The 72,089-nt window shown below is 46.6% G+C and overlaps 1 protein-coding gene across 1 annotated transcript; it reads left to right on the top strand.

The window, feature by feature from the left end:
* Positions 1-19,581: 19,581 nt before the first annotated feature.
* tspan4b (tetraspanin 4b) lies at positions 19,582-70,447 on the top strand. The gene is made up of 8 exons (XM_072442342.1): positions 19,582-19,653; positions 41,267-41,336; positions 43,994-44,185; positions 45,142-45,216; positions 48,490-48,585; positions 50,269-50,382; positions 65,504-65,587; positions 70,334-70,447. The coding sequence occupies exons 2-8, from the start codon at positions 41,268-41,270 to the stop codon at positions 70,400-70,402; spliced, it is 699 nt and encodes a 232-aa protein (XP_072298443.1). The 5' UTR covers positions 19,582-19,653; position 41,267; the 3' UTR covers positions 70,403-70,447.
* The last annotated feature ends 1,642 nt before the right edge of the window (positions 70,448-72,089 follow it).

Here is a 72,089-nt window from a genome sequence, read left to right as displayed (position 1 = left end):
GACTAACAAAACAAAGACGTTGGGACAGAAGCGGCAGTCCACATACCAGACGCCGGCGTTGCTCTAGCCCAATCAAGACGCATTTGAGTCCAGTTTTGTGACCAGATCGCCCCCGTCTGTGGAGCGGGGAAAGCAGAGAAACGGGGCTGTACCTTGGTTGTATGGGGCTGCTTTTCTCCGGGTGGAGCCGGTGCCCCGCTCTCCGTGTCTGCTCCTGTGGCGGGCTGGGGCCACACCTTCGCCCAGGTACAGACCTCCGGGGCGGCGGGTGCGGGAGCGCGGAACCGGTGTTCGGGTGTGGAAACGCCGGTGCACAGTGTGTACAGTGAGAAGAGCAGGGGAGAAAGTACACAGCCCTGTGGAGTTCCTTTGCTGATAGTCCCAGTGTTTGAGACGTTCTTCCCCAGCCGCACGCACTGCGTCCGATCCATCAGGAAGTCAGTGCTCCCCTGCAGGTGGAGTCAGGCACGTTGAGCTGGGAGAGCTTGTCTTGGAGCAGAGCAGGAGGTGGTGTTGAATGCAGAATTGAAGTCCACAAACAGGATCCTGGCGTAGGTTCCCGCGGAGTCTGGAACTACAGGTCTGTAGTTATTAAGTCCAGTGATCCGGGGTTTCTTGGGGACAGGGACATTGATGGACGACTTGAAGCTGGGACATGGCATGACTCCAGGGAGGTGTTAAAAATGCCAGTGAAGACAGGGGCCAGCTCGCCTGCGCAATGTCTTAAGGTGGCCGGAGTGACATGTCTAGCCCAGCAGCTTTTTGAAGATTTCCGAAATAGGTGGGAGGGGGGGGTCAAAATCTACAGTAGAAGGAGTTGAGTTGCTGGGCCAGTCGTCTGCGGACCCCCCAAAGGGGGCTCTGGGCTTGTAATTGGTAAGAAGTCAGAGCCCACTCCACACAGAGGCGGGGTTGTTGTTGGAGAACTGCTGATTTCTCTCTCTCGACACCTCCCTGCTAAATCCATACTTAGCATCTTTGTAGCTCTCTCTATCATCTGCCCTGTGCACTGCCTCCTTCTCCTTCCTTAACTGCCTCAGTTTTGGTGTGCCTATATCGGCTTCATGAATTTAGATCTGTCTTTATTGAGGGCAAAAAAGTAGTCCATTCTGGAATAGATTGAATGCAAATTATAAACATGGGTATACTGGGGTGCCCTAGGGTTCATTTCCTTCCATATGTCAATCAATCCAATATTCTTCAACAAGATACAGAACTTCTTATTTATTGTTCTTCCAGTGCCTCTTGAGTTCGACACGTCTAATGTAGCTGAACGTGAAGAGGCTGAATGTGAAGAGTGAAAACCATTCCATTAATATTGCCCTTAACCAGTACATATCTGCCCTCTTACATTAAAAACTATGTTCAAAAACTATTCTGTTTGAAATCTAAATTGCAACTCCCCTTCTATGTTTGCCTTTGTATGATGAATAATAGGATTTCTTTTTGCAGAATGTAATTTTTGATCAGTGTCATTCAAATGTGTTCCTTGTAAATATACAATGTCTATTCTTTCTTTTTTAATTTTTGTTAAAACATGTGTTCGTTTGATTGAGTTTCTCAACACTTCTGATGCCATTGGGTTGATTGCATTGATCATACCGTTGATAACTCTTGAATCGACTCTAGTCGAAAACAACAAACATACTCAAGAACCATAAGAACACAAAACAGCTGTAAGAGTAAAAAAGAAAACAAAAGGAAATTAAAGCTGCAAGCGGCATCCAACGGCCCTCGCGGGCCGCCGGCCTTCCGACTCTGCGCTTTCGACTTGATAAAGATGGCGCCCTTATTGTGTTGAATTAAAAAAGAACTTGACAGACGGCGACACATTGGACATGGCCAATCCAGTGCAAATGAACACAAGTGTCAGTCAAATTTGCTGCGCCGCCGCACAGAGACCGTAGCACTTGGAATAAAAGTATGGATAACTTTTGATGCCCCGCTTGTGTAGATGATATTTCCCAAAGTAAAGCTTGATCGAGCAATTGCCCACGGAGGAGTTTGTTAAAGTGTGAAGCGTAAATGTGAACATTTCAAAGATTTGGCGTTTTCCCATTTGTGACAGTATATTTGCAGCTCCACGGCACAGACACCGTACCACTTAATATCAAAATATGGATAATTTTTGATGCCCCGTTTGTGTAGATGATTTTCCCCAAATATGAGCTTGATCGGGCAATCGCCCTAGGAGGAGTTTGTTAAAGTTTGAAGCGTAAAAATGTGGTGATTTGAGCAATTCTACGATTTTCCCATAAGGATAACATGGGATGTTTCTGTCATCGCTACGGTTACGCCGTACAAAATATGACTTTTGCTGTCATAATTTTATGATCAGGATGGCAATTTAGAATTTAGTGCAAAATGTCATGTTATTTGGAAAAAACTTTATTGTTTATAGGCCACTCTGAAGGCCAAATAGTCCAAATTCTGGGTAAAGTTTGTGGCTCCGTCGCACAGAAACCGTAAAAGTTATCCTTAAAATTTGGATAACTTTAGATGCACCACTTGTCTAGAGGACGTACACCGATTTTGAGGTTGGTGGGCAAAACGCACTAGGAGGACTTTGTTAAAGTGTAAAACATAAAAATGTGGTAATTTGAGAGATTTTGTGGTTTTCCCATAGGGATAACATGGGAGGTTTCTGTCATCGCTACGACTACGCCGTAAAAATTTAGGCATTTTTGTGATTGGCTTTTGTGATCGGGACGGCAAAATAGAATTTTGGGTAAAGTTTAGACAATTTTGGTAAAACTAATTTTTGACCTTCAATGTTAATTTAAAGGTCACTCTGTAGGGGGCGCTATCGTGCCCATTTCAATTTTGTCAGCCTAAACTGGTCCAAACTAGAAAGTTTAACAACTAATTCAAATTTGGTCCTAATCGGACTGGTTTTGATCAAATGGGAGCAATTTTTAGATCTGCAATATTCCAAAATAAGTTGTCCAACTTTGCGGCTGCGCCGCACACAGACCGTAAGAGGTATCTCAAAAAATTGGATAACTTTAGATGCCCCACTTGTCCAGAGGATGTACGCCGATTTTGAAGTCGGTGGGCAAAACGCCCTAGGAGGAGTTCGTCAAAGTTTGACGTGAACAAAATGGCTAACACAGCGTGTTTTCATTTTCAAAGGAGGATGGCGGCCATAGGGTAAGTCTGGGGGCGTGGCCACAATAATATTTTTTTTTTGTCCTCACGAGAGGAATGCGTGTCCCGAATTTCGTAGCTTTACGCCAAAGTTGACCTCGGGGCGTCTCCCATTGGCGCAATGTATTTTGACTTTTGTCGGTGGCGCTGTCGCGCCATTTTTTAACGAAAAAAAAAATGGCCCCGAAAAAACAAAATTTTTCGCCGATTCTGAATTTTGGGCAAAGTTTGGTGAGTTTTTGAGCATGTTCAGGGGGTCAAATTAGAGTTCAAAGCGCTGAAGAAGAACAAGAAAAATAATAAAAATTAAAGCCGCAAGCGGCATCCAACGGCCCTCGCGGGCCGCCGGCCTTCCGACTCTGCGTTTTCGACTTGATAAAGATGGCGCCCTTATTGTGTGTTGAATTAAAAAAGAACTTGACAGACGGCGACACATTGGACATGGCCAATCCAGTGCAAATGAACACAAGTGTCAGTCAAATTTGCTGCGCCGCCGCACAGAGACCGTAGCACTTAGAACAAAAATATGGATAATTTTTGATGCCGTGCTTATGTAGATGATATTTCCCAAAGTAAAGGTTGATCGAGCTATTGCCCACGGAGGAGTTTGTTAAAGTGTGAAGCGTAAATGTGAACATTTCAAGGATTTGGCGTTTTTCCCATTTGTGACAGTATATTTGCAGCTCCACGGCACAGAGACCGTACCACTTAAAATCAAAATATGGATAACTTTTGATGCCCCGCTTGTGTAGATGATATTCTCCAAATATGAACTTGATCGGACAATCGCCCTAGTAGTTGATGTTTTTCAGTCAGGTTTTAGACCTCATCACAGCACTGAGACTGCTCTTGTCAAGGTGACAATTGACATCCGCCTGAACACTGACACGGGCAAAGCCTCAGTCTTAATTCTGTTAGATCCGAGTGCTGCTTTTGACACTGTTGATCATGGGATCCTCTTACAGAGACCAGAGGACTGGGTGGGCATCACTGACACTGCCCTAAACTGGTTAAGGTCCTATCTGGAAGACAGGAAGTACTTTGTTGAAATTGGTAGCTGTGTCTCAGACCACATGACCCTGACCTGTGGAGGGCCCCAAGGGTCAGTCCTGGGTCCCCTTCTGTTCAACCTCTACATGCTGCCGTTAGGTCAGTTGATACGCAGTGAAAATGTGTCCTATCACAATTATGCAGACGACACTCAGATCTATGTTTCACTATCGGCAGGTGACTATGGACCAGTAGATTCACTCTGTCACTGCATCCAACAGATCAGTTTGTGGAGCAAAACAACTTTCTCCAGCTGAACTCAGACAAGACTGAAATAATCGTTTTTGGCCCACAGAAACAAAGAGAAAGTGTTAGCGGTCACCTCCAGAGTCTCGCTCTAAAACCTACAAACCAAATTAGAAATCTGGGGGTAATAATGGACTCAGACTTGAACTTTAATAGCCACGTCAAATCAATAACATCAGCAGCTTTTTACCATCTAAAAAACATTGCCAAAATCAAAAATATACTGTCAAAACCAGATTTAGAGAGACTTATCCATGCGTTTGTCTCCAGTAGATTAGACTACTGTAACGGCCTGCTCACTGGCCTCTCCAAACGAGCTGTAAAACAGCTGCAGTACATCCAGAACGCTGCTGCTCGGGTCCTGACTAGAACCAGGAAGTATGATCACATTAGTCCTGTTCTCAGGTCTCTGCACCGCCCCCTGTGGCTCAGAGAATAGACTTTAAAGCAGCTCTGCTTGTGTACAAGTCTCTCCATGGCCTAGCACCAAAGTACATCTTGGATATGTTAGTGCCATATGAACCATCTCGGACTCTGAGGACCTCAGGGACCGGCCTCTTGCTGGTGCCCAGAGTCAGGATAAAACATGGGGAATCTGCGTTTCAGTTTTATGCAGCTAAAATCTGGAACAGTCTTCCTGAAGATGTGAGACAGGCTTCTACTCTGACAATGTTCAAATCTAAGCTAAAAACAGTTTTGTTTAGCTGCGCATATGACTGAAAGGATTTTTTCTTTGCACTCTTCTCTTTTGTTTGTGATTTTATTAGTTTAGAAAATCAGTTGGATTGATAATTTTTAATTTAGTTAATTTTATTGTAGTTAATTTTTATCTTTGCACTCTTCTCTTTTGTTTGTGATTTTATTAGTTTAGAAAATCAGTTGGATTGATAATTTTTAATTTAGTTAATTTTATTGTATTTCTGTAATTTCTTTGTGATTTCAATGCATTTTTCCTGCTGTGTGAAGCACTTTGAATTGCCTTGTGTATGAAATGTGCTCTACAAATAAACTTGCCTTGCCTTGCCTTGCCTAGGAGGAGTTCGTTAAAGTGTGAAGCGTAAAAATGTGGTGATTTGAGCGATTCTGCGATTTTCCCATAAGGATAACATGGGATGTTTCTGTCATCGCTACGGTTACGCCGTACAAAATATGACTTTGGCTCTCATACTTTTATGATCAGGATGGCAAATTAGAATTTTGTGCAAAATATCATGTCATTTGGAAAAACTCTATTGTTTATAGGCCACTCTGAAGGCCAAATAGTCAGAATTCTGGGAAACGTTTGCGGCTCCGTCGCACAGAGACCGTAAAAGCTATCCTTAAAATTTGGATAACTTTAGATGCCCCACTTGTCTAGAGGACGTACACCGATTTTGAGGTTGGTGGGCAAAACGCACTAGGAGGACTTCGTTAAAGTGTAAAACATAATTAAAGACGCAAGCGGCATCCAACGGCCCTCGCGGGCCGCCGGCCTTCCGACTCTGCGCTTTCGACTTGATAAAGATGGCGCCCTTATTGTGTGTTGAATTAAAAAAGAACTTGACAGACGGCGACACATTGGACATGGCCAATCCAGTGGAAATGAACACAAATGTCGGTCAAATGTGCGGGTCCGCCGCACAGAGACCGTACCACTTAATATCAAAATATGGATAAGTTTTGATGCCCCGCTTGTGTAGATGATTTTCCCCAAATATGAGTTTGATCGGACAATCGCCCTAGGAGGAGTTCGTTAAAGTGTGAAGCGTAAAAATGTGGTAATTTGAGCAATTCTACGATTTTCTCATAAGGATAACATGGGATGTTTCTGTCATCGCTACGGTTACGCCGTACAAAATATGACTTTGGCTCTCATACTTGTATGATCAGGATGGCAAATTAGAATTTTGTGCAAAATATCATGTCATTTGGAAAAACTCTATTGTTTATAGGCTACTCTGAAGGCCAAATAGTCAGAATTCTGGGAAACTAGGAGGAGTTCGTTAAAGTGTAAAACATAAAAATGTGGTAATTTGAGAGATTTTGTGGTTTTCCCATAGGGATAACATGGGATGTTTCTGTCATCGCTACGACTACGCCGTAAAAATTAAGGCATTTGTCTGATTGGCTTTTGTGATCGGGACGGCAAAATAGAATTTTGGGTAAAGTTTAGACAATTTTGGTAAAACAAATTTTTGACCTTCAATGTTAATTTAAAGGTCACTCTGTAGGGGGCGCTATCGCGGCCATTTCAATTTTGTCAGCCTAAACTGGTCCAAACTAGAAGGTTTAACAACAAATTTGGTCCTAATCGGACTTGTTTTGATCAAATGGGAGCAATTTTTAGATCTGCAATATTCCAAAATAAGTTGTCCAACTTTGCGGCTGCGCCTCACACAGACCGTAAAAGGTATCTCAAAAAATTGGATAACTTTAGATGCCCCACTTGTCCAGAGGACGTCCGCCGATTTTGAAGTCGGTGGGCAAAACGCCCTAGGAGGAGTTCGTCAAAGTTTGACGTGAACAAAATGGCTAACACAGCGTGTTTTCATTTTCAAAGGAAGATGGCGGCCATAGGGTAAATCTGGGGGCGTGGCCACATTAATATTTTTTTTTTGTCCTCACGAGAGGAATGTGTGTTCCGAATTTCGTAGCTCTACGACAAAGTTGACCTCGGGGCGTCTCCCATAGGCGCAATGTATTTTGACTTTTGTCGGTGGCGCTGTCGCGCCATTTTTTAACGAAAAAAAAAATGGCCCAGAAAAAACTAAATTTTTCGCCGATTCTGAATTTTGGGCAAAGTTTGGTGAGTTTTTGAGCATGTTCAGGGGGTCAAATTAGAGTTCAAAGCTATGAAGAACAAGAAAAATAATAATAATTAAAGCCGCAAGCGGCATCCAACGGCCCTCGCGGGCCGCCGGCCTTCCGACTCTGCGCTTTCGACTTGATAAAGATGGCGCCCTTATTGTGTGTTGAATAAAAAAAGAACTTGACAGACGGCGACACATTGGACATGGCCAATCCAGTGCAAATGAACACAAGTGTCAGTCAAATTTGCTGCGCCGCCGCACAGAGACCGTAGCACTTGGAATAAAAATATGGATAACTTTTGATGCCCCGCCTGTGTAGATGATATTTCCCAAAGTAAAGCTTGATCGAGCTATTGCCCACGGAGGAGTTTGTTAAAGTGTGAAGCGTAAATGTGAACATTTCAAGGATTTGGCGTTTTTCCCATTTGTGACAGTATATTTGCAGCTCCACGGCACAGAGACCGTACCACTTAAAATCAAAATATGGATAACTTTTGATGCCCCGTTTGTGTAGATGATTTTCCCCAAATATGAGCTTGATCGGGCAATCGGCCTAGGAGGAGTTCGTTAAAGTGTGAAGCGTAAAAATGTGGTGATTTTAGAGATTTCGCTGTTTTCCCATTTCTGACATATATTTGCGGGTCCGCCACACAGAGACCGTAGCACTTAGAATCAAAATATGGGTAAGTTTTGATGCCCCGCTTGTGTAGATGATATTCTCCAAATATGAACTTGATCGGACAATCGCCCTAGGAGGAGTTTGTTAAAGTGTGAAGCGTAAAAATGTGGTGATTTGAGCGATTCTACGATTTTCCCATAAGGATAACATGGGATGTTTCTGTCAACGCTACGGTTACGCCGTACAAAATATGACTTTGGCTCTCATACTTTTATGATCAGGATGGCAAATTAGAATTTTGTTCAAAATATCATGTCATTTGGAAAAACTCTATTGTTTATAGGCCACTCTGAAGGCCAAATAGTCAGAATTCTGGGAAACGTTTGCGGCTCCGTCGCACAAAGACCGTAAAAGTTATCCTTAAAATTTGGATAACTTTAGATACACCACTTGTCTAGAGGACGTACACCGATTTTGAGGTTGGTGGGCAAAACGCACTAGGAGGACTTCGTTAAAGTGTAAAACATAAAAATGTGGTAATTTGAGAGATTTTGTGGTTTTCCCATAGGGATAACATGGGAGGTTTCTGTCATCGCTACGACTACGGCGTAAAAATTTAGGCATTTTTGTGATTGGCTTTTGTGATCGGGACGGCAAAATAGAATTTTGGGTAAAGTTTAGACAATTTTGGTAAAACTAATTTTTGACCTTCAATGTTAATTTAAAGGTCACTCTGTAGGGGGCGCTATCACTGCCATTTCAATTTTGTCAGCCTAAACTGGTCCAAACTAGAAAGTTTAACAACTGATTCAAATTTGGTCCTAATCGGACTGGTTTTGATCAAATGGGAGCAATTTTTAGACCTGCAATATTCCAAAATAAGTTGTCCAACTTTGCGGCTGCGCCGCACACAGACCGTAAAAGGTATCTCAAAAAATTGAATAACTTTAGATGCCCCACTTGTCCAGAGGACGTACGCCGATTTTGAAGTCGGTGGGCAAAACGCCCTAGGAGGAGTTTGTCAAAGTTTGACGTAAACAAAATGGCTAACTCAGCTTGTTTTCATTTTCAAAGGAAGATGGCGGCCATAGGGTAAGTTTGGGGGCGTGGCCACAATGTTTTTTTTTGTTTATCCTCACGAGAGGAATGCGTGTCCCGAATTTCGTAGCTTTACGCCAAAGTTGACCTCGGGGCGTCTCCCATAGGCGCAATGTATTTTGACTTTTGTCGGTGGCGCTGTCGCGCCATTTTTTAACGAAAAAAAAAATGGCCCAGAAAAAATAAAATTTTTCACCGATTCTGAATTTTGGGCAAAGTTTGGTGAGTTTTTGAGCATGTTCAGGGGGTCAAATTAGAGATCAAAGCGCTGAAGAAGAACAAGAAAAATAATAATAATAATATTTTTAGCAAAAACAATATAGCCGTTTTTACTATAACAACAAATGATACATCGTTTGAAAGCTCTAAGCCTTCCCGATGCCGTCATGGGGTGGAATTATCATTACGAGCGCTTACGCGCTCGTCACTCCCTATTCCGTCGGGATGCCCCGCCCACTCCCCATAGACTTCCATTGATTTGAGCAGATACAAGCATGGCCCATGCCTGCGGCATGGATTCTCGCATACGGGACGATGCCAGGAGGGTTTTTGGAGGAATGCAGCGCTTCGCGCTGCTGTTGTCAACAATTAGTGAATGGGCTACGCCCATTCACTAATTGTTGACTATTTCTGTCATAGCAGGAGTAAGTATGCATGATCCATGCCTTCGGCATGGGCTAGTTCACTGTACTTGCCAGGGGCGACGGGGTACCAAACATGCGGGCTGCGCCCGCATGTTTGGTCAGACAGTTGCAACGCTGCCTTCGGCAGCGTTGCGGGAGCAATAGGCCCTCCCCCTGCTGGGGCTCGGGCCTAAATATAGCCGCAAGCGGCAATGATCGGCCCTCGCCACGCCGCCGCCACACCGCCGCCACGCCGCAAGAGGAGGGGGCGCTAACGCGCCCCAATTGTCCTTTTATTACGCCTACTGCTGAATCTGTGACGCTGTCACATCTTCTCCCCTTTGTTTTACCATCAAAAAGCTATTTTATTTTGAATTCTTGGCAAAATGTGCGGCTTTGCCGCACAGACACCGTAACTCTTTGAATGAAAATGTGGATAACTTTTGATGGTCCACCCCTGAAGATGAGTCTCACCAAATTTCAGGTTAATAGGGCTGACGCCCTGGGAGGAGTTTGTGAAAGTCTAAAGTGTAAACATGTTCTGGCGATTTCCCCATTGGAATAACATGAAAGGTTTCGGTCATCGTTACGGCAACGCCATAACAATTATGACATGGGTCTCATTGACTTTTTTGATGGGAATGCTAAAATTGAGTTGTGTGTAAAATTTCATATAATTTCGCAAAACTAAACATTTAACCTCCATATAAAATCTGTAGGGGGCGCTGTGGCGCCAAATGAATTTATTTCACTTCAAGTAGGTTTAGGGCAAAGAGTTTAACAACTGATTCTAATTTGACGCAATTCGGACTTTATCCGCGCAAACGGCAGAAATTTTAAATATGGGAGATTTCTGAAATTCTAGCTACAGTTTGCGGCTTCGCCGCACAGAGACCGTGACAGGTATCAATGTAATTTGGATAACTTTTGATGTCCCACTCCTCAGTAGCATTTTCACCAAATTTCAGCTTTTTAGGGCCAACGCCCTGGGAGGAGTTCGTAAAAGTACGACGTTTGGAAAATCTCCGAAGTCATGTTTAGCCATTTTTGAAGCAATATGGCCGACATTTGGTTGGGCGGACGGCGTTGCCGTAATAATATTTTTTACTTCTCTTGTCACCATCTACCTCTGCGCCAAATTTCATGATTCTACGATCAGATATTTTTTGGGTCATTTCCCATCTCTCAATGCATTTTTGGTACATTTGGGGGCGCTGACGCGCCAATTTTTTTTATTTTAGAAAAGGGAAATAGCCAGAATGTAGAGAGGCACGATTTTTAGAGGTGTGAACATTTTTGTGACTTTTCGTCAATGTTCACTGGGTAAAAAATAGGGGGGTTGGTCCCGAGAAGAAGAAAGAAGAAAGAATATTAAAGCCGCAAGCGGCATCCAACGGCCCTCGCGGGCCGCCGGCCTTCCGACTCTGCGCTTTCGACTTGATAAAGATGGCGCCCTTATTGTGTTGAATTAAAAAAGAACTTGACAGACGGAGACACATTGGACATGGCCAATCCAGTGCAAATCAACACAAGTGTCGGTCAAATGTGCGGGTCCGCCGCACAGAGACCGTGACACTTGGAATAAAAATATGGATAACTTTTGATGCTCCGCTTGTGTAGATGATTTTCCCCAAGTATAAGCTTGATCGAGCTATTGCCCTTAGAGGAGTTTGTTAAAGTGTGAAGCGTAAATGTGAACATTTCAGAGATTTCGCTGTTTTCCCATTTCTGACATATATTTGCGGGTCGGCCACACAGAGACCGTAGCACTTAGAATCAAAATATGGATAAGTTTTGATGCCCCGCTTGTCTAGATGATATTCTCCAAATATGAACTTGATCGGGCAATCGCCCTAGGAGGAGTTCGTTAAAGTGTGAAGCGTAAAAATGTGGTGATTTGAGCGATTCTACGATTTTCCCATAAGGATAACATGGGCTGTTTCTGTCATCGCTACGGTTACGTCGTACAAAATATGACTTTGGCTCTCATACTTTTATGATCAGGATGGCAAATTAGAATTTTGTTCAAAATATCATGTCATTTGGAAAAACTATTGTGTATAGGCCACTCTGAAGGCCAAATAGTCAGAATTCTGGGAAACGTTTGCGGCTCCGTCGCACAAAGACCGTAAAAGTTATCCTTAAAATTTGGATAACTTTAGATGCCCCACTTGTCTAGAGGACGTACACCGATTTTGAGGTCGGTGGGCAAAACGCACTAGGAGGAGTTCGTTAAAGTGTGAAACAGAAAAATGTGGATATTCGAGAGATTTAGCGGTTTTCCCATAGGGATAACATGGGAGGTTTATGTCATCGCTACGACTACGCCGTAAAAATTAAGGCATTTGTCTGATTGGCTTTTTTGATCGGGACGCCAAAATAGAATTTTGGGTAAAGTTTAGAAAATTTTGGTAAAACTAATTTTTGACCTTCAATGTTAATTTAAAGGTCACTCTGTAGGGGGCGCTATCGCGCCCATTTCAATTTTGTCATCATAAACTGGTCCAAACTAGAAAGTTGAACAACTGATTCAAATTTGGTCCTAATCGGACTTGTTTTGATCAAATGGGAACAATTTTTAGATCTGCAATATCCCAAAATAAGTTGTCCAACTTTGCGGCTGCGCCGCACACAGACCGTAAGAGGTATCTCAAAAAATTGGATAACTTTAGATCCCCCACTTGTCCAGAGGACGTACGCCGATTTTGAAGTCGGTGGGCAAAACGCCCTAGGAGGAGTTCGTCAAAGTTTGACGTGAACAAAATGGCTAACACAGCGTGTTTTCATTTTCAAAGGAAGATGGCGGCCATAAGGTAAGTCTGGGGGCGTGGCCACAATAATATTTTTTTTTTGTCCTCACAAGAGGAATGCGTGTTCCGAATTTCGTAGCTCTACGACAAAGTTGACCTCGGGGTGTCTCCCATAGGCGCAATGTATTTTGACTTTTGTCGGTGGCGCTGTCGCGCAATTTTTTTAGGAAAAAAAAATGGCCCAGAAAAAACAAAATTTTTCGGCGATTCTGAATTTTGGGCAAAGTTTGGTGAGTTTTTGAGCATGTTCAGGGGGTCAAATTAGAGTTCAAAGCGATGAAGAACAAGAAAAATAATAATAATAATATTTTTAGCAAAAACAATATAGCCGTTTCCACTATAACAACAAATGATACATCGTTTGAAAGCTCTAAGCCTTCCCGATGCCGTCATGGGGTGGAATCATCATTACGAGCGCTTACGCGCTCGTCACTCCCTATTCCGTCGGGATGCCCCGCCCACTCCCCATAGACTTCCATTGATTTGAGCAGATACAAGCATGACCCATGCCTGCGGCATGGATTTTCGCGTACGGGACGATGCCAGGAGGGTTTTTGGAGGAATGCAGCGCTTCGCGCTGCTGTTGTCAACAATGAGTGAATGGGCTACGCCCATTCACTCATTGTTGACTATTTCTGTCATAGCAGGAGTAAGTATGCATGATCCATGCCTTCGGCATGGGCTAGTTCACTGTACTTGCCAGCGTTGCGGGAGCAATAGGCCCTCCGCCCTGCTGGGGCTCGGGCCTAAATATTCCGATGTGAAAACAATGTTTCCCATTTTTCAAATATCATAAACTATACATTTTCGGAAAGCGCTCGCGCTTTCCTACCTCATGGTGTGGGTCCCTGGTCACTGACGGGTACTTTCGTTAATTTTGAGTGGGCTCCGCCCACTTTGTGTTTTGGCCCTCTATACAGTAATAATGTTCAATTTTTGCATTACATGCTTATATGCACGGAACATGCAAGAGATGGGGAACGTATTCGTGAGCTACTTGGCGCAAATGAGTGCTTTATATGGGGATGACGACCGCTTCGCGGTCGTCATCTCAATGTAAAGTGCTTGTTTAGTGCGCACTTTTGCACGGGCTTCGCCCGTTTACAACGGTAATGTTCCATTTTCCTACTACTAATTAGTATGCACGGGGCGTGCATGAGTGAAGGAGTGCGTTAGTGAGTGTTTGGAAGTGGGCGAGCGATTCGCGCTCGATTTCGTGCGCACTACGTGCGCACTTTCGCAGCCGTGCTTCGCACGGCCTTACGAGATTAATAGGCCTCTCGCCAGCTTGTGGCGCTCGGGCCTAATAAAAAAAAAAATAATAATATTTTTAGCAAAAACAATATAGCCGTTTTCACTATAACAACAAATTATACATCGTTTGAAAGCTCTAAGCCTTCCCGATGCCGTCATGGGGTGGAATCATCATTACGAGCGCTTACGCGCTCGTCACTCCCTATTCCGTCGGGATGCCCCGCCCACTCCCCATAGACTTCCATTGATTTGAGCAGATACAAGCATGGCCCATGCCTGCGGCATGGATTCTCGCGTACGGGACGATGCCAGGAGGGTTTTTGGAGGAATGCAGCGCTTCGCGCTGCTGTTGTCAACAATGAGTGAATGGGCTACGCCCATTCACTCATTGTTGACTATTTCTGTCACAGCAGGAGTAAGTATGCATGATCCATGCCTTCGGCATGGGCTAGTTCACTGTACTTGCCAGGGGCGACGAGGGTCGGACAGTTGCAACGCTGCCTTTGGCAGCGTTGCGGGAGCAATAGGCCCTCCGCCCTGCTGGGGCTCGGGCCTAATGAATCGAACCGGAAGTCCAATACTAATGAAGGGCCCCCCCAAAGCAATCCTGACACCAATCCTCAGAAAGATCTGGATATTTGACCACATTAACACTCCTGGTGTTCTGAGGAGCACCTCTGCTTCTCCTGGTGTTCTGAGGAGCACCTGGTGTTCTGAGGAGCACCTCTGCTTCTCCTGGTGTTCTGAGGAGCACCTCTGCTTCTCCTGGTGTTCTGAGAAGCACCTCTGCTTCTCCTGGTGTTCTGAGGAGCACCTCTGCTTCTCCTGGTGTTCTGAGAAGCACCTCTGCTTCTCCTGGTGTTCTGAGGAGCACCTCTGCTTCGTGTTTTTGTTACCTTCATAAGTCACCAGAAGAGTCGCGAAGAGTCGAAAGAGAACCCATGTCTCAGTTTTCTCCTCCTGAGTTCGTCACAGATGTGGGGGAACTTTTGTCATTGCTGACACACCTTGTATGGAATATCTGGAGCAAAGAAGTTGCGCTTGCCTTTGTACTAGAGGTCTCCTTTAACCCTGGAGGTCTCCTTTAACTCTGGAGGTCTCCTTTAACCCTGGAGAACCCTGGAGGTCTCCTTTAACCCTTGCAGCCTTCATGACACGTTCCTTACCCGGAGATCGTCACGTTATCCCGTCGCAATACTGACCTAACCTAATACTGATGTGCAATTCTGTCATATTGCAATTACTGTGAAATTCATGTGCAATCTATGTGCTGTCGAGACACATATTCACGTGCAATTACTGTCGTGATCACATGACATGGTATTTATGTATTTATTTGTCCGTGGGAGTTTTTATTTATTTATAGGAGATCTTCTACTGAAAGTGTTTTTCAGACTTCCTATAAGTGATCTGTTCTTCTGGATCTACCTCTGTATCTACCTGCGTTGCACCAATGAAATTTCCCCATGTGGGACAATAAAGGAATATCTTATCTTATCTTATCTTATCTTCACATGATCGTTAAGAAACCTCATTATCAGGCCTCATGGTTTATCTGCTCCTGGTCTTGTTGCCGTGACGATGAGCTCTTACCTGAGCCATAAAGGAGCTCAGGAATAATCTTTTCCAAAAACGTTCTGTATTCTGATATTCTTCTCCCTCCAAGACCCCCAAAAGCCGAATGTTAGTACGACGTGATCTGGACTCCAAATCTAGGATCTTATTTTTCATACATTTGTGGTCCGACTCCAGCGTCGTCACCCTGGCCCACAGCGCCTCCATCTTGGCCCTTACTGTCTGCAGATCATGTATTGTCTGAAATACGCAGTTCGACTTTATCCATACGTGCTCCGGTTACACGTCCTGCTTTTAGCTTAGCGGCTACTGCAGTAGATACAGCCAAGTCAGGTTTGCTAGCCATGTAAGCCTCGTATGATTCGTTAGCTTCTGATGCAGGCGGTTTTCCAATGGGACCTTTGTTTTGGTCCCGTAGTGTCACTGGAATTGTGCCTTCCTTGTTTACTCAACGCTTGTTCATTCTCTTTGTGATTAGGCGGGTCAAACGATGATCAGGCTTTTGCAGCAGAAGTGTGAGGTATGTCTGCTCAAATCGCTGCCATGACCGAAAGTCCACTCCAGGCCAATATCTATATAGAATAAAATAATATTATTAATTTACTAACAAGTTAGTTGATTTGCCCTTTGCCAGCCCTCATTAAACTGTGATATAATTGTAAAAACAAAATGGAGTCTTGTTTGGTACTTATAATGTAGAACACAAATTGTTAGCTCTGGAGGAGGAGTTTCCAGAGTGGCGTTGCTGTTTCAATCATCATAATCTTGACCACACATGTTATATTCAATTGTATCACACTATTATCCATAAATTCATTCGTGCACACATTCATGCTAGTGCTAGTTAGCAACTTACCTTCAAACCTAATGCCCTTTTCCATCTTCTCCATCTTTTCTATTTGTGGTGTGGAACTACACAGACGAACAATCCGCTGCACAAGCTTTTATGTTTGCAATTATGTTTTAATCGTTCAACCACTAGATGGCTGGATTTTAAGGTTTTAAGTTACAAAGGTTATTGACCAACAACATCAAGTTAGCCATGCCTCACCTCCACATCCAGCAGAGCTCAAACAACAAATATCTGAATTGTGTGGAATCTAAGACGACCGTGACATGGGTGTGACTCGCACTGTCGCCACCAGCACACAGTTGGCAGACACAGCCAACTACGCCACCGATGCCTCCAAGTCCCAACTGCCTTCATCGTCAGCTCTCGGTCTAGTGATCTCGGTCGAGCACAGCTGGTTCCAGCAGGGAGCCAGGCCCAAAGATCTGATCATCTCCACACTCGTCAACTCTGACCCATGGACTTAGGTTTGGTCCCATAATGGTGCCAGGGCGCCGTGCTCATTTACCGGAGACACACAACTATGAAACAGATTTGGTCCTCATGACGGCCCCTTCTTCAGCCCGCTCTCAGACCCGGTGAAGTCTCAGCTGGATTTTACCCTGGCCCCTAAACCTCCCGAGCACAGGAATATGGACAGCAGATCACTGCCAAATCACTGAGTATCTGCTGCTGCACCCACCACTACCACCACCACCTCCACCTGCCGCTCCAGCTCCACCCGGAGGCTCCGTGACTATGTAACATAAACCTCACTCTTGCATCTGCAGCAGTCAATGTGTGACCATCAGGTATACTGACAAATATCCATGAAACCTTTAAGAAACCAGTCAGGTTCACTAGGAGAATAATAATGTCACACAATGGGAAAGGAATAAGCTGATGAGAACAAGACTCACAATTGTGTAATGAATAAATAATGGAATGGAGTCAAAGCAACAACAAAACAAAAAAATCAAAACCTACTAAAAGCCGACCCATGGCAAATACTCAGATAATGTTCAAATGTTGTAATGTCAATGTTGTTTACATCAAAAAGGTCTTTGAATTATTCACTTGAAAGTGGGAAGTCTTCAACCTAAAACAATCCTGATATATTTGTATTCTCCGAAACATGGTTAACCTCCAGAATCTTGGATGCTGACATTTCTCTAGACATTATAATATATTTTGTTGTTATAGACGCAGCAAAGGAGAAGGAGCAGCAACATTTATAAAATCTTCTATTACTGTATCTTTAAATACCATAATCTCCAGGTCTAAGAGTTTTGAATTTATAACCCTTGAGGTGGGATTGGGTAAAAATCCATCTTCTTTTACATATCTAGGGCCGGGTCGTGGGGGCAGCAGTCTCAGCAGGGACTTCCCTCACCCCAGACACTTCCTCCAGCTCCTCCAGGGTGATCCACACCAGCAAAGAGGCTGTCTTCCCCTGGGCCTCTTCACGGTGTCATGCCTGAAACACATCCCCAAGGCAGTGTTCAGGAGGCATCTGGAACACCTTAGCTGGCTCCTCCAGACGTGGAGGAGCAGCAGCTCTACTACCAGCTCCTCCCGTGTGACTGAGCTCTTCACCCTATCTCTAAGGGAGCGCCCAGCCACTGCTTTTGTCTTCCCTTCGCATGCAGGAGGCGTTTTAATTACACACAGGTGAGTTTTATATATTACACACAGGTGAGTTTTATATATTACACACAGGTGAGTTTTATATATTACACACAGGTGAGGTGAGTTTTATATATTACACACAGGTGAGTTTTATATATTACACACAGGTGAGTTTTATATATTACACACAGGTGAGTTTTATATATTACACACAGGTGAGTTTTATATATTACACACAGGTGAGTTTTATATATTACACACAGGTGAGTTTTATATATTACACACAGGTGAGTTTTATATATTACACACAGGTGAGTTTTATATATTACACACAGGTGAGTTTTATATATTACACACAGGTGAGTTTTATATATTACACACAGCTGCTTTCAAAGTTATACATTATAATGCTATTGCATTAAACATCCTGTAGAATGTGCTGCGTTTTTTGGTGATTTGTCAAAGGCCTTTGATTCAGGAGATCATTGTACCTTGGATTGTCTGGATGTTTTTGAGTTTGATACAATTTGTAAAAAAAAAATTCGAGATTACCTCACAACTAGAGCTCAAGCTGTTTCTGCGTTTTCTTATCTGAACAAAGGTGCTTTTCAAGGACTCGTCCTTGGACCACTGTTATTTACAATTGATATAAGCCAGTGGCTACAGAGCCCAGCAGTTTCAGGAGCCGCGGCACGGCCATAGCAGTTTGGGCTCTGTAGACACTCCCATCCACTTGGCCACAAGCTAAAACATAGTAGCATCCACTTGTATACAGATGATGTAAGTCTGTATGCCTAAAAACATATATATTTTGTTTGTTTGACTGGAAAGGACAGAGTGAAATGGGGGATGAGAGAGAAGGGAGGATTGTTGAAGTCTGGATTCAAACTCAAAACCCTGCAGCCGGCTGCACTTGGAGCCTGGCATGTGTGCTGTGCCTTAACCACTCCACCACCAGGCAGCACTGCTGATAAAGAATGTCTCCTCTGTCATCATCAGCCGAACATAGCATTTATCACCCCAATCTAATGTGTATAGCAAGAAATTTAAACGTATATATTTGAGATGAATATGTGCTTAATTACATATGCAAATATCACATGATCAAACGTGCAATACATGTTTATACATTTGTGAAAGTAAAGTACAGAATACTTTTCCCCCGCAGTCTGTCTTCAGTGGCGGGACAGGTGAGCCGATGGGACAAGGCAGGAGGAGGGGACAAGGCAGGAGGACGGGACAAGGCAGGAGGACGGGGACAAGGCAGGAGGACGGGGACAAGGCAGGAGGAGGGGACAAGGCAGGAGGAGGGGACAAGGCAGGAGGACGGGACAAGGCAGGAGGAGGGGACAAGGCAGGAGGAAGGGACAAGGCAGGAGGACGGGACAAGGCAAGAGGACGGGACAAGGCAGGAGGACGGGACAAGGCAGGAGGAGGGGACAAGGCAGGAGGACGGGACAAGGCAGGAGGAGGGGACAAGGCAGGAGGACGGGACAAGGCAGGAGGAGGGGACAAGGCAGGAGGAGGGGACAAGGCAGGAGGACGGGACAAGGCAGGAGGAGGGGACAAGGCAGGAGGAAGGGACAAGGCAGGAGGACGGGACAAGGCAGGAGGAGGGGACAAGGCAGGAGGACGGGACAAGGCAGGAGGAGGGGACAAGGCAGGAGGACGGGACAAGGCAGGAGGAGGGGACAAGGCAGGAGGAGGGGACAAGGCAGGAGGACGGGACAACGGAACATCTGGGAAGAATAGAGCAAATCCCTGCACGTGCGTCCGTGCGTTTGCGTGCGCGTCGTTTGAGGCGCAGGAAAAGCACGCGCTGCACAGAGCGTGCGGTGGGCGGAGAACAGGCGGAGAACAGGCGGAGAACAGGCGGAGAACAGGCGGAGAACAGGCGGAGAACAGGCGGATTGTTGAAGAGTTGCGAGGACGAAGAGGACAAAGGAGCGCGAGTAACGGACCGAGCTTCGCCTGACGACACCAGGTAATAGAGGACAGCGGCCGGGACAGTCCTGAATAGTGTGGTACCGCGGCACAGACGCTGGGGGCCCCTGGGAGCCTGATAAGAACTTTGCCCATGTGATTTCTGGTACTGAGGGTCGCCATTAGCTTCAGTGATTTTCAGGGGTGTAAAGTAAGAGCAGGCCTTCTCTTTACTCTGGCCTGATTGAGTCATTTGGGTAATTGTACTTTTTCTGGGTTGTTTCTTTTTGTCAGTTCTCAACAAATATAACGTTACTGCATCGTCTGCTCTGATTGGCCAGAGCCCAGAAAATAATACAGACTGTGGTTTAAAACAACTTAATGCTACGTGTGCAATTTCATTTTTTACAGTTGAGAATTGTACAGTTTCCCCCTGATGACAGGTCTGAGCCTCAAATGACTATTTTGTTCCATAAAACAGTATTTGTACCAGCGGTGTTTGGGCAGAATCCCATTTGGAAACACTTCATTTGGACAGTCCACTTTGGAACCTGGTCCTCACATGACCTCATGTCACAGCTTTAGTGTGTTACAGAGGCACTTGGACAATCAGACGTGAACATAACATGAACTAACCTTTGTGTTTATTTTCAACCTCTCTTACCAATGTGTCTGTCTTTTCAGGGGGATTGTGGCTGTTATTTGGCTGTTTTCATGTCTTTCTTAAATATATGTTGTGTGTGTAGTGTGTATTTTTAAAACGTTCTATTATCTTAAGTATGTATGTCACTGATCCTCACTGTCCTGATTGTTTTGGGCCTGTTACATGTCCTATATTTCTGTCTGGATCAACCCCTGCATGGCTAACTCTGGCACATTTACATGTTTGATTAATGCATGTTGATTATATGCACGCTCCCACATCTAATAAACTTAAACCACATGGATGTGCCTTTAGAAATATGGTGTAGCCACAGATTTATCCACATTTTAACATACTACTAATACTACTTATTCACCTTATTCCAGAAGCTCCACGTCCGGAGCGACGTTCTACTCAGGGAATGTCTGCAGTGTTAACGTGTTGGTCACATGAATATTGGATATTTTACACAAATCAATCTACTTTAGAGCATGTTTTAGACCCAGACATTTCCCTCGTTCTCCATTTAAACCGACGGCGTTCTCGTTGGACCGGCCGTAAGATTACAACGGAAGTGATGATTCGTGGGAAAAGAGGGAAAAGTGGACCGGGCAGAATAAGGTCAATATATTAGACTAATGAACGTGGAGGTGAGTGGCATGGAATGTGGGGCAAGGGTCATGTTGTTTTATTCCTATGTTTTGAGAGTCAAATGCTACGCCCCGCTTTAGATGTACTCTTTCCTGCACTCTAGAGCAGGGGTCCCCAACCACCCAAAATAATCTCTCAGTGACGCATCTTCTCCGACGTAACGTTGGCCTGTCACTCATGACACTCATGAGCTCGTCTGTGGATATATCATGAAAAGCCTGATAGAAAATTGCCCATGAAATCCACTAAATATAATGGCAGTATATTCTATCTCTGCTCTTGTCCTGCGTGAGAACAACTGATACTGCATTATACATGATACGTCATCGCGGATGCGTCGCATCAAACATGCTGCCCTAAAGTAGAACCACAAGCCACAAGATGAGGAGCCAAACGAGGAGCAGACGAGGAGCAGACGAGGAGCAGACGAGGAGCAGACGAGGAGCAGACGACCTCCAAGAAAAAGAAAGTTACATTGAATAGACAATACCAGGAGTCGTACTTAAAATACGGGTTTGTCGCTACAGGTGACAGTGACACTCACGCACCGAGTCCGCTCTGCATAATATGTGTGGTAAAGCTGACGAATGAAGCCTCGATCGATGGATATGACATGTTCCAAACGTAAGCCTGGATGTTGGAGGACACGTCTCCTGGGCCAGCGTTCTCCAGCTGCTGCACCATCACCTGCTTTTACTTTTACAAGAGTTTGAACGCTACTTCCCGTGCACGAAAGAGCCGTGAACTGCGCATGAACCGCGACCCATTTGTGATTAAAGCGGGGGAATCGAGCATGTGCAACAAGAGGATCAGATGTTGGAGATTGTAAATGACGGTGGTCTTAAACGTATATTTGATGCAACAACTTTGCTGACATTCTGGATGAAAATCAAGCCAGAATATCCTGACATCGCCACAAGAGCACTAAAAACATTACTACCATTTCCAACATCCTCTGTGTGAAGCGGCTTTTCGGCCGTGATGGCAACAAGACAAAATTAGGGAGCGAACTGGACTTAAAGACACTGCGGGTGTCATTGTCTCCCATCACCCCTAGATGACCTCATTGCACAGAAACACGTGCAGGGCCCCCACTGATTCAGCGTGTGGTGAGTTGTCATTTTTCTGCCCTTATTTTTGCCATATTTATCTGGCCGGTCCGTGAAAATAAAACCTACATTATTCCGGTCCGTGGTGCTTAAAAGGTTGGGGACCCCTGTTCTAGTGTATTTCAGATGAAAAAAATCCAGCTCTTCACTTGTTATTATATCAACTGTGGGCGTGTTGTACAACTCCTGTGTCAGTGGAAGCCCAGCCCTCTGCTGCCTCCCTGTGCTCCGCCCATGCTCTTAACTACAACGCCCCCTATCTGCGAGCTGGAGGCTTACAGTCTGTGGACAAACCACTGTTGTAATTGCTTATTGAGTGTCTGCGAGATGTCTCGCAGACACTATATGTTCTAGTGTTTTTTATTATTATTATTATTATTATTATTGAGTGTCTGCGAGATGTCTCGCAGACACTATATGTTCTAGTGTTTTTTATTATTATTATTATTATTATTGAGTGTCTGCGAGATGTCTCGCAGACACTATATGTTCTAGTGTTTTTTATTGAGTCTCGCAGACACTATGTTCTAGTGTTTTTTATTATTATTATTGAGTGTCTGCGAGATGTCTCGCAGACACTATATGTTCTAGTGTTTTTTATTATTATTATTATTATTATTATTATTATTGAGTGTCTGCGAGATGTCTCGCAGACACTATATGTTCTAGTGTTTTTTATTATTATTATTATTTTTATTATTATTATTATTATTATTATTATTATTATTATTATTATTATTATTATTATTATTATTATTATTATTATTATTATATTTTCCAGTTTTTTCCTGACCTTCGGCGCGTTTCAACTCCTTAACGCTTTCACCGATTTCAACAAGTGATACCTCATTATGATCGTGTTCACTGTCTCATTATTGCTATTACTTTTGACATTTGTACTACTTGCACTTTTCGCAGTATTTGTAAAAGTATAATATTTAACCCTTTCACGTCCAAAACCTTTGGCGCGTTTCAACTCCTTAACGCTTTCACCGATTTCAACAAGTGATACCTCATTACGATCGCTTTCACTGTCTCATTACTGCTATTACTTTTGACATTTGTAATACTTGTACTTTTTGCAGTATTTACAAAAGTATAAGTATTTTGACACTTTTCCACCTTCGGTAAAGTTTCAACTCCTTGACGCTTTCACCGATTTCAACAAGTGATACCTCATTACGATCGCTTTCACAGTCTTACGTGTGCTATTACTTTTGACATTTGTACTACTTGTACTTTTTACAGTATTTACAAAAGTACTTTAACCCATTGTAATAAATGTGGCATTGAACACAATTCATGTTTTCAATAAATATTAACCCTTCCACACTTCCAAACACTTTCAACACATTCAGAATTCAACACATTAGTATTTAAACACATGTAGTACTTGTACACACATGTAGTACTTTTACACACATGCAGTACTTTTACACAAAAAAGTACTTTTACATTAAAAAAATACTTTTACACCAAAAATACTTTTAACACAAAAAATACTTTTAACACAAAAAGTACTTTTACACAAAAAGTACTTTTAACACAAAAAGTACTTTTAACACAAAAAGTACTTTTAACACAAAAAATACTTTTAACACAAAAAGTACTTTTAACACAAAAAGTACTTTTAACACAAAAAATACTTTTAACACAAAAAAGTACTTTTAACACAAAAAATACTTTTAACACAAAAAATACTTTTAACACAAAAAACTTTTAACACAAAAAGTACTTTTAACACAAAAAATACTTTTAACACAAAAAATACTTTTAACACAAAAAGTAGTTTTAACACAAAAAATACTTTTAACACAAAAAGTACTTTTACACAAAAAAGTACTTTTACCACCTACTTACCCAGCTCAACCAACCGTCCGGCCTGTCTACTTTTTCCCATGGAGGTTTTTTTAGTTTTTCCTGGCCGAGAAGGAGAATCCTAAGGACAGGGGATTCCCAGGACATCCCTCGCACCTGCTCCCCATCTTCAATCAACGCACCCAAGTCCCTGTGGCACCTCTGCTCCCATCAGTGCATTTGTTTTCTTATGCCGCCATCTAGTGGACACTTTAAATGTGGCAGGGAGAGCACATGTTTCGAACACACCCAAGTCCCTGTCCCTGTGGCACCTCTGCTCCCATCAGTGCATTTGTTTTCTTATGCCGCCATCTAGTGGACACTTTAAATGTGGCAGGGAGAGCACATGTTTCGAACACACCCAAGTCCCTGTCCCTGTGGCTCCTCTGCTCCCATCAGTGCATTTGTTTTCTTATGCCGCCATCTAGTGGACACTTTAAATGTGGCAGGGAGAGCACATGTTTCGAACACACCCAAGTCCCTGTCCCTGTGGCACCTCTGCTCCCATCAGTGCATTTGTTTTCTTATGCCGCCATCTAGTGGACACTTTAAATGTGGCAGGGAGAGCACATGTTTCGAACACACCCAAGTCCCTGTCCCTGTGGCACCTCTGCTCCCATCAGTGCATTTGTTTTCTTATGCCGCCATCTAGTGGACACTTTAAATGTCGCAGGCAGAGCACATGTTTCGAACACACCCAAGTCCCTGTCCCTGTGGCTCCTCTGCTCCCATCAGTGCATTTGTTTTCTTATGCCCCCATCTAGTGGACACTATATTACTTTTGACATTTGTACTACTTGTACTTTTTACAGTATTTACAAAAGTACTTTAACCCATTGTAATAAATGTGGCATTTGAACACAATTCATGTTTTCAACAAATATTAACCCTTCCACACTTCCAAACACTTTCAACACATTCAGAATTCAACACATTAGTATTTAAACACATATAGTACTTGTACACACATGTAGTACTTTTACACACATGCAGTACTTTTACACAAAAAAGTACTTTTACATAAAAAAAATACTTTTACACCAAAAATACTTTTAACACAAAAAACTTTTAACACAAAAAATACTTTTAACACAAAAATAATTTTAACACAAAAAATACTTTTAACACAAATACTTTTAACACAAAAAAACTTTTAACACCAAAAATACTTTTAACACAAAAAATACTTTTAACACAAAAAATACTTTTAACACAAAAAATACTTTTAACACAAAAAGTACTTTTAACACAAAAAGTACTTTTAACACAAAAAATACTTTTAACACAAAAAGTACTTTTAACACAAAAAATACTTTTAACACAAAATAACTTTTAACACAAAAAGTACTTTTACACAAAAAGTACTTTTACACAAAAAGTACTTTTACACAAAAAGTACTTTTACACAAAAAGTACTTTTACACAAAAAGTACTTTTACACAAAAAAGTACTTTTACACAAATTCGGCAATTTCACACAATTAAACAACTTCAACAACTTCACACTTCAACAAATTTGTACTTACACACATGTACACTTTCAGCAAGAATGCAGACACTCAAGCAATGGCTTCAGCCATTGCAAAATCTAGTTATTATTATTATTATATTTTCCAGTTTTTTCCTGACCTTCGGCGCGTTTCAACTCCTTAACGCTTTCACCGATTTCAACAAGTGATACCTCATTATGATCGTGTTCACTGTGTCCTTATTGCTATTACTTTTGACATTTGTACTACTTGCACTTTTCGCAGTATTTGTAAAAGTATAATATTTAACCCTTTCACGTCCAAAACCTTTGGCGCGTTTCAACTCCTTAACGCTTTCACCGATTTCAACAAGTGATACCTCATTACGATCGCTTTCACTGTCTCATTACTGCTATTACTTTTGACATTTGTAATACTTGTACTTTTTGCAGTATTTACAAAAGTATAAGTATTTTGACACTTTTCCACCTTCGGTAAGTTTCAACTCCTTGACGCTTTCACCGATTTCAACAAGTGATACCTCATTACGATCGCTTTCACAGTCTTACGTGTGCTATTACTTTTGACATTTGTACTACTTGTACTTTTTACAGTATTAACAAAAGTACTTTAACCCATTGTAATAAATGTGGCATTGAACACAATTCATGTTTTCAATAAATATTAACCCTTCCACACTTCCAAACACTTTCAACACATTCAGAATTCAACACATTAGTATTTAAACACATGTAGTACTTGTACACACATGTAGTACTTTTACACACATGCAGTACTTTTACACAAAAAATACTTTTACACCAAAAATACTTTTAACACAAAAAATACTTTTAACACAAAAAGTACTTTTAACACAAAAAGTACTTTTAACACAAAAAGTACTTTTAACACAAAAAGTACTTTTAACACAAAAAGTACTTTTAACACAAAAAGTACTTTTAACACAAAAAATACTTTTAACACAAAAAATACTTTTAACATAAAAAGTACTTTTAACACAAAAAGTACTTTTAACACAAAAAATACTTTTAAGACAAAAAATACTTTTAACACAAAAAGTACTTTTAACACAAAAAATACTTTTAACACAAAAAGTACTTTTAACACAAAAAATACTTTTAACACAAAAAATACTTTTAACACAAAAAATACTTTTAACACAAAAAGTACTTTTAACACAAAAAGTACTTTTAACACAAAAAGTACTTTTAACACAAAAAATACTTTTTAACACAAAAAGTACTTTTAACACAAAAAGTACTTTTAACACAAAAAATACTTTTAACACAAAAAGTACTTTTAACACAAAAAGTACTTTTAACACAAAAAATACTTTTAACACAAAAAATACTTTTAACAGAAAAAGTACTTTTAACACAAAAATACTTTTAATACAAAAAATACTTTTAACACAAAAAATACTTTTAACACAAAAATACTTTTAACACAAAAAGTACTTTTAACACAAAAAATACTTTTAACACAAAAAATACCTTTAACACAATTAAACAACTTCAAACAACTTCACACTTCAACAAATTTGTACTTACACACATGTACACTTTCAGCAAGAATGCAGACACTCAAGCAATGGCTTCAGCCATTGCAAAATCTAGTTGGAGCATATTATTCAATGAAAGTCAATGACATGTTGAGAAAATAATTATATTAATATATTTTGCTATAATATATTATATATATATATATATATATATATTATATATATATATATATATGATATATGATATATTGCTGGTATATTGTTTGCATTATGAAATGTTGAGCTAAATTTGACATGTGGATCTGTGTATGGCTTTAATAGTTTTGGTGAAACCAAAGGAACATTTTCACATCTGGACAATAACATTTTTGTATTCATATTGATTGAGGATACGAGGAATGCATTCGGTATGTGGAGCTGTAAGGAGTTTAAAATGTAGAGCTTTACTGTATTTCACATTTCAAAACATTAAAACATCAGGTACAGTTCCTTTAAGGATCATTGAGGACAGGATATTCTGTCCTCACTGTGGTGTCACTACCAGGGCTGGACAGATAGCGAACATCCAAAAAAGAGAGTCCAACAACCATGTAGAGAAGACTTGTCTTTAATGTCTTTTAAGACTCTTTTCCCCACAACTTGTCTCTTTGACAATTGGAATTTTGTAAAACTGTAACAAACACATAAAAACACATGTAACCACATGTAAACCTTTATAAATGTACATTCACATCAATTGTACATGAACAGATACATACATGCACAGCAGCTAGCAACAACCAACATTCAAAGGAAGTACAGATTAAACTTAAGTTTGACATAAGTTTATATATAAGTTTATATATGCAAACGTAGAACAACATTATAACACAGAATAACATTCAACTTACGGACAAAGATACCCCAAGGCAGAAAACGGGATGTTTTGTCAGTAGCTGCACTGCCGGAGCCGGACACGCTTGACTGAATGCATGAGGCCGAAAAACCAAACTTATACCGACAACGTCCACTAGGGGCAGTAGTAGACTATCGCGCACACGAAGAAGTTTAGAAATGACGTAATCCTGTGTCAACAGTACACGGTCAGTAAGCACAACCAGAAATAAACCATATATTAAGCGCACGGGCGGCCCCCTAGTGCCCTGGGGCCCCAGGCAATTGCCTGGTATGCCTAATGGGATGCAGCGCCTCTGGGCAGGAGGAAGCTACAAGAGGAGGATGGAGGAGCAGCTGCAGTAGAAGAACATTCAGGGAGTGTGGAGGAGCCTGAAAACCATCTCGGGCTTCAAAATCCCCCCTGTCCAGACGGAGGGGGATCTACAGTGGGTGAATTGGCTAAACTCTCACTTTTGCTCAACCCCCCCCCTGCACAGCTGCATGCTCCCTCTTCCACAGCTGGACAATGGCCCACACCTGTTCCTCTTCGCACCTCCGCCCCGGCCCATCAGCTCCCCACTCCACCCGGACTCAACCATCCCCCCAGCACACAGTCCCCTGCCAACCATCTGTATCTACCTGCGTTGCATCAATGAAATTTCCCCATGTGGGACAATAAAGGAATATCTTATCTTATCTTATCCACTGACTGTCACAGCAGCACAGGTGAGGAGTGAGCTGAAGAGGATTAAAGTGAGGAAGGCAGCAGGACCTGACGGCATCAGCCCCAGGCTCCTTAAGTCCTGTGCAGATGAACTGTGTGGAGTTATGGAGCATGTCTTCAACATGAGCCTGAAGCTGAGGGGTGTACCACAGGTCTGAAGACCTCCTGTCTGGTACCTGTGCCCAAGACACCGCGCGCCAAAGACTTCAACAGCTTCAGGCCGGTGGCTCTCACGTCTCGATGAAGACACTGGAGCGGCGCTGGTCCTGGACCACCTCCGCTCCACCGTGAGCTCAGCCATGGACCCGCTGCAATCGGCCTGGCATCGGAGTGGAGGACGCCATCATCTCCTGCTGCACCGCTCTCTCTCTCACCTGGAGAAGCCTGGCAGCTATGTGAGGATCCTGTTCTTTGATCTCTCCAGAGCCTTCAACACCATCAGCTCCTGAGGGACAAGCTGGAGACGGCTGGTGTGGAGTATGACCTGGCAGAGTGGATCCTGGACTACCTCACAAACCAACCCCAGTTTGTGAGAGCCCGGGAAAAACTACAAAAAACCTCCTTGGGAAAAAGTAGAAACCTGGAGGAGTTCCACAGACGGACAGACAGACGCGAGGAGACCATGGAGTTGGACCCACTCAAGAGGAGAACCAGTTCATCAGGAGGAGAGCCAGCTCTTTCAGGCAGATGAAGGACCGTCCATACGTGGGAGAGACCGCTTCACCAGGAAAGGAGCATCTGGGTCCATAGGTCCTCGGAGTGAGAAAAAGAAAAAGGAAAGGCAATGAACAGTTTGCAAGTGGAATTAAATATTACATATTGTTTGATAGAATAAGTAGTCAGAAGCAGAGGAGAGTGCCCACGCTGCCATACTTCCCCCATAGTTGCTCCCAGGGCAGTGTAGCTGAAACTGTAGGTTTATATTTCTGTTCCTAACTGGCCTGACCATAAGCCTTTTCAAAGAGGAACATTTTAAGCCTGGACTTAAATGAAGAGACTGTGTCAGGAGCTGATTCCATAACACAGGAGCTTGGTAGTTTACCTGTTACCACCCACCTATTTTCGCCCTGTGCACAATGGTTGGACCCAAATGACATTGCTTATTAAAAGAGGATCTTATGTTCCACATGCAAGTGTGATGCATCATTAGAAAGCTTAGGCCTTCTAGTTTCTGCAGATGTGCACATGACACACTGTCAGGGCTTCAGAACTTACACTACAGAGGCCCAAACATAAACAAAACATCCTTTTTTAGTCTCGCCTGAATATTGTCAATTTGTAATGGTCCTGAGCATGACATACTTCATTGTGTGCATATGCTGTTCACTGTACATGATGTTTATCTTGTTGACAACAACTGTGTAAAGTTTCAGATCTCTGGGAACAGGCATTTTGGTGCAGTTGACCTTTTTGTATCAAAAGTATATTCGGAACAAGTGATCCAAATGTGCCAACTGTGCCAAACTGTTTTATTACAATTTTGGCTCCTCTATTATCTTAAAACATACATTTTGATGTTTTGTAGGCCACTAATACCTATTATAACTGCTAAAAACGAATTTCCCATATAGAGGTGGAAAAGAAAAATTACAATATTTTTATTTTATTTTTGTATTGGTATAATAATACATATATCTAACAAAATGCGCGTCCAAAAGGCTAATCAAATCAGAAAACGTTATGCGTAAAATCTAGTCTGCTCCTGCCGAAAAATCTAGGCTCTTTACAGCCTTACGCACGAGAATACAGAGGATTCTGTGTGTGGGACCCCTAAGTCCCGCCCCACATTTTAAAGCTATTCTTATTGGCTAGAATAATATGTCAATCAAAGTCCGCTAAGTCACTGCTGACGTTAGCTATGTGGCTAAAAACAAGTTAGCTTCGCGCGTCGGAACCGCCGCATTTTTTTCCTCCGGAGGCTGTAGAGAACAAACCCGGTGACAGAAAAAATGGATGGTCTCATTCTGTAGGTAACAGTCTGAGGAAGAGATCGATGCCAAACACCATCTTATAAGTCAAACAGGTCATTTGTTATGGACGGAGAAATGCGCCGGACGAGCGCATTCTCGTCCGGCGAGAAACGAAGAAAAGTTTGTTTACTTGATATCTCGAAATCGGAAAACTTCAGGAAAAATACAAGTGGATATTGTTTTTCATGGAGTACAAGGATGTACAGAATTAAAGCCATTTCGTCCGTCATTAACAGCAAACAGGACATGCGTTTGTAAAAGTTGAGACTTTCTCACAAACTATTGGCAATTGCTTCTTGGGGCATTTTATTCAATGTAAATCAATGACATATTCGTTTTGTTGAGAAAATAAGCTTTAAAATGATGTATAACTTGCTGGTATTGACCACGGAAATAAAAGTGATGATGTAAGAGAATATTTGAGATATGGAAATAGGTGATAGGTGGATGGTAACAGGTCAAACGCTCTACCTCCTACTGTGCTTTTAGAGACTCTTGGGACCACCAGAAGGCTCTACCTCCTGCTCTGCTTTTAGAGACTTTTGGGACCACCAGAGGGCTCTACCTCCTACTTTGCTTTAGAGACTCTTGGGACCACCAGAAGGCTCTACCTCCTACTGTGCTTTTAGAGATTCTTGGGACCACCAGAAGGCTGGTGGCAGGATTCAGAGCCCACTGTGGTGGGCTCTGAATCCTGCTGTGGTGGGCTCTGAACCCTGCTGTGGTGGGCTCTGAACCCTGACTGGAAAACTTCAAATAAGTTTTTGTCCTGTAGATGGCGACAAAGCTGTTTAACTTGGACAGGTGTCCAGCCAATGATACAATGCAGTTTACTTACGCTACGCAGCCAATCATAGCATTGATAGTGTTTGCATATGTGCCCTGCCCACGCACCATGCAGGTCAGCTAGTTAACAATAATGTGGCAGAATTAAGAGACGCAAGTCCCTCAGCCAGGACACAACTGGACCTCAGCCAGGCCACAACTGGACCTCAGCCAGGCCACAACTGGACCACAGCCAGGCCACAACTGGACCACAGCCAGGCCACAACTGGACCACAGCCAGGCCACAACTGGACCACAGCCAGACCACAACTGGACCACAGCCAGGCCACAACTGGACCTCAGCCAGGCCACAACTGGACCACAGCTAGGCCACAACTGGACCACAGCCAGGCCACAACTGGATGTGGCCACAACTGGACTCTCAAATATAACATGCTGCTGTAATTTGATTCTTCTAATAAGCCATGTAACTTGCTATAACTATGATCTATGGTTTTGAACAGGTGTGATACTGGTGTGTGGCCACACGGGGCACATCTGATGTTGCTCACAGTGGTCCTCAGTGTGCCCATGGGCAGGGAGCTTGTGTATTTGCCCAGACACATGGAAATTAGAGGGAACATTGCCCCAGACCCCCCACTGCTTGGTCCCTCCTAGTTCTGAAATAGAAGTGAAATAAAAGCAAAAAAGCGGAGAATAAACTGGAAGTACTTTTCTGTTTACTCTGGCTTTAGCCAAGTCTCACAGACACACAAATAGGGCTGGGTAAAAAAATCGATTAAATAAATTTTGGATCAATGTAATTAAAATTTTGCAATATCGATTCATAAGGCATGAGATTGATTTTTCCCCATGAAGTTAACCCCAGTAGTCTTGTGCAGGCGCAGCAGTGGCGCGTTGACGTGCGCTTGTCAAGCTGCAAGACGCAGGTCAAACTGGGCTCAGCGAGCCGTCCCAACTCAAGTCTGACGTCTGGAACCATTTCGGATTTAAAACAACAAAGGACAAAGAGCCGGATGAAACCAAAGTGGTTTGCAAAATCTGCGAAGCGGAGGTCAGTTATTGTAGAAATACCACAAACCTCACTTGATAAGGTATCACACTACGCTAACGTTAGCCTCCGACAACAAGCCGTCCGGGGCAAATCAAATGAAACTGAGGGAATCACTAACATGACCAGCAGATTCTCCGCGGGTCATAAAGATAACAGAGGCCATCGCAACTTTTGTCTGCAAAGATTTACGCCCGTACTCAGTAGTGCAAAACGAACGCTTCAAGCGGCTTGCTCGTGTGCTAGATCCACACTACGTTATGGTGCGACGTCAACATCTGACAGAACGTTCTCCCGTGTGTGTGAAAATACGCCATCCTAACGACAATGCAGTATCTGCAGAGAGAGTCGGCATAACACCTGGACATCACGGTCAACGCAGTCGTACCTGACAGTGACCTGACCAGCCACACGCTAATAATGTGGGAGTGTCTACAGAGCCCCGGCCGAAACTGCCATGTTATTTTGTGCCGGCCGCGCACCGCGGCTCCTGAAACTGCTGCGCTATTTGACCGCGCCGGGTTAAGGTTAAGGTTAGGGTTAAGGTTAGCGTTCCTAAAACTGCTCGGCCATTTGACACGGCCTAATAATATAGCTAATATGTTGATGGGGGCCATACAGGAGCGGGGGGCCATACAGGAGCGGGGGGGCCATACAGGAGCGGGGGGCCATACAGGAGCGGGGGGGCCATACAGGAGCGGTGGGGCCATACAGGAGCGGTGGGGCCATACAGGAGTGGGGGGCCATACAGGAGCGGGGGGGCCATACAGGAGCGGGGGGGGCCATACAGGAGCGGGGGGGCCATACAGGAGCGGGGGGGCCATACAGGAGCGGGGGGCCATACAGGAGCGGGGGGCCATACAGGAGCGGGGGGGCCATACAGGAGCGGGGGGGCCATACAGGAGCGGGGGAGCCATACAGGATCGGGGGGGGCCATACAGGAGCGGGGGAGCCATACAGGAGCGGGGGGGGCCATACAGGAGCGGGGGGCCATACAGGAGCGGGGGAGCCATAGGCAAGGCAAGTTTATTTGTGTTGCACATTTCATACACAAGGCAATTCAAAGTGCTTCACAGCAGGAAAAATGCATTCAAATCACAAAGAAATTACAGAAACAGAAATACAATAAAATTAACTGAATTAAAAATTACCAATCCAACTGATTGTCTAAACTAATAAAATCACAAACAAAAGAGAAAAGTGCAAAGAAAAAAATCCTTTCAGTCATATGCGCAGCTAAACAAAACTGTTTTTAGCTTAGATTTGAACATTGTCAGAAAAGAACCTGTCTCACATCTTCAGGAAGAATGTTCCAGATTTTAGCTGCATAAAACTGAAACGCAGATTCTCCATGTTTTGTCCTGACTCTGGCACCAGCAGGAGGCCGGTCCATGTTTAGTCCTGACTCTGGCACCAGCAGGAGGCCGGTCCATGTTTAGTCCTGACTCTGGCACCAGCAGGAGGCCGGTCCATGTTTAGTCCTGACTGGCACCAGCAGGAGGCCGGTCCATGTTTAGTCCTGACTCTGGCACCAGCAGGAGGCCGGTCCATGTTTAGTCCTGACTCTGGCACCAGCAGGAGGCCGGTCCATGTTTAGTCCTGACTCTGGCACCAGCAGGAGGCCGGTCCATGTTTAGTCCTGACTCTGGCACCAGCAGGAGGCCGGTCCATGTTTAGTCCTGACTCTGGCACCAGCAGGAGGCCGGTCCATGTTTAGTCCTGACTCTGGCACCAGCAGGAGGCCGGTCCATGTTTAGTCCTGACTCTGGCACCAGCAGGAGGCCGGCCCCTGAGAACAGGACTAATGTGATGGTACTTCCTGGTTCTAGTCAGGACCCGAGCAGCAGCGTTCTGGATGTACTGCAGCTGTTTTACAACTCGTTTGGAGAGACCAGTGAGCGGCCGTTACAGTCTAATCTACTGGAGACAAACGCGTGGATAAGTCTCTCCAAGTCTGGTTTTGACACTATATTTTTGATTTTGGCAATGTTTTTTAGATGATAAAAAGCTGCTGATGTTATTGATTTGACGTGGCTATTAAAGTTCAAGTCTGAGTCCATTATAACCCCCAGATTTCTAATTTGGTTTGTAGGTTTTAGAGCGAGACTCTGGAGGTGACCGCTAACAACTGATCTGTTCTCATCGAATCATACGGGAGTGGGGGGGCCATACAGGAGCGGGGGATCCATACAGGAGCGGGGGGGCCATACAGGAGCGGGGGGGCCATACAGGAGTGGGGGGCCATACAGGAGCGGGGGGGCCATACAGGAGTGGGGGGGCCATACAGGAGCGGGGGAGCCATACAGGAGCGGGGGGGCCATACAGGAGCGGGGGGGCCATACAGGAGCGGGGGGGCCATACAGGAGCGGGGGGCCATACAGGAGCGGGGTCTCTTAAACTGTCCAATTCACAAGTTTGCACTTAAAACCTGTTTGTGGTGAAAAGAAAAAATAAAGTACATTTGTATTTTGCAACACAATTGAGCCATTTTCATTATTTAAGAGCAGAGCAAATCGAATCGAATCGAATCGAATGGTGATTAATCGATTCAGGACGTTATGAATCGAAATCAAATCTATTTAGGAAATTGGCCATGATCCCCAGCCCTACACACAAACGTGCAATAACTAAATGTATTTTTGAGAATAACTAATGTTGGCCTCCTCGTTGAAAAGTATTATTTAGATTTGATTTATTAAGCGACCTTTGTGTTATGTTTGGCTGACATCAGTCGCTCACAGCTGAGTTCTCCAGGGCATGAATATGAGGTCGCAGTCACAACACTGAGCTGGTCCGGTTTGTGTTCACAATTCACTTTTATCCATCGAATCAAATGTTCAGAAGTGCCTCTTCTCCTCGCCTGTAGGGAGGAGGAGCTCTGCCTGATCTGTGTAACATAAACAAACTTGGAGCAGGATTTTGAGCACCCCCCCTGTGCACAACCCCCCCACGTGTGCACAACCTGCCCCACTTGTGCACAATCCCCCCACAAGTGCACAACCTGCCCCACGTGTGCACAACCCCCCCACATGTGCACAACCCCCCCACGTGTGCACAACCCCCCACGTGTGCACAGCCCACCCTCCATGTGCACAACCCCCCCACGTGTGCACAGCCCACCCTCCATGTGCACAACTTGCCCCACGTGTACACAACCCCCCCACATGTGCACAACCTGCCCCACGTGTGCACAATCCCCCCACAAGTGCACAACCTGCCCCACATGTGCACAACCCCCCCACGTGTGCACAACCCCCCACGTGTGCACAGCCCACCCTCCATGTGCACAACCCCCCCACATGTGCACAACCTGCCCCACGTGTACACAACCCGCCCCACGTGTACACAACTCGCCCCACGTATGCAAAGCCCACCCTCCATGTGCACAACCCGCCCCACGTGTGCCGACTCAGTGAGAGCTGCTGCCGAGGCGTCAGAGCAGATTTGTTTTCGCATCAGGAGGTGGGCACAAGGGCTGAATGGCTTGCTTGGAGTCGCCAGGGTAAAACAAAATTGACAACACAAGTTGTACGAGTAAATGTGATGATGTCATACATTTCAGAGGTTAATATTGGCTGAATATAGGCCACTTAAGGCCAGCTTAAGCATATTTTTTTATGTTTGGTTCCATTTAGCAGTGTAAGTATAATTACTGGAAATGTTGATATATATTTAATAATATATATCAATATATAAAATAAACCAGACTTTAACCTGGATGACACTTAATTATCTGCTTCTTAACCCTGAAAAAACCAAGGTCATTGTCCTGGTCCTAAACATGTACGAGACACTCTATCTGAGCAGATAGTCACACTGGACAATGTTAGTGAAGCCTCCAGCCTCCAAACCTCGGAGTCTTTTTTGACCAGGAGCTCTCATTTAAAGGTGCCATAACATGCTTTTTTCACGTTAGTCTATCCTAAGTGTATCATTGATAATAATAAGGGTTGTGCAACACCCTTAACATAATAGTTATGAAATATCACCCAGACCTTGGACCCCCTCACCAACCCGGAAATGCAGACGGCTTGGTTTGATATTCGCCCCCACCCTTGCGAAGAGCGATCTGGCTCCCCCGCCCAACCCGTGACGTAGTCTCAGAGCGTGTGTGCCCCGCCCAACCCGTGACGTAGTGTGTCCCCCACAGCTGTCTGCTCCGCGCTGCGCCGCTCCGCGCGAGTGAGTGAGAAAGAGTCTACTTTGAGCCGAAATAAATCTGGTGTTTATTCTACAGCGTGCGCAGAACAGATAAAATATATCAGATAAAATATATATATATATATATTTATCTGTTCTGCGCACACTGTAGAATAAACACCAGATTTATTTTGTAAGTCTTATGTCCATTTCCTTGTTTTTCGGTATCTGATAGAACTTCTCTCCGTTTATTTTCCCGGTTGCTGCATCAACTGCCACATAAACCTTCACCATTGTGATAATAGTAAAGAGTGCGATATCATTAATGACGTTTTGGGCCTCTTTGAACCGTGTTTCCTCTTAAATCGAAGCAGAAAAACTCCGGGGCTTGTATGGGGAGACGAGCCTGGAACAGCGCGGAGCCGGGGGAAGGGGGCGGGAGACGGGAGGCGGGAGGGGGGTGGAGAGGGGGGGGGGGGGGTTAGGGGGGGATGATAAGATGACGCGTGCCTGTGGTTATGACGCGGTCTTGCCCCACCGCCCGTCAGTTTGGAGATTGGAGGAAAGGAGATAGTCTGTACTATAGCTAAACACTGCGTGAATCAATCAAAAAAACACTCTGGACATAAATGAAGCACAAATAGCAATGTAAGAAGGTTAAAAGGTCTGAAAAGTCGATTTTGCATGTTATGGGACCTTTTAAAGCTCATATAAATCAAGCCTGTTAAACAGACTATTTCCATTTGCGCAACAAGAGCCAAAATCAGAAGAATCCTGCCTAAAAGTGATGCTGAAAAACTTATCCATGCATTTGTAACGACTAGATTAGACTACTGTAACTCCTGCTCACAGCAGGTCCTAAAAGCTCCATAAAAAGCTTTCAACTGGTTCAAAATGCAGCAGCAAGATTACTAACAGGAACAAAAAGAAGAGGGCACATTACGCCGGTGCTGGAGTCTCTTCACTGGCCCCCCGTCGAGTTTAGAATCAAATTCAAAATTCTACTCCTGACCTACAAAGCCATAAATGACATGGCCCCATCCTACCTCAAAGATGCTATAGAACCATATCATCCAAACAGAGCTCTTCACTCTCAAAATGCCGGCCTTCTGGTGGTGCCAAGAGTCTCTAAAAGCACAGTAGGAGGTAGAGCCTTCTGGTGGTCCCAAGAGTCTCTAAAAGCACAGTAGGAGGTAGAGCATTTAGCTCCCAAGCCCCTGTGTTATGGAATCAGCTCCTGTCCATGTTAAAGAGGCCAACAGCTTGAGCACTATCCTCTTCTATTAAACAATATTTAATATTTAATTCCATTTGCAAACTGTTCATTGCCTTTTTCTCACTTCCTGTCGGGAGTGGAACAGAATTGATGACCTGTGACCCAGATGCTCCTCTCCTGGCGAACCGGTCTCTACACCATATGGACGGTCCTTCATCTGCCTGGAAGATCTGGTTCTCCTCCTGAAGAACTGGCTCTCCTCCTGAAGAACTGGTTCTCCTCCTGAGTGGGTCCAGCTCCACTGTCTACCGTCCGCCTGTCCATCTGTGAGAGTCAGATCTCAGAGGCAACTGTTGTTGTGATTTTGGGCGTTACAAAAATAAATTGAATTGAATTTATAAATGAGTGCTTTGTGGATAAACATGAAATGTCATACATTTTCTTATCCAGAGTAAAAACATTACTCATTTAATAAATTTTTAAGACCCTTTTTTCAAAAATGTATCTGGATGAGGAAATTGTATCGGAATATACAAGTATCGGGATACGTATTGTATCGCGAGGGTCTTGGCAATACCCAGCCCTAGTGTAAAGTAATATTCTGGGTTTTCAAGCGATAAAAAAACAAATGAAATAAAATAAATAGGTGCCGCAGATTTGTCTACCACGTGACCACACAAACCAATCAGAGCGAGAGCTGCTAGAGCAAGAACTGCTTGAGCGAGAACTGCTAAAGCAAGAGCTGCTAGAGCGAGAGCTGCTAAAGCAAGAGCTGCTAGCAAGAACTGCTAAAGCAAGAGCTGCTAGAGCGAGAGCTGCTAAAGCAAGAGCTGCTAGCAAGAACTGCTAAAGCAAGAGCTGCTAGAGCGAGAGCTGCTAAAGCAAGAGCTGCTAGCAAGAACTGCTAAAGCAAGAGCTGCTAGAGCGAGAACTGCTAGAGCAAGAACTGCTAAAGCAAGAGCTGCTAGAGCGAGAGCTGCTAAAGCAAGAGCTGCTAGCAAGAACTGCTAAAGCAAGAGCTGCTAGAGCGAGAGCTGCTAAAGCAAGAGCTGCTAGCAAGAACTGCTAAAGCAAGAGCTGCTAGAGCGAGAGCTGCTAAAGCAAGAGCTGCTAGCAAGAACTGCTAAAGCAAGAGCTGCTAGAGCGAGAACTGCTAGAGCAAGAGCTGCTAAAGCAAGAGCTGCTAGAGCGAGAGCCGCTAAAGTAAGAGCTGCTAGCGAGAACTGCTAAAGCAAGAGCTACTAAGAGGTGGACCAACGAGGCAGTGGAGGAGCTACGTGTGTGTTTGGACATCACAGACTGGGAGGTTTTCAGAGCTGCCACAGACAGTTTGGATGACTACACGGACACTGTGACATCATACATTCTGTGAGGACAGCATTAAACCATCACACACCAAAGTCACCTTCAACAATGATAAACCCTGATTCACACCCAAACTGAGGCAGTTGAGGCAGCAGAAGGAGGCCGCACACAGGGCCGGTGACAGAAAACGCTACAAAGAGGCAAAATACGGGTTTAGCAGAGAGGTATCGAGAGCTAGAGCCCGTTACAATACGCATCTGGAGCAGTAGTTCTCGTATAACAACCCCGCCTCTGTGTGGAGTTGCCCCACAGCTCCGGCTTCTCACAAACTACAAGCCCAGAGCTCCCCCTTCTGTATATGACAGAGAACTGGCCCAACAACTAAATACTTTCTACTGCAGATTTGACTTCCCCTCCCCCACTGTGGCCACCTCTGCCATCCCAACCCCGTTCCCCCCCACCTCCCCCACCCCTCTCACATTCCAGGAGACTATTTTGCAAATTCAACCTGCGAAAAGCTGCTGGATCAGACGGTGACACCCCGGCCACCTTAAGACACTGTGCAGGCGAGCTGGCCCCTGTCTTCACTGGCATATTTAACACCTCTCTGGAGTCTTGCCATGTCCCAGCTTCAAATCGTCCATCATTGTCCCTGTCCCCAAGAAGCCCCGGATTACTGGACTTAATGACTACAGACCTGTGGCGCTGACGTCTGTAGTCATGAAGTCATTTGAGCACCTGATCCTCCCCAACCTCAAGTCCCTCACCTCCTCCCTGCTGGACCCCCTGCTGGACCCCCTGCTGAAACTTGGATCACCTACAGAACCAACAGGTCCGTGGATTACACAATCAACCTGGCACTTCACCCTGCAGCACCTGGACTCCCCGGGAACCTACGCCAGGATCCTGTTTGTGGACTTCAGCTCGGTATTCAAACACCATCTCCTGCTCTGCTCCAGGACAAGCTCTCCCAGCTCAACGTCTCTGACTCCACCTGCAGGGGGAGCACCGACTTCCTGACGGATCGGAGGCAGTGGTTGGGGAAGAATGTCTCAGACACTCGGATCAGCACAGGAGCTCCACAGGGCTGTGTACTTTCTCCCCTGCTCTTCTCCCTGTACACAAACTGCTGCACCTCCAGCCACGCCTCCATAAAACTAATCAAGTTTGCAGACGACACCACCCTCATCGGGCTCATCTTGGACGGGGATGAGTCTGTCTACAGGAAGTGGAGCGGCTGGTGTCCTGGTGCAGCGGTAACAACCTGGAGTTCAACGCCCAGAAAACAGTGGAGATGATCGTGGACTTCAGGAAACTCACAGCCCCCCTCACCGTCTCAGACTCCCTCCGCTTTCTCGGCAACACCATCACCCGGGACCTCAAGTCGGGGCTCACCATCAGCTCCCTCACCGGGAAGGCCCAGCAGAGGATGTACTTCCTGCGGCAGCTGAAGAAAGCAAAGCTGCCAGCGCAGATGATGGTGCAGTTCTACACGGCCATCATTGAGTCCATCCTCACCTCCTCCATCACCTCCTCCATCACCTCCTCCATCATCGCTGGAGCCACAGCCAGGGACAAACAGAGACTACAGCGCCCTCTGCTGAGAAGGTGTTTGGCTGCAGACTTCCATCTGCAGGACCTGGACGTCTCCAGGACTCTGGGACGAGCAGGTCTGATCACTGCTGACCCTTCTCACCCTGGACATGGACTATTTGAGCCACTCCCCTCAGGCAGGAGGCAGTGGCCTCAGTCAGGCAGGAGGCCACTCCCCTCAGTCAGGCAGGAGGCCACTCCCCTCAGGCAGGAGGCCACTTTCCTCAGGCAGGAGGCCACTTTCCTCAGGCAGGAGTCAGGAGGCCACTTTCCTCAGGCAGGAGTCAGGAGGCCACTTTCCTCAGTCAGGCAGGAGGCCACTCCCCTCAGGCAGGAGGCCACTCCCCTCAGGCAGGAGGCCACTCCCCTCAGGCAGGAGGCCACTTTCCTCAGGCAGGAGGCCACTTTCCTCAGGCAGGAAAGTAGTTCTTTATTGTCCATTGTTTATTGTTTTTGTATTCATTGTTCAGTGTTTGATGTTTGTGTTGCACCGAACCGCCAGGACAAGTTCCTATGTCTGTAAATCCTGTTCATTGACAAATGGCAATAAACTTATTCAGATTCTGATTCTGAGAGAACAGTGGCCATGTTTACAATGGTGTGGTAGCTCTTCATGTGCTAAGCGCTAACTAAAGTAAATGAAAGGAACTGAGCATCAAAACGGACACATTTAAAACACAGTAGTATATTACTCAAGTAGGAAAAGTATGCGTTTTAAAAATGCCTCTCTTACTATTCAAATGTGCTGATGTTTGTGTTGCAGGATGTGGGCGTGTGGTGGCTGCCTGTGCTGTGTCAAATACCTCATGTTCGTCTTTAACCTGGTCTTCTGGGTAAGTCCTGATCCTAAACTCTATTTGAATCGTCTCAATTAACCATTTGCAATGGCTACAGTTATTTGGTTGTGGTCAGTAGAGAAGTAGAGAAGGTGTTCGGCTGCAGACTTCATCTCTGCAGGACCTGGACGTCTCCAGGACTCTGGGACGAGCAGGTCTGATCACTGCTGACCCTTCTCACCCTGGACATGGACTATTTGAGCCACTCCCCTCAGGCAGGAGGCCACTCCCCTCTGGCAGGAGGCCACTCCCCTCAAGCAGGAGGCCACTCCCCTCAGGCAGGAGGCCACTCCCCTCTGGCAGGAGCCCACTCCCCTCTGGCAGGAGGCCACTCCCCTCAGACAGGAGGCCACTCCCCTCTGGCAGGAGGCCACTCCCCTCTGGCAGGAGGCCACTCCCCTCTGGCAGGAGGCCACTCCTCTCAGGCAGGAGGCCACTCCCCTCAGGCAGGAGGCCACTCCCCTCAGGCAGGAGGCCACTCCTCTCAGGCAGGAGGCCACTCCTCTCAGGCAGGAGGCCACTCCTCTCAGGCAGGAGGCCACTCCTCTCAGGCAGGAGGCCACTCCCCTCAGGCAGGAGGCCACTCCCCTCAGGCAGGAGGCCACTCCTCTCAGGCAGGAGGCCACTCCCCTCAGGCAGGAGGCCACTCCTCTCAGGCAGGAGGCCACTCCCCTCTGGCAGGAGGCTCTGCCGTTGGACTCATGAACACACCTCCCAATTTAACAATTATTCAACCTTTACTATTCATGCAATGTTTACTTTCTGCACTATTTCTGACCATCTGGAGATATTCGTGTAAATATCTGAGTTCATACCGAGACAATTTACTAATTGTGTTTGTAAATTCTTAATTTATGCATGTCATATTTGACTCGCTGCTATTATCATTTTATCATTCATTGTTTTTATGTTCCACCCTATTTCCCCATGTGGGACAATAAAGGATTATCTTATCTTATCTTAACGCAGAGACATGTTCCTGTGTTTGCAAGTGCGATCCTGATCCTGGTCCTGAACCTGGTCCTGGTCCTGGTCCTGATCCTGGTCCTGATCCTGATCCTGAACCTGATCCTGAACCTGAACCTGGTCCTGGTCCTGAACCTGGTCCTGGTCCTGGTCCTGATCCTGAACCTGGTCCTGGTCCTGGTCCTGATCCTGAACCTGGTCCTGGTCCTGGTCCTGGTCCTGGTCCTGAACCTGGTCCTGGTCCTGGTCCTGGTCCTGATCCTGGTCCTGAACCTGGTCCTGGTCCTGGTCCTGATCCTGGTCCTGATCCTGATCCTGATCCTGAACCTGATCCTGAACCTGAACCTGGTCCTGAACCTGGTCCTGGTCCTGGTCCTGGTCCTGGTCCTGATCCTGAACCTGGTCCTGGTCCTGGTCCTGGTCCTGAACCTGGTCCTGGTCCTGGTCCTGATCCTGAACCTGGTCCTGGTCCTGGTCCTGAACCTGGTCCTGGTCCTGAACCTGGTCCTGGTCCTGGTCCTGGTCCTGATCCTGAACCTGGTCCTGAACCTGGTCCTGAACCTGGTCCTGGTCCTGGTCCTGAACCTGGTCCTGGTCCTGGTCCTGGTCCTGATCCTGAACCTGGTCCTGAACCTGGTCCTGATCCTGAACCTGGTCCTGGTCCTGGTCCTGGTCCCGGTCCCGGTCCTGGTCCTGAATACCTCTCTTTATGGATGAGGAGGATGATATGACTGATGACTTGGACGATGGTTTATGATTGGTTCTCACTATTACCAAAGTTCCAAAACGTTCTGCTGATGGAGGAGGCATGAGGATTGGTTGAGAAGTTGGAAAGAGAGAACTGTGATTGGCTGAATGGTTGCTGGGCTGTTGCTGGGGTAGAAGTGTCCAAATAATAATGAAGAAAATAGTGAAACTATAAGACTAAGCCAAGCAACATTGAAACTAAAAATCTTTCCTTTTGTTTCTCCTTAAATCACAATCAAACTTGTCAGAATATTGTAATTGAATGTTTTCCCCCCGACCTTTGTTTTCTCTGTCCTACTGTCCTACTGTCCTGCTCTGTCCTGCTGTCCTGCTCTGTGTCCTGCTCTGTCCTACTGTCCTGCTCTGTCCTGCTCTGTCCTACTGTCCTGCTCTGTCCTACTGTCCTGCTCTGTGTCCTGCTCTGTGTCCTGCTCTGTCCTACTGTCCTCCTCTGTGTCCTGCTCTGTCCTACTGTCCTACTATCCTGCTCTGTGTCCTGCTCTGTCCTACTGTCCTCCTCTGTGTCCTGCTCTGTCCTACTGTCCTACTATCCTGCTCTGTGTCCTGCTCTGTCCTACTGTCCTGCTCTGTGTCCTGCTCTGTCCTACTGTCCTCCTCTGTCCTGCTCTGTCCTACTGTCCTGCTCTGTGTCCTGCTCTGTCCTACTGTCCTGCTCTGTCCTACTGTCCTCCTCTGTCCTGCTCTGTCCTGCTCTGTCCTACTGTCCTGCTCTGTGTCCTGCTCTGTCCTACTGTCCTGCTCTGTCCTACTGTCCTCCTCTGTCCTGCTCTGTCCTGCTCTGTCCTACTGTCCTGCTCTGTGTCCTGCTCTGTCCTACTGTCCTCCTCTGTCCTGCTCTGTCCTGCTCTGTCCTACTGTCCTGCTCTGTGTCCTGCTCTGTCCTACTGTCCTCCTCTGTCCTGCTCTGTCCTGTCCCGTAGCTGGGGGGCTGTGGGCTGTTTGGTGTGGGTGTCTGGCTCTCCTTCACCCAGGCGGAGTTCTCCTCTCTGCCCCTGTCCTTCCCGTCCCTGTCAGCCGCCAACCTGCTGCTGGTGGCCGGGGGCGTTACCATGGTGACAGGCTTCCTGGGCTGCCTGGGCGCACTCAAGGAGCAGCGGTGCCTGCTCTTCACGGTGAGCTCCGCCTCCGACCCGCAAAATGATGATGATTTTTTTCATAAAATGTTGTGGAAAATCTGACCAGTTGTTCATTTTTATGACTTTTATCAGTATTTAAGTTAAATACTAATACATAAAATACATCATCACAGTCATGTCATCTCACTGTAAAAGAAGCACTTCTCAGCACCACATACACTATGTAAATGAAAGAAATATACAAATATACAGATATTTGAATAATACAATATGATATAAAGATTATTTACAAATCCCAATTGACTAAATAACTTTGTGATCGAAATGAATTGTTACAGGACATTTGAAAATAAATAAGGCATGTTCAGTTATTATTCTAGTGAGACCAAAAATAGAACCAAATGATCTTGAAATGTATATTTTATACATACAATTTTAGAGAAACAAAAACAAGAGTACTTATTTATTTATGAATTTAATTTAAGCCGGTGAGAACCCAAGTTTGAGATTGAGATCTCATTTTAAGAAATGAAAAGTTGTAACAAAAACATTTCCAATTCCGGAACGCTTTTCAGGTCGCTCAGGGAATGGGCAACGGAAGTGATGCTCCATGGGAAAAGTGGGAAAAGTGGGCGGGGCAGAATCCGGGGAATGGCTCCTTCAGTGATTGTAGGAGTTCACTCAAATGGGAGAGTCAGAGTGAACCAGGGCCGTTCTGGTGACAAACACGGGACACACGGGACACACGGGACACACGGAACACACGGGACACACGGGACACACGGAACACACGGGACACATGGGAGTAACACCAGAGTTAAATCCAATGTCCAGTTTTCATGTCCATAAATCACTTCATGTTCCACTTCACTTTTGCCTTCTTGAATTCTGAATATTTTGATTGAAGTGACTTCTGTCTTCAGTTTGTCTCGTCCCTTTATCGTGGAGGATCACCTGTGCCTGACCTTTGAACTCTGCTGCTGTGTCCACAGTTCTTCCTGATTCTGCTGCTGCTGGTTCTGACCGAGGCTGTGCTCATGCTGGTCGTCCACATGTATCAAGACCAGGTGAGAGCCAGTGTCCCCCGACTGTGTCCCCCGACTGTGTCCCCCGACTGTGTCCCCCGACTGTGTCCCCCGACTGTGTGCACCGACTGCGTCCACCGACTGCGTGCACCGACTGTGTCCCCCGACTGTGTGCACCGACTGTGTCCACCGACTGCGTGCACCGACTGTGTCCCCCGACTGTGTCCCCCGACTGTGTCCACCGACTTTGTGCACCGACTGCGTCCACCGACTGCGTGCACCGACTGCGTGCACTGACTGTGTCCCCCGACTGTGTCCACCGACTGCGTGCACCGACTGCGTCCACCGACAGCGTGCACCGACTGCGTGCACCGACTGTGTCCCCCGACTGTGTCCACCGACTGCGTGCACCGACTGTGTCCCCCGACTGTGTCCCCCGACTGTGTCCACCGACTGCGTGCACCGACTGTGTCCCCCGACTGTGTCCCCCGACTGCGTGCACCGACTGCGTCCACCGACTGCGTGCACCGACTGTGTCCCCCGGCTGTATCCCCCGACTGTGTCCCCCGACTGTGTCCCCCGACTGTGTTCACCGACTGCGTGCACCGACTGTGTCCCCCGACTGTGTCCCCCGACTGTGTCCACCGACTGCGTGCACCGACTGCGTGCACCGACTGTGTCCCCCGACTGCGTGCACCGACTGCGTCCACCGACTGCGTGCACCGACTGTGTCCCCCGGCTGTATCCCCCGACTGTGTCCCCCGACTGTGTCCCCCGACTGCGTCCACCGACTGCGTCCACTGACTGTGATTGTGCCTTGTGTGTGGGACACACTGTGATTGTGTCTTGTGTGTGGGACACACTGTGATTGTGTCTTGTGTGTGGGACACACTGTGATTGTGTCTTGTGTGTGGGACACACTGTGATTGTGTCTTGTGTGTGGGACACACTGTGGCACTGGCTGGTTGGATTTATTTGGCTAATTGTGATCGTGCAATGAAACCGTGATCCAGACCAAAGAAGCAAACGCTGGTCCAGTTGGACCTGTGTGAGAAAACAGGACAAAATGACACAGGACAAAATGACATGCAGAAAGATGAGAAAGTCACAGGAGCAGGTCAAAGTCTGGTTTAGTTCTAATTACTGATGATCAAGCATATATATTATATTATAATATAATATAATATATATATATATATATATATATATATATATATATATATATATATATATATATATATATATTATAATATATATATATATATATATATATATTATAATATATATATATATATATATATATATATTATAATATATATATATATATTATAATATATATATATATATATATATATATTATAATATATATATATATATATATATATATATATATATATATATATATATATACACACACATCACCATTTCCAGTGATTATACTTAAAGGCGCAATGGACAATTTTTCTGCGATTTGAGAACTCAGGTGGAAGTGCTCATGCCACTCCCCCGTGTGGACTGATACAACACACACATGCGTTTGTTTATTAGCACGACGGATCGCATCTCATCGCTCGTCGCCGTAGATTTCCATCTTCTTCTACCTCAGCTCGAACTGTCTTTCTCCGTCTTCATTTTGTCCCGTACACTGAGGGAACTATATTATGATAGATCAATGCGCCTAGACGCGCGGAAACGTGGGGACGAGCCGCACGCGGCTGCAGGTGAACGATAGGTGCGTTTTATGATTGACACGTTGCAGAACTAATCGTCCGTCCACGCCATGAGGAAATAAGACTCAGATTTGGGCCAAAAAAATCGTCCATCCAACCTTTAAAGGTCGAAGGTCATGCAAAATCGACTTTTCAGAGCTTAACCTTCTTAGAGTGCTATTGGTGCCTCATATATGAGCCACAAGTGGTTTTGATTGATTCTTGCAGTTTTTAGCGAGAGTCCTTCCCCTCGGATGAGCAGAGGGATGGGGCCTACTCACAGGGACGCGTCATCCCGCGGCACTGTAGGCACAGTTTGCTTCAAACGCTACTTCTTTTGTTCAAACGCTGCTGCTGAAATGTGCCGCTGCGTCATGCTGCGTTTACATTCACCATCTCCACGCTAAGACTACGTCACGGGGTGGGCGGGGCACACGCTCTCACTGAGACTACGTCACGGGGTGGGCGGGGACACACGCTCTCACTGAGACTACGTCACGGGGTGGGCGGGGGACACACGCTCTCACTGAGACTACGTCACGGGGTGGGCGGGGGACACACGCTCTCACTGAGACTACGTCACGGGGTGGGCGGGGACACACGCGCTCACTGAGACTACGTCACGGGGTGGGCGGGGACACACGCGCTCACTGAGACTACGTTACGGGGTGGGCGGGGGACACACGCTCTCACTGAGACTACGTCACGGGGTGGGCGGGGGACACACACTCTGGGTGTTGATCAGACGCCCTGAGAGTCGACTTGGAAACGGGGAAAATGGCAGGATATGGGATCTTTTTTTTAAAGCTAAATGGAACCAAACATAAATGAATTAAGGGACTTAATCTGCAAATTTCCAAACATTGCTCGAGTCCCACTCCAGGTGTTCATGTGTCACAGACCAGAGCTTCTCCCTCACATTTCTCACACATTTGGCTGATATTGTACACAGCGCCTCTAGAGGCGAGAGGAAGAAGTGTCAGTGTGTGAACATGAGCTCAGATTGAACCGAGGCTTCAGGTTGTATTGACCTCAGACGTGTAGAGCAGCACAACCCTTCCAAATAATATTACTCAATAAAAGTACAAAGTAGTTGTCCAACAATTGACTCAAATAAGAGTAAAAAGTAAGAGAACCTAGAGGAAGTACTAAATTCTGATACAGATACAGGAAATACTCAGTTTGTCACCGTGGACTGTGAAGGCATTCAATATGTGTGTGGTGTTGTTATTGTTGTTGTTTTGGCAACAACAGCTATTAAAATAATATTTCTAATTTGTCCAATGAATTTATGAATACATTTTTGTTGCTCAAAACTGGGGTTCAAGCTGAAGTTCCCCATGAACATGATAAAAATAACTCTTTCTACTTTTCAGTCCAGTAAAGAAACGTATCAAGTCACAGAGAAAACTAGTAAAGTATATACAGACGCCTATAAATGAACTACAGTATTTTAACGTTTGTACTTTGCTACTTTCCACCATTGGTATTTCCCACCTGTGCTGTGAGTCTGCCCCAGGGCAGCTGTGGCGAGGACTTAAAGGGCAGGTCATCATCAGTCAGAGGCAGCAGAATGTCCAGGGTTGAGTCTGTCCTGTGTTTGCAGCTGGACTCGCGGGCCCAGGACGAGCTGAAGGAGGGCATGAGGAGGTACAAGAGCGAGCCCGGCCTGAGGAAGTCCTGGGACAACGTGCAGAAGATGGTGAGCGTCCTCTCATGCAGACTCTACTCTTTCATTCAAAAGTGTTTGTTGTAAAGGTGCAGTATTCTGTTCCACGCTTCGACCGGCTCGGTTCACTTCATGTCGTCCTGTGTGTCCATGTTCAGGACCTGGCTCCTGGTCCAGAGTCCAGAGTCCAGAGTCCAGAGTTCTGCTGCAGGAGCAACTGACAACACTCTAAACTCTAATGTGTTCTTAAGAAATCAAATCAAAATCGTATAACTGATGTCGATCTCAGTGATTCACAAAAAAGACCTTTATTCATTTCACCCTGGAGAGACAAAGAGACCACGAGAATGGACTGTTTAGCAAGCTTTATTCGTGAGTTATTTGGCGCTCAGACCCCGGCGGAAGACGTTGCAATCATGGGCACTCCATGATCTATTTGTATTAGATGTCTCCCCCCAGAGCCTGGAGACTGGTGGTGGTAGATGTTAAAAGGTAGAGGATTAGGGGAATGAAGAGGAGGAGCTGGGGAGGTGGTGGGTCGCAGGACGGTTTGAGCGGCCGAGCCATCTGCCTGAGGCTTAAATGCGACCGCCTGGTGCTGATTGGGAGCGGGGAGGAGTCACTGAGAGCCTTGATTGGGGATGAGGAGCAGGTGCGAGGGCCATGGTGCAGACGCCCCCTGTCCTTTCACCCTCCTTCTTGGCCGGGAAAAACTGCATAACCTCTTTGGGATAAGCGCAGAAACCTGGAAGAGTCCATGGTGAAGTGAGGGATCTGACTCTCACAGACGGACAGGCGGGCGCCCGCTTGAGTGCGATGATGGCGCTGGGGAGAGGGGTCCTTCCATGGAGGCCTTGACGTAGATGGATGGAGTTAGGTCTTCCAGGCTGAATTCACGCAGGCTTCATTAGTGGGTAAAGCGAGCGCACACAGGAACAGTTTTGCCTCATTTCTTTGACTTCTCTGCATGTGAGGGGCGTGGCTAAAGTCTCTATGCATGTGAGGGGCGTGGCTAAAGCCTCTACGCATGTGAGGGGCGTGGCTAAAGCTTCTACGCATGTGAGGGGCGTGGCTAAAGCCTCTACGCATGTGAGGGGCGTGGCTAAAGCCTCTACGCATGTGAGGGGCGTGGCTAAAGCCTCTACGCATGTGAAGGGCGTGGCTAAAGCCTCTACGCTGCGTTTGAACCTCTCTTTATGTCGTGCTTTGGCTTTGGATCATGTCAGACGCTTTATGACCTGGAAATATCAGACTGTGGTTCTTGACAAAGCGAGTGCCGTGCGGCCATAAATAGGAAACAGCTGTTGCTAACGTGCTTTGCTAGCTTTGTGTTGCTAAGACTCGACATAGTCGTTAGCATCAGTGGAAACACGGCGCTTTAGCACAAGATCAAGTCAGAGTTTGGAGACAAATTATTCTTTAGTGTTTCTCTGCTTTTTGCCATCTTATTTTGGTCTGATCCAATCATCTGGCTGCGCTGTGGAGCTCCTCCCCCTGAGCTAAAGTCCTCCTGGAGCCTCTCAGTCTGCTATACATCACTTAAATGGGATGGTACAGGTCACCGTGTAGACACTTTAGGACAAAACCAATCCAGTCCAAAGTGAACCAATGGAAACATACCGTTTGTAACCATGAGGTTCCTTCACTTACTGTATTTCCATGCTTGGCCTGGAGTTTTCTACCGTGTGGTGTTAAAATGTCTTTCGTGTGTCCTAGTTCAAGTGCTGCGGCGTGTCCAATAAAACAGACTGGTGGGACGTCCTGGGGGGGGCACTGCCGGCCTCCTGCTGCTCTGTGGGCACTGACCCCTGCGTGGACGGCTGGACAGAGGTCAGTGCTCACGCTTCTTTTACTTATCATTCATCAACTATATTTGTGAAGATGATCACAGTTTCATAATGTGGCTCTATTTTCATTCATGTGACGTTAAAACGTTCAATAAGTTTCAAAGTGCATGGGGCTGTGGGAGGGGCTGTGGGAGGGACTATGGAAGGGGCTGGGACTGTGGGTGGGACTAGGACTGTGGGAGGGGCTGGGACTGTGGGTGGGGCTGTGGGAGGGACTATGGGAGGGGCTGGGACTGTGGGTGGGGCTGTGGGAGGGACTATGGGAGGGGCTGGGACTGTGGGTGGGGCTGTGGCTGGGACTGTGGGAGGGACTAGGACTGTGGGTGGGGCTGTGGGAGGGGCTGTGGGAGGGGATGGGACTGTGGGGCTGTGGGAGGGACTATGGGAGGGGCTGGGACTGTGGGTGGGGCTGTGGGAGGGGCTGGGACTGTGGGTGGGGCTGTAGCTGGGACTGTGGGAGGGGCTGGGGGAGGGACTATGGGAGGGGCTGGGGGAGGGATTATGGGAGGGGCTGGGACTGTGGGTGGGGCTGTGGATGGGACTGTGGGAGGGGCTGGGACTGTGGGTGGGGCTGTGGGAGGGGCTGGGACTGTAGGTGGGGCTGTGGGAGGGACTATGGGAGGGGCTGGGACTGTGGGTGGGGCTGTGGGAGGGACTATGGGAGGGGCTGGGACTGTGGGTGGGGCTGTGGCTGGGACTGTGGGAAGGGCTGGGGCTGTGGGAGGGGCTGGGACTGTGGGTGGGGCTGTGGGTGGGACTATGGGAGGGGCTGGGACTGTGGGTGGGGCTGGGACTGTGGGTGGGGCTGTGGGTGGGACTATGGGAGGGGCTGGGACTGTGGGTGGGGCTGTGGGAGGGACTATGAGAGGGGCTGGGGCTGTGGGAGGGACTATGGGAGGGACTGGGACTGGGTGGGGCTGTGGGAGGGACTGTGGGAGGGACTATGGGAGGGGCTGGGACTGTGGGTGGGGCTGTGGGTGGGGCTGTGGGAGGGACTATGGGAGGGGCTGGGACTGTGGGTGGGGCTGTGGGAGGGGCTGTGGGTGGGGCTGTGGGAGGGACTATGGGAGGGGCTGGGACTGTGGCTGGGACTGTGGGAGGGGCTGGGTCTGTGGGAGAGGCTGAGACTGTGGGTGGGGCTGTGGCTGGGACTGTGGGCGGGGCTGGGACTGTGGGAGGGACTATGGGAGGGGCTGGGGCTGTGGGTGGGGCTATGTGTGGGGCTGTGGGTGGGACTGTGGGAGGGACTATGGGTGGGGCTGTGGGAGGGACTATGGGAGGGGCTGGGACTGTGGGTGGGGCTGTGGGAGGGACTATGGGAGGGGCTGGGACTGTGGGTGGGGCTGTGGCTGGGACTGTGGGAGGGGCTGTGGGTGGGGCTGTGGGAGGGACTATGGGAGGGGCTAGGACTGTGGCTGGGACTGTGGGAGGGGCTGAGACTGTGGGTGGGGCTGTGGCTGGGACTATGGGAGGGGCTGGGGCTGTGGGAGGGGCTGTGGGAGGGACTATGGGAGGGGCTGTGGGTGGGGCTGTGGGAGGGACTATGGGAGGGGCTGGGGCTGTGGGTGGGGCTGTGGGAGGGTTTGACTGGCGAGCCGCACAGTGCTCGTAGGCACAAGCCTCACAGCGATACGGTGGCTCAGTGGTTAGTGCTCTCGCTTCGCTTTTGTTTGGAGTCTGTGTGTTCTCCCCGTGTCTTCGTGTTCTCCCCGTGTCTGCGTGTTCTCCCCGTGTCTTCGTGTTCTCCCCGTGTCTTCGTGTTCTCCCCGTGTCTTCGTGTTCTCCTCGTGTCTGCGTGTTCTCCCCGTGTCTGCGTGTTCTCCCCGTGTCTGCGTGTTCTCCCCGTGTCTGCGTGTTCTCCCCGTGTCTTCGTGTTCTCCCCGGCGCCTGGAGTAGCCCTGCGACTGCTGTGGGGAGATGTTGGTGCGTGGCACATAATCAAATGTCCCTGTAACCACTGGTCCCTCTAAGCTGCGCCTGCGCAATTGCGCACTGCTCACTCATAGTGCGCGCAGAAGAAAATCTATGGTGCGCAGAAAATTGTATTCACCATAAACCTATGAATTAATAACTAATATTAAACCTAATCTAATCTGATTACCAAACGGCCACCGGGAGCAATCTAGGATGAAGCGCAAGCGTTTGACACTGTAGAAGAATCTAGTGGACAGTAGAAGACTCTAGTGGACTGTAGAAGACTCTAGTGGACAGTAGAAGACTCTAGTGGGCAGTAGAAGACTCTAGTGGACAGTAGAAGACTCTTGTGGACAGTAGAAGACTCTAGTGGACTGTAGAAGACTCTAGTGGACAGTAGAAGACTCTAGTGGACTGTAGAAGACTCTAGTGGACAGTAGAAGACTCTAGTGGGCAGTAGAAGACTCTAGTGGACAGTAGAAGACTCTAGTGGACAGTAGAAGACTAGTGGACAGTAGATGACTCTAGTGGGCAGTAGAAGACTCTAGTGGACAGTAGAAGACTCTAGTGGACTGTAGAAGACTCTAGTGGACAGTAGAAGACTCTAGTGGACAGTAGAAGACTCTAGTGGACTGTAGAAGACTAGTGGGCAGTAGAAGACTCTAGTGGGCAGTAGAAGACTCTAGTGGACAGTAGAAGACTCTAGTGGACAGTAGAAGACTAGTGGACAGTAGATGACTCTAGTGGGCAGTAGAAGACTCTAGTGGACAGTAGATGACTCTAGTGGGCAGTAGAAGACTCTAGTGGACAGTAGAAGACTCTAGTGGACAGTAGAAGACTAGTGGACAGTAGAAGACTCTAGTGGGCAGTAGAAGACTCTAGTGGACAGTAGATGACTCTAGTGGGCAGTAGAAGACTCTAGTGGACAGTAGAAGACTCTAGTGGACAGTAGAAGACTAGTGGACAGTAGAAGACTCTAGTGGGCAGTAGAAGACTCTAGTGGACAGTAGAAGACTCTAGTGGACAGTAGAAGACTCTTGTGGACAGTAGAAGACTCTTGTGGACAGTAGAAGACTAGTGGACAGTAGAAGACTCTAGTGGACAGTAGAAGACTCTAGTGGACTGTAGAAGACTCTTGTGGACAGTAGAAGACTCTAGTGGACAGTAGAAGACTCTAGTGGACAGTAGAAGACTAGTGGACAGTAGAAGACTCTAGTGGACAGTAGAAGACTCTAGTGAACAGTAGAAGACTAGTGGACAGTAGAAGACTCTAGTGGACAGTAGAAGACTCTAGTGGACAGTAGAAGACTCTAGTGGACAGTAGAAGACTAGTGGACAGTAGAAGACTCTAGTGGACAGTAGAAGACTCTAGTGGACAGGAGAAGACTCTAGTGGACAGTAGAAGACTAGTGGACAGTAGAAGACTCTAGTGGACAGTAGAAGACTAGTGGACAGTAGAAGACTCTAGTGGACAGTAGAAGACTCTAGTGGACAGTAGAAGACTAGTGGACAGTAGAAGGCTCTAGTGGGCAGTAGAAGACTCGTGTGGACAGTAGAAGACTAGTCGACAGTAGAAGACTCTAGTGGACAGTAGAAGACTCTAGTGGACTGTAGAAGACTCTTGTGGACAGTAGAAGACTAGTGGACAGTAGAAGACTCTAGTGGACAGTAGAAGACTCTAGTGGACAGTAGAAGACTCTTGTGGACAGTAGAAGACTAGTGGACAGTAGAAGACTCTAGTGGACAGTAGAAGACTCATGTGGACAGTAGAAGACTCTAGTGGACAGTAGAAGACTCTAGTGGACTGTAGAAGACTCTTGTGGACAGTAGAAGACTCTTGTGGACAGTAGAAGACTAGTGGACAGTAGAAGACTCTAGTGGACAGTAGAAGACTCATGTGGACAGTAGAAGACTCTAGTGGACAGTAGAAGACTCTAGTGGACTGTAGAAGACTCTTGTGGACAGTAGAAGACTCTTGTGGACAGTAGAAGACTCTAGTGGACAGTAGAAGACTCTAGTGGACAGTAGAAGACTAGTGGACAGTAGAAGACTCTAGTGGACAGTAGAAGACTCTAGTGGACAGTAGAAGACTCTAGTGGACAGTAGAAGACTCTAGTAGACAGTAGAAGACTCTAGTGGACAGTAGAAGACTCTAGTAAGTAAGTAAGTAAGTAAATTTTATTTCTATTGCACCTTTCACAGACAGATGTCACAAAGTGCTTCACAAAACACAGAGTAAAACAATAAAAACACAAAAAACTTACAGTGAACAATACATATACAACAATATACAGTAAAATCAGTCCGTAAAACAAGTGCATTTAAAAGGCTTGACTAAATAAAAAGGTTTTAAGCTGACCCTTAAAAGCAGTAACTGAGTCCAGTGACCGTAGGGAGAACGGAAGATCGTTCCAGAGTCTGGGGGCAACAGCCTGGAAGGATCTGTCTCCTCTGGTCCCAAAACGAGTGCGAGGAACCAGCAACAGTTTCTGGTCCAAGGACCTTAGTGAGCGAGAGGGAGCGTATGGTTTAATCAGATCGCTGATGTACGATGGGACCTGACCATTTAAAGCTCTAAAAGTTAAGACAAGAATTTTAAACTGTATCCGGTAGGAGACCGGCTCCAGTGAAGGGCTTTAAGAATGGGTGAAATGTGGGCCCTTCTGTTTGTGCGAGTTAAGATCCTCCCTGCAGAGTTCTGGACCAGCTGCAGACGAGAGAGCTCCTTCTTGTTAAGACAGGAAAACAAACTGTTACAATAGTCCAAACGTGAAGACACAAATGCATGAATTATAACTTCCTGGTCATTTTGAGACACCATTTTCCTGAGCTTAGAGATTTTCTCCTCAACTGAAAGAAACAGTTCCTCGTCAACAGCTGGAGTGGTGCTCTAAAGACATGTCTTTGTCAAAGACAACACCCAAGTTTCTAAGACTTGGTTTTACAGTCTGGCCTAAAACACCCAAGTACTGGTTTATCCCTGGAATGGCATCATCAGGGGCAATAATCAGAGTTTCTGTTTTGTCAGCATTTAGCTGCAACGAGTTTTGACTCAGCCATTGTTTCATTTGCACTAAACAACTGACCAAGGATTTCAGCTTCTGGATCTCAGAAGGTTTAAAAGAGCAATAGAGCTGAATATCGTCAGCGAACAGGTGATAGGACACATCACTAAACTCTTTAATGATCATTCCCAGGGGAATTATATGAAGCAGAAATAGGACGGGACCCAAGACGGAGCCCTGAGGAACTCCACACAACAGATCAGCTGAGTCGGACATTATTTGGTTTGCAGCAACACTAAAGCTCCGACCGGATAAATATGAGGAAAACCAATGAAGAACTGACCCCGATAGTCCAATCAGGTCCCTCAGTCTGTTCAACAGGATATGATGGTCGACGGTGTCAAAGGTCAACCGTGCAGACAGATCCAACAGAACTAAAACCGTGCATTTTCCAGAATCAGCAGACATTATAATGTCACTGGACACTTTGAGCAATGCGGTTTCCGTAGAATGATGTTTGTGGAAACCAGATTGAAAAGAGTTGTGAATGTTAGACTGTTTTAGGAAGTCTGACAGTTGTTCAGAGCCCACCTTCTCTAGGATCTTGGACATGAACGGGAGCTTTGATATGGGTCTGAAACTTTTGGACAGTAGAAGACTCTAGTGGACAGTAGAAGACTAGTGTACAGTAGAAGACTCTAGTGGACAGTAGAAGACTAGTGGACAGTAGAAGACTAGTGGACAGTAGAAGACTAGTGGACAGTAGAAGACTCTAGTGGACAGTAGAAGACTAGTGGACAGTAGAAGACTCTAGTGGACAGTAGAAGACTCTAGTGGACAGTAGAAGACTAGTGGGCAGTAGAAGACTCTAGTGGACAGTAGAAGACTCTAGTGGACAGTAGAAGACTAGTGGGCAGTAGAAGACTCTAGTGTACAGTAGAAGACTCTAGTGGACTGTAGACGACTCTAGTGGACAGTAGAAGACTAGTGGACAGTAGAAGACTAGTGGACAGTAGAAGACTAGTGGACAGTAGAAGACTCTAGTGGACAGTAGAAGACTAGTGGACAGTAGAAGACTAGTGGACAGTAGAAGACTCTAGTGGACAGTAGAAGACTCTAGTGGACAGTAGAAGACTAGTGGACTGTAGAAGACTCTTGTGGACAGTAGAAGACTAGTGGGCAGTAGAAGACTCTAGTGGACAGTAGAAGACTCTAGTGGACAGTAGAAGACTAGTGGGCAGTAGAAGACTCTAGTGGACAGTAGAAGACTCTAGTGGACAGTAGAAGACTAGTGGGCAGTAGAAGACTCTAGTGGACTGTAGACGACTCTAGTGGACAGTAGAAGACTCTAGTGGACTGTAGAAGACTCTAGTGGACAGTAGAAGACTCTTGTGGACTGCAGAAGACTCTAGTGGACAGTAGAAGACTCTAGTGGACTGTAGAAGACTCTAGTGAACAGTAGAAGACTCTTGTGGACAGTAGAAGACTAGTGGACAGTAGAAGACTCTAGTGGACTGTAGAAGACTCTTGTGGACAGTAGAAGACTAGTGGGCAGTAGAAGACTCTAGTGGACTGTAGAAGACTCTAGTGGACAGTAGAAGACTCTAGTGGACTGCAGAAGACGCTAGTGGACAGTAGAAGACTCTAGTGGACTGTAGAAGACTCTAGTGGACAGTAGAAGAGTCTTGTGGACAGTAGAAGACTAGTGGACAGTAGAAGACCCTAGTGGACTGTAGAATTGTTGTTGACAGTAGAAGACTAGTGGGCAGTAGAAGACTCTAGTGGACAGTAGAAGACTCTAGTGGACAGTAGAAGACTCTAGTGGACAGTAGAAGACTAGTGGACAGTAGAAGACTCTAGTGGACAGTAGAAGACTAGTGGACAGTAGAAGACTAGTGGACAGTAGAAGACTCTAGTGGACAGTAGAAGACTAGTGGACAGTAGAAGCTCTGTCCAGGGGACACGTTGTGTTCTCTATATTTTTTGTTTCAAAACGCTGTGTGTTTTATTATAATCAGAATCATATCCACTGAGAAATTAGTCTAATTAGTCCCAGTCCGCCGGACCACAGGGGACGCTACACAGCCAATCAGAGCATTGATAGTGCAAATGAGCCTGATGTTTTCTGCTCCAAAGCGTGATGTTTCCTCCCCCAAAGTATGATGTTTCCTCCCCCAAAGCATGATGTTTCCTCCCCCAAAGCGTGATGTTTCCTCCCCCAAAGCATGATGTTTCCTCCCCAGAGCATGATGTTTCCTCCCCCAAAGCCTGATGTTTCCTCCCCCAAAGCGTGATGTTTCCTCCCCCAAAGTATGATGTTTCCTCCCCCAAAGCGTGATGTTTCCTCCCCCAAAGTATGATGTTTCCTCCCCCAAAGCATGATGTTTCCTCCCCCAAAGTATTATGTTTCCTCCCCCAAAGCGTGATGTTTCCTCCCCCAAAGCATGATGTTTCCTCCCCCAGAGCATGATGTTTCCTCCCCCAAAGCATGATGTTTCCTCCCCCAAAGCATGATGTTTCCTCCCCCAGAGCATGATGTTTCCTCCCCCAAAGTATGAGGTTTCCTCCCCCAAAGCATGATGTTTCCTCACCCAAAGCATGATGTTTCCTCCCCCAGAGCATGATGTTTCCTCCCCCAAAGAATATTGTTTCCTCCCCCAAAGCATGTTGTTTCCTCCCCCAAAGCATGATGTTTCCTCCCCTAAAGCGTGATGTTTCCTCCCCCAAAGCATGATGTTTCCTCCCCCAAAGCATGATGTTTCCTCCCCCAAAGCATGATGTTTCCTCCCCTAAAGCATGATGTTTCCTCCCCCAAAGCATGATGTTTCCTCCCCCAAAGCGTGATGTTTCCTCCCCCTAAGTATGATGTTTCCTCCCCTAAAGCATGATGTTTCCTCCCCTAAAGCGTGATGTTTCCTCCCCTAAAGCATGATGTTTCCTCCCCTAAAGCGTGATGTTTCCTCCCCTAAAGCATGATGTTTCTTCCCCCAAAGCGTGATGTTTCCTCCCCCAAAGCGTGATGTTTCCTCCCCTAAAGCGTGATGTTTCCTCCCCTAAAGTATGATGTTTCCTCCCCCAAAGTATGATGTTTCCTCCCCCAAAGCATGATGTTTCCTCCCCCAAAGTATGATGTTTCCTCCCCCAAACCATGATGTTTCCTCCCCCAAAGTATGATGTTTCCTCCCCCAGAGCATGATGTTTCCTCCCCCAAAGCATGATGTTTCCTCCCCCAGAGCATGATGTTTCCTCCCCCAAAGCATGATGTTTCCTCCCCCAAAGCATGATGTTTCCTCCCCCAGAGCATGATGTTTCCTCCCCCAAAGTATGAGGTTTCCTCCCCCAAAGCACGATGTTTCCTCACCCAAAGCATGATGTTTCCTCCCCCAGAGCATGATGTTTCCTCCCCCAAAGCCTGATGTTTCCTCCCCCAAAGCGTGATGTTTCCTCCCCCAAAGTATGATGTTTCCTCCCCCAAAGCGTGATGTTTCCTCCCCCAAAGCATGATGTTTCCTCCCCCAGAGCATGATGTTTCCTCCCCCAAAGCATGATGTTTCCTCCCCCAAAGCATGATGTTTCCTCCCCCAGAGCATGATGTTTCCTCCCCCAAAGAATATTGTTTCCTCCCCCAAAGCATGTTGTTTCCTCCCCCAAAGCATGATGTTTCCTCCCCTAAAGCGTGATGTTTCCTCCCCCAAAGCATGATGTTTCCTCCCCCAAAGCATGATGTTTCCTCCCCTAAAGCATGATGTTTCCTCCCCCAAAGCATGATGTTTCCTCCCCCAAAGCATGATGTTTCCTCCCCCAAAGCGTGATGTTTCCTCCCCCAAAGCATGATGTTTCCTCCCCCAAAGCGTGATGTTTCCTCCCCCTAAGTATGATGTTTCCTCCCCTAAAGCATGATGTTTCCTCCCCTAAAGCGTGATGTTTCCTCCCCCAAAGTATGATGTTTCCTCCCCCAAACCATGATGTTTCCTCCCCCAAAGTATGATGTTTCCTCCCCCAGAGCATGATGTTTCCTCCCCCAAAGCATGATTTTTCCTCCCCCAGAGCATGATGTTTCCTCCCCCAAAGCATGATGTTTCCTCCCCCAAAGCATGATGTTTCCTCCCCCAGAGCATGATGTTTCCTCCCCCAAAGTATGAGGTTTCCTCCCCCAAAGCACGATGTTTGCTCACCCAAAGCATGATGTTTCCTCCCCCAGAGGAATGATGTTTCCTCCCCCAAAGCCTGATGTTTCCTCCCCCAAAGCGTGATGTTTCCTCCCCCAAAGTATGATGTTTCCTCCCCCAAAGCGTGATGTTTCCTCCCCCAAAGCATGATGTTTCCTCCCCCAGAGCATGATGTTTCCTCCCCCAAAGCATGATGTTTCCTCCCCCAAAGCATGATGTTTCCTCCCCCAGAGCATGATGTTTCCTACCCAAAGTATGAGGTTTCCTCCCCCAAAGCATGATGTTTCCTCACCCAAAGCATGATGTTTCCTCCCCCAAAGCATGATGTTTCCTCCCCCAAAGCATGATGTTTCCTCCCCCAAAGAATATTGTTTCCTCCCCCAAAGCATGTTGTTTCCTCCCCCAAAGCATGATGTTTCCTCCCCTAAAGCGTGATGTTTCCTCCCCCAAAGTATGATGTTTCCTCCCCCAAAGCATGATGTTTCCTCCCCCAAAGCATGATGTTTCCTCCCCCAAAGCGTGATGTTTCCTCCCCCTAAGTATGATGTTTCCTCCCCTAAAGCATGATGTTTCCTCCCCTAAAGCGTGATGTTTCCTCCCCTAAAGCATGATGTTTCCTCCCCTAAAGCGTGATGTTTCCTCCCCTAAAGCATGATGTTTCCTCCCCCAAAGCATGATGTTTCCTCCCCTAAAGCATGATGTTTCCTCCCCCAAAGCGTGATGTTTCCTCCCCTAAAGCGTGATGTTTCCTCCCCTAAAGTATGATGTTTCCTCCCCCAAAGCATGATGTTTCCTCTCCTAAAGCATGATGTTTCCTCCCCTAAAGCATGATGTTTCCTCCCCCAAAGCGTGATGTTTCCTCCCCTAAAGCATGATGTTTCCTCCCCTAAAGTATGATGTTTCCTCCCCCAAACCATGATGTTTCCTCCCCCAAAGTATGATGTTTCCTCCCCCAGAGCATGATGTTTCCTCCCCCAAAGCATGATGTTTCCTCCCCCAGAGCATGATGTTTCCTCCCCCAAAGCATGATGTTTCCTCCCCCAAAGCATGATGTTTCCTCCCCCAGAGCATGATGTTTCCTCCCCCAAAGTATGAGGTTTCCTCCCCCAAAGCACGATGTTTCCTCACCCAAAGCATGATGTTTCCTCCCCCAGAGCATGATGTTTCCTCCCCCAAAGTATGATGTTTCCTCCCCCAAACCATGATGTTTCCTCCCCCAAAGTATGATGTTTCCTCCCCCAGAGCATGATGTTTCCTCCCCCAAAGCATGATGTTTCCTCCCCCAGAGCATGATGTTTCCTCCCCCAAAGCATGATGTTTCCTCCCCCAAAGCATGATGTTTCCTCCCCCAGAGCATGATGTTTCCTCCCCCAAAGTATGAGGTTTCCTCCCCCAAAGCACGATGTTTCCTCACCCAAAGCATGATGTTTCCTCCCCCAGAGCATGATGTTTCCTCCCCCAAAGCATGATGTTTCCTCCCCCAAAGCATGTTGTTTCCTCCCCCAAAGCGTGATGTTTCCTCCCCTAAAGCGTGATGTTTCCTCCCCCAAAGCATGATGTTTCCTCCCCCTAAAGCATGATGTTTCCTCCCCCAAAGCATGATGTTTCCTCCCCTAAAGCATGATGTTTCCTCCCCCTAAGTATGATGTTTCGTCCTCTAAAGCATGATGTTTCCTCCCCTAAAGCGTGATGTTTCCTCCCCCAAAGCATGATGTTTCCTCCCCTAAAGCGTGATGTTTCCTCCCCTAAAGCGTGATGTTTCCTCCCCTAAAGCATGATGTTTCCTCCCCTAAAGCGTGATGTTTCCTCCCCTAAAGCGTGATGTTTCCTCCCCCAAAGCATGATGTTTCCTCCCCTAAAGCATGATGTTTCCTCCCCTAAAGCATGATGTTTCCTCCCCTAAAGCGTGATGTTTCCACCCCCTAAGTATGATGTTTCCTCCCCCAAAGCGTGATGTTTCCTCCCCTAAGTATGATGTTTCCTCCCCTAAAGCATGATATTACCTCCCCCAAAGCGTGATGTTTCCTCCCCTAAAGCATGATGTTTCCTCCCCTAAAGCATGATGTTTCCTCCCAGAAAGCATGATGTTTCCTCCCAGAAAGCATGATGTTTCCTCCCCTAAAGCGTGATGTTTCCTCCCCTAAAGCGTGATGTTTCCTCCCCTAAAGCATGATGTTTCCTCCCCTAAAGCGTGATGTTTCCTCCCCCAAAGCGTGATGTTTCCTCCCAGAAAGCATGATGTTTCCTCCCAGAAAGCGTGATGTTTCCTCCCCTAAAGCGTGATGTTTCCTCCCCTAAAGCGTGATGTTTCCTCCCCTAAAGCGTGATGTTTCCTCCCCTAAAGCATGATGTTTCCTCCCAGAAAGCATGATGTTTCCTCCCAGAAAGCATGATGTTTCCTCCCCTAAAGCGTGATGTTTCCTCCCCTAAAGCGTGATGTTTCCTCCCCTAAAGCGTGATGTTTCCTCCCCTAAAGCGTGATGTTTCCTCCCCCAAAGTATGATGTTTCCTCCCCCAAAGCATGATGTTTCCTCCCCCTAAGTATGATGTTTCGTCCTCTAAAGCATGATGTTTCCTCCCCTAAAGCGTGATGTTTCCTCCCCCAAAGCATGATGTTTCCTCCCCTAAAGCGTGATGTTTCCTCCCCTAAAGCGTGATGTTTCCTCCCCTAAAGCATGATGTTTCCTCCCCTAAAGCGTGATGTTTCCTCCCCTAAAGCGTGATGTTTCCTCCCCCAAAGCATGATGTTTCCTCCCCCAAAGCGTGATGTTTCCTCCCCTAAAGCGTGATGTTTCCTCCCCCAAAGCATGATGTTTCCTCCCCTAAAGCGTGATGTTTCCTCCCCCAAAGCATTATGTTTCCTCCCCTAAAGCGTGATGTTTCCTCCCCTAAAGCATGATGTTTCCTCCCCCAAAGCATGATGTTTCCTCCCCCAAAGCATGATGTTTCCTCCCCTAAAGCATGATGTTTCCTCCCCTAAAGCATGATGTTTCCTCCCCCAGAGCATGATGTTTCCTCCCCTAAAGCGTGATGTTTCCACCCCTAAAGCATGATGTTTCCTCCCCTAAAGCATGATGTTTCCTCCCCCAAAGCATGATGTTTCCTCCCCTAAAGCGTGATGTTTCCACCCCCAAAGCATGATCTTTCCTCCCCCAAACCATGATGTTTCCTCCCCTAAGTATGATGTTTCCTCCCCTAAAGCATGATGTTTCCTCCCCCAAAGCATGATGTTTCCTCCCCCAGAGCATGATGTTTCCTCCCCCAAAGCGTGATGTTTCCTCCCCCAAAGCGTGATGTTTCCTCCCCCAAAGCGTGATGTTTCCTCCCCCAAAGCATGATGTTTCCTCCCCCAAAGCGTGATGTTTCCTCCCCTAAAGCGTGATGTTTCCTCCCCCAAAGCTTGATGTTTCCTCCCCCAAAGCGTGATGTTTCCTCCCCCAAAGCATGATGTTTCCCCCCCCAAAACATGATGTTTCCTCCCCTAAAGCGTGATGTTTCCTCCCCCAAAGCATGATGTTTCCTCCCAGAAAGCATGATTTTTCCTCCCCCAAAGCATGATGTTTCCCCCCCCAAAGCGTGATTTTTCCTCCCCCAAAGCATGATGTTTCCCCCCCTAAAGCGTGATGTTTCCTCCCCTAAAGCATGATGTTTCCTCCCCCAAAGCATGATTTTTCCTCCCCCAAAGCATGATGTTTCCTCCCCTAAAGCGTGATGTTTCCTCCCATAAAGCGTGATGTTTCCTCCCCTAAAGCGTGATGTTTCCTCCCCTAAAGCGTGATGTTTCCTCCCCTAAAGCGTGATGTTTCCTCCCCTAAAGCGTGATGTTTCCTCTCCTAAAGCATGATGTTTCCTCCCCTAAAGTATGATGTTTCTTCCCCCAAAGCGTGATGTTTCCTCCCCCAAAGCGTGATGTTTCCTCCCCTAAAGCATGATGTTTCCTCTCCTAAAGCATGATGTTTCCTCCCCTAAAGCGTGATGTTTCCTCCCCCTAAGTATGATGTTTCCTCCTCTAAAGCATGATGTTTCCTCCCCTAAAGCGTGATGTTTCCTCCCCCAAAGCATGATGTTTCCTCCCCTAAAGCGTGATGTTTCCTCCCCTAAAGCGTGATGTTTCCTCCCCTAAAGCATGATGTTTCCTCCCCTAAAGCGTGATGTTTCCTCCCCTAAAGCGTGATGTTTCCTCCCCTAAAGCATGATGTTTCCTCCCCCAAAGCGTGATGTTTCCTCCCCTAAAGCGTGATTTTTCCTCCCAGAAAGCATGATGTTTCCTCCCCTAAAGCATGATGTTTCCTCCCCCAAAGCATGATGTTTCCTCCCCCAAAGCATGATGTTTCTTCCCCCAAAGCATGATGTTTCCTCCCCCAAAGCGTGATGTTTCCTCCCCCAAAGCGTGATGTTTCCTCCCCCAAAGCATGATGTTTCCCCCCCCAAAGCGTGATGTTTCCTCCCCCAAAGCATGATGTTTCCTCCCCCAAAGCATGATGTTTCCTCCCAGAAAGCGTGATGTTTCCTCCCCTAAGTATGATGTTTCCTCCCCTAAAGCATGATGATACCTCCCCCAAAGCGTGATGTTTCCTCCCCTAAAGCATGATGTTTCCTCCCCCAAAGCGTGATGTTTCCTCCCCTAAAGCGTGATGTTTCCTCCCCTAAAGCGTGATGTTTCCTCCCCTAAAGCGTGATGTTTCCTCCCCCAAAGCATGATGTTTCCTTCCCAAAGCATGATGTTTCCTCCCCCAAAGCATAATGTTTCCTTCCCAAAGCATGATGTTTCCTCCCCCAAAGCATGATGTTTCCTCCCCTAAAGCCTGATGTTTCCTCCCCCAAAGCGTGATGTTTCCTCCCCCAAAGCCCACTCCCCCGTGCTCATGCCACTCCCCCGTGCTCATGCCACTCCCCCGTGCACATGCCACTCCCCCGTGCTCATGCCACTCCCCCGTGCACATGCCACTCCCCCGTGCTCGTGCCACTCCCCCGTGCTCGTGCCACTCCCCCGTGCTCATGCCACTCCCCCGTGCACATGCCACTCCCCCGTGCTCATGCCACTCCCCCGTGCACATGCCACTCCCCCGTGCTCATGCCACTCCCCCGTGCACATGCCACTCCCCCGTGCACATGCCACTCCCCCGTGCTCGTGCCACTCCCCCGTGCTCGTGCCACTCCCCCGTGCTCATGCCACTCCCCCATGCACATGCCACTCCCCCGTGCACATGCCACTCCCCCGTGCGGACTGATACAACACACACGTGCGTTTGTTTATTAGCGCGATGGATCGCATCACATCGTTCGTCTCCCGTAGATTTCCGTCTCTTCTGCGTCAGCTCGAACTGTCTTTCTCTGTCTTCATTTTGCCACGTACACTGAGGGAACTATATTATGATAGATCAAAGCGCTTAGACACGCGGAAACGTGCTGCTCTCCTGGGGATGAGCCGCACGAGACTGCATGTGCAGTAGGTGCGTTTTATGATTGACACGTGGCAGGACTAATGGACAGTCCACGCCACGAGGAAATGAGACTCAAATTTGGGCCAAAAAAATCATCCATTCAAACTTTAAGCAGAGGAACCTTCTGTGCGATGCATGATTTGAAACCATGATGGTGTAGTGTGTTACCATAGTAACCCAGCTCCTCCTCTAGTTCTGGGCTGATTCCTCACCTTTCTTATCATCATTGAACCCCACGACGGTCTCAATGATGGAGCTCCAGTCCCAGAGGAAGTTCTGTTCCTCACTGTTTATCGACCCATGAACAGTCGATAGATCTTCATCTGGGGCAGTGGTCACTTTAAGTCTCTTCTCTGACCGGGCGAGTGACCACGACCTGAAGAACTGACCCAATGAGCTCGTCTACAAAGAGTTCCAACGACTCTTCAGATGTGTTGAAGTCAAGCGTTTGTGAACGAGTTTAAGAGATTTAAATACCTACTTTTTGTAACCATCAGGTCGTTTTGAAGGTCGTACTTCTACTTTTGTACAATTCAAACATTGAACATTCAAACATGATGTTGTCTCCTCAGCCCTGTTACCAGAAGGCGCGGCAGTGGCTTCTGGACAACATCCCATCTGTGCTGGTGTTCGGCCTGTGCATCGGAGTAGTGCAGGTAACACACAACACACATACACATACATACACACACACACACACACACACACAAGGACACACACACACACACACAAGGACACACACAAGGACACACACACACACAAGGACACACACACACACACAAGGACACACACACACACACATAAAAGGACACACACACACACATAAAAGGACACACAAAAGGACACACACACACAAAAGGACACACACACACAAGGACACACACACACACACACACACACACACACAAAAGGACACACACACACACACAAGGACACACACACACAAGGACACACACAAGGACACACAAGGACACACACACACACACAAGGACACACACACACACACATAAAAGGACACACACACACAAAAGGACACACACACACAAAAGGACACACACACACAAGGACACACACACACACACATAAAAGGACACACACACACACATAAAAGGACACACACACACAAAAGGACACACACACACAAAAGGACACACACACACACAAGGACACACACACACACACACACATAAAAGGACACACACACACACATAAAAGGACACACAAAAGGACACACACACACAAAAGGACACACACACACAAGGACACACACACACACACACACACACACAAAAGGACACATACACACACACAAGGACACACACACACAAGGACACACACACACACGCACAAGGACACACACACACACACAACACACACAAAAGGACACACACACAACACACACAAAAGGACACACACACAAAAGGACACACACACACACACACAAGGACACACACACACACAACACACACAAAAGGACACACACAACACACACATAAAATGACACACACACACAACACACACAAAAGGACACACACACACAAACACACACACACACACACACACAAAAGGACACACACACACACACACACACACAAGGACACACACACACAAGGACACACACACACACACACAAGGACACACACACACACAACACACACATAAAAGGACACGCACACACAAAAGGACACACACACACACACACACACAAAAGGACACACACACACACACAAGGACACACACGCACAAGGACACACACACACACAACACACACAAAAGGACACACACACACAAAAGGACACACACACACACACAAAAGGACACACACACAAAAGGACACACACACAAAAGGACACACACACACACAAGGACACACACACACAAGGACACACACACACACACACACACAAGGACACACACACACACAACACACACAAAAGGACACACACAACACACACAAAAGGACACACACACACAACACACACACACACACAAAAGGACACACACACACACAAGGACACACACACACAAGGACACACACACACACACAAGGACACACACACAACACACACAACACACACATAAAAGGACACACACACACACATAAAAGGACACACACACACAAAAGGACACACACACACAAGGACACACACACACACACAAAAGGACACACACACACACATGCACAAGGACACACACACACACAACACACACAAAAGGACACACACACACACAACACACACAAAAGGACACACACACAAAAGGACACACACACACACACACACAAGGACACACACACACAAGGACACACACACACACACACAAGGACACACACACACACAACACACACAAAAGGACACACACAACACACACATAAAAGGACACACACACACAACACACACAAAAGGACACACACACACAAACACACACACACACACACACACACAAAAGGACACACACACACACACACACAAGGACACACACACACAAGGACACACACACACACACAAGGACACACACACACACAACACACACAACACACACATAAAAGGACACACACACACACACAAAAGGACACACACACACACACACAAGGACACACACACACAAGGACACACACACACAAGGACACACACACACAAGGACACAGACACACACACAAGGACACACACACACAACACACACAAAAGGACACACACACAACACACACATAAAAGGACACACACACACACAAAAGGACACACACACACACACACACAAGGACACACACACACAAGGACACACACACACAAGGACACACACACACAAGGACACACACACACAACACACACAAAAGGACACACACAACACACACATAAAAGGACACACACACACAACACACACAAAAGGACACACACAACACACACATAAAAGGACACACACACACAAAAGGACACACACACACACACAAAAGGACACACACACACACACACAAGGACACACACACACAAGGACACACACACACAAGGACACACACACACAACACACACATAAAAGGACACACACACACACAACACACACAAAAGGACACACACAACACACACATAAAAGGACACACACACACAAAAGGACACACACACACACACACACGTGTTAAACGTGGCCCTCAGGGGCCAGGACTAAACCAGGTTTAACACGAGATTCTTTTGAATTCTAAATAACGATGAACTCAAAGCTGGACAAAAACATGAATATTTGTCTATAAATAAGAGATGCGGACCACTGTTTGAGAAACCCTGGTTTAATGTATACAGTGCTTTACATCACACACATTCCCAGGTTCAGTGTCTTGCCCAAGGACACAAGGGCCCCTGAGGCATCTGCGATCACACGCCGCCCTGAGGGTCAGAGTAGGAGCCACAGCCGCTTCAGTGTCGACAACTGTAATGGCCATAAAAGTGAACAGAAAAGACCAATAAGAGAAGCACAAGTTTATAAAGATTTAAATCTGTTTCCTGTGTCCTCGTGTGAATATATATAACATACATATACAAGAATATACATGACACATTTTACACAGTCGGCTTTATATCTCGACAATAACATTGGCTTATTTCAAGAAACTAAATGTAATCATGACTCAGACAGAAATGTAGTGTTTTCTGAAAGTAACATTTCTGTCTTTAGGTGAGAAAAGTCCCATATGTAGTTCACTTCAAACGTTCTCACGTATTCATATAAAAATAGGAAGTGTAATGTAAAATAATGGTACAAAATGACACAAATAAAGCCTAAAATACAAATCCCTCTGTACATGGTCAGAGCAGGGGCCCCTGTGAGGGCCCCACCTGAGAACAAACTGACCAAAAAGAAATACATTTGTCTTACTGCATTGAAAAACCTGCATTCTTACTGTGAGTGGACTCGCCTCTCCACTGAGCTGACCTGTAACTTGGCCTTGTAACATTACCTGCTTGTCTCCATGGTGATAAGTTCAGTTCAATGTGTCTTAATGTGAAACACAAAGCCTCTCCAGAGAGTTAAGTAACAAAACATAGTATTTTGACATATATGTTTGATGTAGCTGAACTTCCTGTCTGTGTTAGCTGAACTTCCTGTGTCTGTGTTAGCTGAACTTGCTGTGTCTGTGTTAGCTGAACTTCCTGTCTGTGTTAGCTGAACTTCCTGTCTGTGTTAGCTGAACTTCCTGTGTCTGTGTTAGCTGAACTTCCTGTGTCTGTGTTAGCTGAACTTCCTGTATCTGTGTTAGCTGAACTTCCTGTCTGTGTTAGCTGAACTTCCTGTGTCTGTGTTAGCTGAACTTCCTGTGTCTGTGTTAGCTGAACTTCCTGTGTCTGTGTTAGCTGAACATCCTGTCTGTGTTAGCTGAACTTCCTGTCTGTGTTAGCTGAACCCTCCTGTCTGTGTTAGCTGAACCCTCCTGTCTGTGTTAGCTGAACTTCCTGTGTCTGTGTTAGCTGAACTTCCTGTATCTGTGTTAGCTGAACTTCCTGTGTCTGTGTTAGCTCAACTTCCTGTCTGTGTTAGCTGAACTTCCTGTCTGTGTTAGCTGAACTTCCTGTGTCTGTGTTAGCTGAACTTCCTGTCTGCTGTGTCTGTGTTAGCTGAACTTGCTGTGTCTGTGTTAGCTGAACTTCCTGTCTGTGTTAGCTGAACTTCCTGTCTGTGTTAGCTGAACTTCCTGTGTCTGTGTTAGCTGAACTTCCTGTGTCTGTGTTAGCTGAACTTCCTGTGTCTGTGTTAGCTGAACATCCTGTCTGTGTTAGCTGAACCCTCCTGTCTGTGTTAGCTGAACCCTCCTGTCTGTGTTAGCTGAACTTCCTGTGTCTGTGTTAGCTGAACTTCCTGTGTCTGTGTTAGCTGAACTTCCTGTCTGTGTTAGCTCAACTTCCTGTCTGTGTTAGCTGAACTTCCTGTCTGTGTTAGCTGAACTTCCTGTCTGTGTTAGCTGAACTTCCTGTGTCTGTGTTAGCTGAACATCCTGTCTGTGTTAGCTGAACTTCCTGTCTGTGTTAGCTGAACCCTCCTGTCTGTGTTAGCTGAACCCTCCTGTCTGTGTTAGCTGAACTTCCTGTGTCTGTGTTAGCTGAACTTCCTGTATCTGTGTTAGCTGAACTTCCTGTCTGTGTTAGCTGAACTTCCTGTGTCTGTGTTAGCTGAACTTCCTGTATCTGTGTTAGCTGAACTTCCTGTCTGTGTTAGCTGAACTTCCTGTGTCTGTGTTAGCTGAACTTCCTGTGTCTGTGTTAGCTGAACTTCCTGTCTGTGTTAGCTGAACTTCCTGTCTGTGTTAGCTGAACTTCCTGTCTGTGTTAACTGAACTTCCTGTGTCTGTGTTAGCTGAACTTCCTGTCTGTGTTTTTGCAGTACAAAACCTTTATCTGGATGTGACCGTTTGTGTGCAGATCATGGCGCTGGTCTTCTCCATGCTCATGTACTGTCAGATCCACTGTGCCGAAAAGGCCCTGGACTAGCCCCGGCCCTGGACCCTTGCCCGGCCCAGCCCCCGTTACTCGCCCGTGACCTGGCCTGGACCCGGACCCGCCCCTGGCCCACCCCCCTTGATTGCTCTTCTGTTCCCATTTTTAAACATTAATCTGTTACAAAAAAACCACGGCTGTTTTTGTAAATAGCTGGAAATGGGACATCTGGACTCGGGCCGGCCCACTGGGACGTCCCACTGGATCGTCCTGCAGTGACACGCCTCTGTGACTGACTGGAGCTGCACCTCTCTTCAGGGTTGGCACTAGGTCATATAGGGAATTGGAAAGGAGGAAGTGACGACATGGCAAGGGCGACATGGCGAGGGCGACATGGCGGCAAGGGCGACATGGCGAGGGCGACATGGCGAGGGCGACATGGCGAGGGCGACATGGCGAGGGCGACATGGCGGCAAGGGCGACATGGCGAGGGCGACATGGCGGCAAGGGCGACATGGCGAGGGCGACATGGCGAGGGCGACATGGCGAGGGCGACATGGCGAGGGCGACATGGCGAGGGCGACATGGCGAGGGCGACATGGCGAGGGCGACATGGCGAGGGCGACATGGCGAGGGCGACATGGCGAGGGCGACATGGCGAGGGCGACATGGCGAGAACGACATGGCGGAAGTAAACAGATGGTCGACCGTAGTAAACATGGCGAACGGTCCCGCTAATTCTGCTGATCCATCAATAATGTTCACTCTTGGGTCCAAACCTGAAGTTTACGATGCATTTGATGTGAACAAGGACCAAACAATGAGTTCCTGGTGTTGTCTCACTGAGAAACTATTGAAATGATCGTGAATTGAATGTAAAACAAAGAATTGTGAAAATGTAAATCACATGGGTCTGGGTCCTAACCCCTGATCCTAACCCTAACCCTAACCCTAACCCCTGACCCTAACCCCTGATCCTAACCTTAACCCTAACCTTAACCCCTGATCCTAACCTTAACCCTAACCCCAACCCTAACCCCTGACCCTAACCCCTGACCCTAACCCCTGATCCTAACCTTAACCCTAACCCCTGACCCTAACCCCTGATCCTAACCTTAACCCTAACCCCTGACCCTAACCCCTGATCCTAACCTTAACCCTAACCTTAACCCCTGACCCTAACCCCTGATCCTAACCTTAACCCTAACCCCAACCCTAACCCCTGACCCTAACCCCTGATCCTAACCCCTGACCCTAACCTTAACCCCTAACCTTAACCCCTGACCCTAACCTTAACCCCTGACCCTAACCTTAACCCTAACCTTAACCCCTGACCCTAACCCTAACCTTAACCCCTGACCCTAACCTTAACCCCTAACCTTAACCCCTGACCCTAACCTTAACCCCTGACCCTAACCTTAACCCCAACCCTAACCCCTGACCCTAACCCCTGATCCTAACCCCTGACCCTAACCTTAACCCCTAACCTTAACCCCTGACCCTAACCTTAACCCCTGACCCTAACCTTAACCCTAACCTTAACCCCTGACCCTAACCCTAACCTTAACCCCTGACCCTAACCTTAACCCTAACCCTAACATTAACCCCTGACCCTAACCTTAACCCCTGACCCTAACCCCTGACCTTAACCCTTAACACCTAACCCTAAGTTTTGGTTTACTTCGTTTGGCTAAAACTAGTTTATACCATGACTTTGTATTAGCAAAAGTGCAGCTAACTC

This window comes from Eucyclogobius newberryi, unplaced genomic scaffold (assembly GCF_026437365.1).
Source record: "Eucyclogobius newberryi isolate DKJ021-1_F unplaced genomic scaffold, fEucNew1.0.hap1 SCAF_13, whole genome shotgun sequence".
In the NCBI taxonomy this organism is placed as follows: domain Eukaryota; kingdom Metazoa; phylum Chordata; class Actinopteri; order Gobiiformes; family Gobiidae; genus Eucyclogobius; species Eucyclogobius newberryi.
Note: the sequence above shows the minus strand (reverse complement) of the source record. Positions and strands in the feature narration are given on the sequence as shown.

Coding starts and splice junctions, on each gene's coding strand:
- tspan4b (XM_072442342.1), top strand. CDS start 41,268: ATGTGGGCGTGTGGTGGCTGCCTGTGCTGTGTCAAATACCTCATGTTC. Junction 45,217..48,489: donor TCCACATGTATCAAGACCAG/GTGAGAGCCAGT, acceptor CTGTGTTTGCAG/CTGGACTCGCGGGCCCAGGA. Junction 65,588..70,333: donor TGTGCATCGGAGTAGTGCAG/GTAACACACAAC, acceptor GTTTGTGTGCAG/ATCATGGCGCTGGTCTTCTC.